The sequence below is a fragment of the Strongylocentrotus purpuratus genome, unplaced genomic scaffold, assembly GCF_000002235.5.
Source record: "Strongylocentrotus purpuratus isolate Spur 01 unplaced genomic scaffold, Spur_5.0 spur5_scaffold_19, whole genome shotgun sequence".
In the NCBI taxonomy this organism is placed as follows: domain Eukaryota; kingdom Metazoa; phylum Echinodermata; class Echinoidea; order Camarodonta; family Strongylocentrotidae; genus Strongylocentrotus; species Strongylocentrotus purpuratus.
This window is the reverse complement of record NW_022145604.1, coordinates 31,555,521-31,627,609: the sequence shown is the minus strand read 5'-3', so window position 1 is coordinate 31,627,609 and position 72,089 is coordinate 31,555,521. Positions and strand designations below refer to the sequence as shown.

The following is a 72,089-nucleotide window of genomic DNA, read 5'->3' as shown; positions in this document are numbered from 1 at the left end:
AGTAAATTTTTCAAAAAATTGAAATTACCATAGTTTTTTTTATACACTTCACTTGACATGCATGCACATTTTCGCGGCGATCGGCTGTGAAACGGCCGAGATCTTACCCCCCCCCCCCCCACCCTCACACCCAATCACATTGAAAAAAAGTATGACTTAAATCATCTCTCTCATCATTATACCGCTATAGTATCAATATAGTATCATATCGACCAATGCTGCCTGGAAGACCTGGTGGCAGCAAATGAGAAGGCTCTCCAGTGTACCAAGGCCTGGCAGAGCATTTGAGGACACGAAAGAAGAATACAAAGTGTATATATCCTTTTCTTGAACATGATATCATTTATTTTTGGTGCTTGATAAATCTTTATAGATACTTATCACAACTATGACATTTTAGATGGTTACCATTTCGTGTTTGTTTTTTGTTTTTTCTTCTTTTTTCTTTTTTTCAGTTATGAGTTATGAGTTTTTGATCGATCGGGTGGGTGGTACATGTACGACATTACTTATTATAGGCTCTGTATAAGCTTGGCTTGTTAGAACTCTTGTGAGTAATGTGCCGCGGGATTCCATATCCTTAAACTGCTGGCGAACAGAGCAACAAGACCAAGCTCTGTAATTATTAGGATCTCTGTCCAGTAGTGCCGTGTTTGTGCCATCTAACTGGATCGACCAAATCAATTGATTCATAATATATGTATATGCAATATTTTTTCCCGTAACATGAGAGTAATTTTAATAGTTTCATACTATTAATTAAATGTATTGTTAACTGTAACTGTATAATTGTTTTAAATGGGGGCACGCTACAAGAGTCCTATCTCGCACCCCGGGGCAACGTGTCTGACACGGCCGGTTGTAGCAACTACTCCGAAGATCAAGATTACAGTAATCTTGATCTAAGGAGACACGAACGAACGAACGAACCGCTATAGTATTCATGTTTTTAATATTATTTATTACCCTTCCATTAAACAAGTTCATAGAGAAAATACTTATCTCTCTGCAACATTAAAAAAGAATATTCATTAATATGTCTTAATTTGTATTGATAGCCTTGTGGTCGCCAACAGTGGCGTAGGTAGGGGCGTCTCCAAAGGGGGGGGGGGGTGTGGGGGTGCGACACCCCCCACCTGTCAGGATATTGTCGGTAAAATTGCGCTGCCGTCGGGAAAAAAGAGAAAAGGGGGAGGGGGAAAAAGAGAGGGAAAGGAAAAAGAAAAAGAATGAAAGAAGAACGAAAAAGAGGGAGAATAGGAACGGAAGGAAAAGAAAGAAAAAAAAGGAGGCAAGAGCCCTTTGCCCCCGTTTCCCTCTTTTCTTCTTCTTCCTCTTCTTTCTTTCCTTTTATATTCTCTTTCCCTTTCCCTTTCCCTTCTCTCTCTCTCTCTCTCTCTCTCTTATTTATTTTTTGGCGGGGGGGGGGGCAAGAGCCCTTTGCCCCCGTTTCCCTCTTTTCTTCTTCTTCCTCTTCTTTCTTTCCTTTTATATTCTCTTTCCCTTTCCCTTTCCCTTCTCTCTCTCTCTCTCTCTCTCTTATTTATATTTTTGGCGGGGGGAGGGCAAGAGCCCTTCGCCCCCGTTTCCCTCTTTTCTTCTTCTTCCTCTTCTTTCTTTCCTTTTATCTTCTCTGTCCCTTTCTCTTCTCTCTCTCTCTCTCTCTCTCTCTCTCTCTCTCTCTCTTATTTATTTTTTTGGCGGGGGGGGGGGGGGAGGCAAGAGCCCTTCGCCCCCGTTTCCTTCTACTTCCTCTTCTTTCTTTCCTTTTATCTTCTCTTTCCCTTTCCCTTCTCTTGGCGGGGGGGGGGGGGGGGAGGAGGCAAGAGCCCTTCGCCCCCGTTTCCCTCTTTTCTTATTCTTTTTCCTCTTCTTTCTTTCCTTTTATATTTTCTTTCCCTCTCCCTCCCCTCTCCCTCTCTTATTTATTTTTTGGCAGGAGGGGGGGGGGGGGGGAGGTAAGAGCCTTTTGCCCTTCCCCCGTTTCCCTCTTTTCTTATTCTTTTTCCTCTTCTTTTTTTCCTTTTATATTTTCTTTCCCTCTCCCTTCCCTCTCCCTCTCTTATTTATTTTTTTTGACGGGAGGGGGGAAGCAAGAGCCCTTCGCCCCCGTTTCCCTCTTTTCTTCTTCTACCTCTTCTTTCTTTCCTTATATCTTCTCTTTCCCTTTCCTTTCTCTCTCTCTCTCTCTCTCTCTCTCTTATTTATTTTTTTAGCGCGGGGGGGGGGGGGGGGTAAGAGCCTTTCGCCCTTCCCCCGTTTCCCTCTTTCCTTCTTCCTCTTCTTTCTTTCCTTTTATATTTTCTTTACCTTTCCCTTTCCCTTCTCTCTCTCTCTTATTTATTTTTTTGGCGGGGGTGGGGGGGGGGGGGGGGAGGAGGCAAGAGCCCTTCGCCCCCCGTTTTTTTAAACGACTGATGCGAAAGACTAGTCGACAAAACTTTTCGAGAAAAGCCCCCCCCCCCCCCCCCCCCCCCAGCTTTTATCGAAAGGGTGCGTTAAAACGGTACTCCACTCTCAACGCAACCTTTCGAGAAAAGCCTCCCCCCCCCCCCCCGCTTTTATCGAATGGGTGCGTTGAACTCACCATACCGCGCCGCACCGCACCGCACCCTTTCGATGAAAGCCCGTTGATTGTTAGGTGTGACTGTGAGCAATACACATGTAACGACAATCAGACAGACTAGAAATCCTACTCTACCGATTCAGACAGCTGTCTTCTGCAGCTGACCAAACTTCAACTGACATTTTGGTGTGCATATCAGTTGCTCTGCACGGTCAGCTACATCCGTAGCAAGCTTATTCTCTGGATCATCCCTATCTAGTACATCATTCAGCTCACCAGATAATTTATCACGATTAACAATAGTATTATCTTCTACTGGAGCCTTTATGCTTTTACCCGGTAACACACTCGTAATCTCAATACTTGCGATCAACCTTTCATCAAGATCTTGCATCTCATCCAATCTTTTACACAATTTCTCTTCCTGAGCGTCCAACTGCTTGTTGAGTTCAACCTTTCTGCAGGTAATGTGATTCTTGATGGTTGTAACTTTCGTTTTACCTCGGGCTTGTAGAGATTCAAATTTTGTCTTGGTAGAAGCATTGTATTCCTTAGCATCTTGAACAGTGTGGCCTTTTTTGTCATGGTACAACATTCGACAGCTCAAGCAGATGAACTTCTTACAGGTGACACAAACATCAGTACATATGTATTTCTGTTTATCTGCTTTGTGTTCCTAGCAGTAAACCTCTTTTTCGAGGACCATCCTTCCCTCTCTGACGTCTTCTATTCTCACAACTCTATGCTTGACTTGAGGCGGCCATTTGTTGTGATTCTCAAGGCATGTGTTACACATATTCTGACCACACTCACAACAGAAATGTACAGCTATCGAGTTTGAGTCACAAATTTCACAGACTTGTTGGCTATTCCTCACATCATCAATGAGAGACTTAAGAGGAACATTAGTAATGAGATTCGAGACATTGCCACCCTTTACAGATGTTTCGCTTCGACAGATGGGACATGTTAGAAAAGTATGTGAAAAACTTTTAAGAATATCATTAAGGCATTTCTAACAGAAAGTATGTGTACACGATAATTATTGCTTCGGGTCACTAAGTAGTTCGAAACAAACGGGGCACTGCAAATTGCGTGAAACTTTGCGTTCAAATTCCGACATTGTGAATCTCCTATCTCAATATGCACTGATATGATATATAATCCAAACAACAATAGTACATCAATTGTGAAATTTAACCCGTTGACTAGCGATAATGCACACCCCCATAGGTTTAGTACATATATCACCAGTTCCAGTGGGCAATGGCTTTATTAAGGTTGACTAAACTTTTTCAGTCATCATAAACTGTCTTCAATCATGTTAATGATCAGAAAAACCAGGATTAAATCATCGGGATAGGACGGGGGATTATCTTGTTAAGGTTTCAGCCCACGATCCTATCGGCAGTGTTATGGCTATGGCTATAATATGCTTAAGTCAGTTAGTGTAATGAGATGAGTGTTTACAGTCTGGTATATTCTCCTTCCTGCCGTCGACTACCACATGCTATCTGCTGCAGATCAAGAACGAGTCAGGAGGCAGTTTGCAGAGGACTGAAGATTATCTCATTTCGTCTGATCCGTACTCCTCACGCAATGTGCTAGTTGGCGCTGAAAATTGAAAATGAATTAATAATGATTCAAATTAATAATTGGGCATTATATACCCAGGGTAGCACATAAGGGTTAATACTGCTCTTCCTGCGGGCCCTCCAATTATTGTAGCCCACCATTCGTCAGTTAACCATTAACACCTGGCCCTGGGTGGATAGTGGTAAATGTGGATTAACGTACTGCCAAAGGAAGTTAATGCCGGGCTGGCGTTTGAACCACCAACTGTTGGATTAAGAGATAAGTGAATTAATAAACCACTTAACCACGACAACTCCACAATATTACCAGTCGAGGAATATGATGTGATATTATAAAGAACAATCTGTATATATATATATATATATATATATATGATCATCATCATAAGGGAAGACAGGAGAGACAGGATTACCTATATACAGGCTAGAGAGGGAAGGGGTGGGGTGCAACAAATCAGAGAGAGAGAGAGAGAGAGAGGGAGAGAGGGGGGGGGGAGAGGGGGAGTGGGTTACATAGTGAATGTTTTACCAAACACTTGCCTCTCCCTCCCAATAAATAACAGATATACACCATGATTAATATAAACACGGACAACAAGGAGACAGAGAGAAAGTATTGTTTATTAATATGGGAATTTTCAACCGAAATTTGGTACATCACCCAAATAATATCTTTTAGTCATTATTTCATAAAGACCGGTTCAGAAACTTCTGAAGGCCCACTTATTTTGTCAGAGTATGGATTGGATTGCTTTTTTTTAAAAGTGTTCTATCATTGTGTAAGTGGCGCTTATACTGATCTGTTCTGGATGAAAATTTAAAGCGCTTTTTAACTGCAAGGAAACAACGCTGCACCAAAATACTATGTCGGTTGGATGGGATGGGATTAAAGAAATGTATTTGTAATATAATTACTAAACTATGCAGGGCTTTAAGTAATCCAAGGCCACCAAGGCCATGGCCGTGGATGCCCCTTTGATTGGCCTCAATCCAGGAAAGTGCCCTACAGAAAAGTGGCCTTGCCCTAAAAATATTGAAATTTATGGCCTGCTATGCAAATAAACATGAAGTATGATTGATAATAACTATGAATTACGTGTGGAAAAGGGTTAGCATATTTCCAGGTGCTAAGCAGTTTGACCACAACAGGGAAATGTAAAGGAATTCGAATTTCAAATGACGTATCTCCCTATAAAATGGTCCATGTGCGCGGTAGTGTCAAAGAAATTCAATATAACGCTGTTCGTTAAAGCGAGAAGTAAATGAATAAATTCAATAAACGATGGTAGGTGTACTGCGATTATTACACATTTATCATTTTTATATCAAACACCATAATCCGACAGCAACTTACATGTACTACGTAAACTCATCCGTTGGACTTGAATGCACGTTGTCTTCCTAACAGATTCCTTTTGGCTGTCGATATTTGCGATCTGAAATGAAGGGAAGACACGTAAAATCGAGGACCATGTTACACCCACAAAATGTAATAATGCCCACAAATGTAATAACACTTTACCCACAAATGTAATAACACCCACAAATGTAATAACACCCACAAATGTAATAACACTTTACCCACAAAATGTAATAATTTCACCCACAAATGTAATAATTTTGAATCGCCCACAAATGTAATAATGACTTTACCCACAAATGTAATGACTTTACCCACAAATGTAATGACTTTACCCACAAATGTAATCAATTTGAAGTGATATTTTGTCGAATTTGTTTTAAACTAAAACCCTGTAATAAAGCATGGGTATAGCGCAGTCTTTGCTCCAGACCCGGTTATTTCAAAAAAATAAAAAATCTTCAAAACTAAGACCCCATAATCCTTTTCCTGTGGAATAACATGAGAATCGAGCGTAGTCTTTACTCCAGACACGGTTGGTCAAAAGTAAAAAAAAAAAAAAAAAAACTTTTTAACTAAGACCCCACCATCTTCCAAACTAAGACCCGGTAATAAAGCATGGGTTTAGAGCGTAGTTTTTCTTCCAGACGCGGTTATTTCAAAACTTTTTAAAAATCTTCAAAATTAAGACCCCATCATCTTATTCCTGTGGAAGAAGATGAGTTTTGAGCGTAGTCTTTCCTCCATACCCGGTTATTCAAAAGTTAAAAAAACAAAAAAAAAAACAAAAAAAAACAAAAACAAAGAAAAAACCTTTTAAACTAAGACCCCTCCATCTTCCAAATTAAACTGAAAGGCACAAACACTGGGAAATTTTTGGATAACAAAGTTAATCACTTGGAAGAAGAATTCGGGAAATTTGTGAAGGCGAGTTACCAATTGCACAGTGCCAAGCAGCGGTTAATAAAATGCCCACAGGAAAATCCCCAGGTCACAATGCCTCACAAAAAATTATATTATCAGATTCTGGGACATTGTATCTGCTCCTTTCCTATCGGCCCTCAGTTCATTACAACTCCCTTGTGTTTCTATTGTAAAATCCGAAATGTCTGCCGATCAAAACAATGTCTTATCATATTAATAATTGAAATTGAACAAGCAAACACATTTTAAGAGAATTACCGATCTCATTGATAAATGTTAAGACATGCATACGAGTAGGACGTAGGTTTCTTGTCTCTCCGTATTTTTTCGAACTTTCTTCGCTATATGCGCTGTAAACGGACAATATAACTTGCAATTGATCGACGATGAACTCTCAAAGGACAAGACTCGCAAGGAGGGCTAAAGGACACCAGGAAATGCAGGAAGAAGATGTAAGTTTAGACGATTTTTACTCCTCTCCTGCCACGTCAACCGATGGGCTTGACGTGGGTCACGTGACATCACCATCGCGAAGCTTGCCCGCCGCAGCTGCTGGCGCTATGTCGGATTCTGCAAGCCGCTCGTTAACCTCTGACCCCAGCCCTGTACGCATTGCATACATAGATCGATACTTTATCAAAATGACTGAAAAATTTGAAACAATGATTACAAAAGCTGTTGACTCTCTAGTCGAAAACGTAAAGAGGGTCGAGCGAGACCTGGGGGCGGCAATCGAATTCGAGTCCCAAAGAGTGAACGAACTCCAGGAAAAGAACGCTGCACTTGAGAAGAAGATCTCCACACTCGACACGCAGATGACTTCGCTTCTCCGAGAATCGGCTGAGCAGAAAGCTGGGATTAACAAAGCCGAACGCTTCTCTCGCCGAAACAACGTGCGCCTTGTTGGAAAACCGGAAAATACAGTGGAAGATTGCATCCAGATTGTTCAGAATGTCTTGAGTGATAAATTTGGAATAACCCCCAGGATCGAGAGAGCCCACCGAGATGGTAAGCCCGATGCTGATCGTCCACGACACATCCTTTTTAAGTTCTTATCATTTCGCGACAAAGTAACCGTTATGAAGTCCACACGAGCATCTCTGGCCAACGAAAACTACTTCATAGTCGATGACCTCACTAAAGATGATCTCACAGAAAAACGAAGGCATGCTCAAGAAGTAAGTCGTCTGTATCAACAGGGGACGAAGTTAAAGTTCACAGCGGGAAAATGGCGCCATATGAATGGAACCCCGTTCGACTTTACATCAGATGCCTAAAGGAGAAATTTAAGAGAGTAAATATGCCTATTCCTCTTGAATTTTTTTGCGTACAATTTCCATGTACAACTGATGAACTCTATTTAATGAGTCAATCTTCTACATTTTGTTCTTTCTAGGAGACAGTGATCTCATGAACATTTTGTATATTTATGAGACAGAAGTTCTCATGATGACCCTTCCTGTACATTTTTTATATCTTCTACATTTTGTACTTTTCATGAGGCAGTGATTTTCATGAACATTTTGAATATTCATGAGACAAAATCTTTCATGTAATTTTCATGTACAACAGCTGATGAACTCCATTTAATGAGACAATTTGCTACATTTTGTACTTTCTAGGAGACAGTGATCTCATGAACATTTTGTATATTCATGAGACAGAAGTCCTCATGATGAACCTTCCTGTACATTTTTCATATCTTCTACATTTTGTACTTTCTAGAAGACAGTGATCTCTAGAACATTTTGTATATTCATGAGACAGAATTTCTCATGTGATGATCTTTCTTGTACATTTTTCATATCTTCTACATTTTGTACTTTCTAGGAGACAGTGATCTCTGGAACATTTTGTATATTCATGAGACAGAAGTTCTCATGATGACCCTTCCTGTACATTTTTCATATCTTCTACATTTTGTACTTTTCATGAGGCAGTGATTTTCATGAACATTTTGAATATTCATGAGACAAAATTTTTAATGTAATTTTCATGTACAACTGATGAACTCCATTTAATGAGACAATTTGCTACATTTTGTACTTTCTAGGAGACAGTGATCTCATGAACATTTTGTATATTCATGAGACAGAAGTCCTCATGATGAACCTTCCTGTACATTTTTCATATCTTCTACATTTTGTACTTTCTAGAAGACATTGATCTCTGGAACATTTTGTATATTCATGAGACAGAATTTCTCATGTGATGATCTTTCTTGTACATTTTTCATATCTTCTACATTTTGTACTTTCTAGAAGACAGTGATCTCTGGAACATTTTGTATATTCATGAGACAGAATTTCTCATGTGATGATCTTTCTTATACATTTTTCATATCTTCTACATTTTGTACTTTCTAGGAGACAGTGATCTGTGGAACATTTTGTATATTCATGAGACAGAATTTCTCATGATGATCCTTTCCTGTACATTTTTCATATCTTCTACATTTTGTACTTTACATGAGGCAGTGATTTTCATGAACATTTTGAATATTCATGAGACAAAATCTTTCATGTAATTTTCATGTACAACTGATGAACTCTATTTAATGAGACAATTTGCTACATTTTGTACTTTCTAGGAGACAGTGATCTCATGAACATGTTGTATGCTCATGGGATAGAAGTTCTCATGATGAACCTTCCTGTACATTTTTCATATCTTTTACATTCTGTACTTCATTACAGTTCATGAGACTGTGATTTGTAGATATCATTGCATATTTTTCATGTCTCTGTGTACCAAATAGTACATCTCACATTATTTTCTACTTCAGCAATGACTTCATACTATATATGTACATTGTAATGATAATGAACGTCTAATAATGGATTCTTTCATTACAGATGATGAGACTGTGATTTGTAGATATCATTGCATATTGCATATTCTTCATTTATCCTTTCATTACAGTTCATGAGACTGTAATTTGTAGATATCATTGCATATTTTCATGTCTCTGTGTACCAAATTGCACATCTCACATTATTTTCTACTCCAGCAATGACTACATACTATATCTGTACATTAACTAGTCTTGAGAAGTATTGCAATTCCTTCTTTATCTTGTTTCATTTAATGTACGCGTATACGGCGAGGATACTGTTGCTATTAATGTTTTATTGTACGGAGAGGTACCTACACCTACTCTAGCACTGTTGTGTGTTTTTCCCCTCCCTCTCTCACCTGTGTGCACACAGTACAGTCTGTACTTTCTTTTTAGTTTTCCCCCCTTTTTCCTTCTTTGGCATGACTTTATTTCTTGAAAATTCTATCACAAACTCTTTAGCTGTCTTTCCTCAGAGTGCATGGAGTGTTTCAATATTTTGTGTCTATAATTGCCACAATTGTCATCCAACATTTTACATGTACTATAACGTATCTTTAGACAGCATGCATATCATTCAAGTAAAATCATGTACACGATATTTGTTGTCAATCCTGAATTTACATGGCGAGTAATTCAGTGCCTAGCGACAACACTGTCCTATTACGTAATCAAACCTTTTATTGTCAATCATGCCACTGTAATGTTGTACATAACTCATGGAATGAGAACTTGCTCATGTGTGTAAACTGCTATTCTCACCTGTTCCCTTTTCATCGCATAGACGATGTGGAATCAATTATATCAGATCGGCACGAAGATACCAATTTAAATTTAATCCAATTGTACTTGAAAGTGAGAGGCACAATAACAATGCAGATATCGACCCTGACAAAAATTATTTTGCAAACTACGTTACGTCCACTTCTAATTACTATGAGATGATAGATTTTGTGAACAAATTTCCGATAACAAAAAATAATGCAACCTTTTCGAATATACATTTCAACGTTAGGAGTATTCTAAAAAATTTTGATTCCTTAAAAAATTTCTTGAGTATTTTAAATTTCCAGTAAACATAGGTCACAGAATTATAAATCAGAAAATTATTGAGGCCTTAATTAGGAATTTGCACGAAGTCAACTGGAGGGATGTATATGCTGCGGAAGATCCAAACGATAGTTATAATATTTTTCAAAATAAATTTCGTGCATTGTATGATAAGCATTTTCCAATTGTATTAGAAAAAAACAAAAACAAGAAATTAAAATGTTGGATGACGAATGGACTGTTACAGTCGATCCGACATAAGAATAAATTATACAAAAAGTATTTACGTAACCCATCAGACCAAAATGCTTATGTGTATAAAAACTATCGTAACCTACTCACAGGATTAATTCGTAAAGCAAAATCTCAGTATTTCCATGACAAATTTGTACTTAATAAATCTAATGTAAATCGTACGTGGCAAACGATCAATTCACTACTTAACAAAAGTAAGCCAGCTGAGAATTCTGTATTTAATTACAACGGGGACATTGCTACAGAACCGGACATTATTTCGAACTCCTTTAATGACTTCTTTACAAGCATTGGTCCATCTTTAGCAAATAAAATCCCAGGTACCCAAACGAATTATTTACAGTATATGAATGATCCACCTGTTGACTCTTTGTATTTATATCCTACTAGGGAAAACGAAATTTGTAACATTGTTAGTACTTTTGGAAACAATAAAGCTGCAGGTTTGGACGAATACAGTCCAAGAGTCATTAAACAGGTCATTATGTACATATGTAGACCACTATGCCATATATTCAACCTTTCATTATTAAACGGAGTTTTTCCAGATGAGCTAAAGAAAGCTAAAGTAACACCAATGTTTAAATCTGGTGACAAGCGTGAATTTACAAACTATAGGCCCATTTCTGTACTGTCAGTCTTCTCTAAATTATTCGAGCGCATTGTTTATAAAAGAACTTTAGGGAATTTAATCACCTAAATAAAAGAAATAGAAATAGATTTCTTTCCTACCTTGTCTCGTAGAAACACATGTTGAGTACAGATACTTGGAACATATATTATATCACAAGTAGTAGTTCAAATATTGCACAGCACCCGTAGAAAGAATATGTAAGACCATGTACAAAGTAATGACGCTTCTTCGCGAATTAAGTAAAGAAGAAGAAACTTATAATCTCTATAAAGTAATAAGGCCTCAGAACCGAGTAGAGAAACAAGCGAAGAAATAGGACAAGAATTAAGATGAAGCTGAATTAGCTTTGCTGTTGATCGATCGACTCTCTAGAATAGGTGTGCTCTATATGAACAGCTCAGGAGAAGTGATGAAAAAAGGTGTGGCAAATAAAGCAAGCAAGTGTAATGTACAGTATAAGCTATACCAGTACATTAGGTGGTTGCACATCCCAACCCATAGGGTATGGAATGTGCTTGCCAGAGTAAGTATTTGTGGCACTCTAGTAATGCAACAGGTGTCACTAAAGAAATGAGTGACAATGGAATAAAAGGCTAGACTTCAAGCCACACAATAAAGACAAGACAATAATATTTACAAATGCAAAGTTCTCCAAAGGTCAAGTCACTACAGTAGCTCCCCTCTAGATTTGTTGTCGAATGAAAAGTAGCAACAAATCGATGAGGAAATATAGACCTACATGCATGTTGACTTGAAAATACGAAAATATGGTAATACTGTTGAAACACAGTAAGTTTAATATGCTTCACCCGACTTCGAAAAAATCCACGAACCTCACTGGCCATCTAACTTGACGACCAGACCTGGTCTTTCGAATCTCAGGAGTGTTCTGCTTCAGTGCAGGATCCAATGCTAACGGTGCAGGATCCAGTGCTAACGGAGCAGGATCCAGTGCTAACGGAGCAGGATCCAGTGCTAACGGAGCAGGATCTAGGGCTAAGTCTGCGGAGTTGGATTGCCGAGGGACTTGGATAGGTGGATCTTGACCCTTCTTAGATTGAGCAGGGAGATCTTGCTCCATGAAAGCTGGGTTAAGTCCCTTAACACTGACAGCTTCACGTTTAACATTGTAATCAATAGTAAAAAACTTGTCAGAGCGTTGAAGGACTCGAAAGGCCCCCTGTAAGGAGGTTGAAAGGGCCCCTTGACTGCATCAACCCTCAAAAAGACGTGGGATGAGGAATGCAACTCTGGGTGTACCTGTGTAGGGGTAGCTCGTTGTTCGCGAGTAGGGGTGGGATGTAATTTACGCATCAGTCCCTTCAGTCTGTGGGCGTAATTAGCTGAATCGCCAGCAGAGTCAGTCTGTGAAGGAGACACAAATTGGGCCGGCAGCATGACCGTAGTACCAAAAACGAGTTCTGCTGCGGAACATCCCAGATCAGACTTGATAGCTGTACGTATACCCAGCAATACCAAGGGAAGGACCTCAGTCCAACGGACTGTGTTATGCGCCTTGAGAGAGGCTTTGAGTTGCCTGTGAAAACGCTCAACAAGCCCATTGGCTGCTGGATGGTATGCTGTTGTGCGAATGCGTTTAGTGCCAAGAAGATTAGTGAGAGCAAGGAAGAGTGCTGACTCAAATTGTCTACCCCTGTCTGTAGTAAGAGTAGTAGGAGCACCAAACACCGCTACCCATCTGGCCACAAAAGTACGTGCTACAGTATCCGCAGTGATATCTGGGATAGGTATAGCTTCTGGCCATCTGGTGTAACGATCCACACAAGTAAGAAGGTACGTGTTACCCTCTGAAGTAGGAAGTGGGCCTACAAGATCGATGTGCACATGAGAGAAACGCGCATCAGGTGAGGTAAAAGTGCCAAGTGGCACTTTTGTGTGTTTATGCACCTTGCATCTCTGGCATTCAAGACATGTTCTGGCCCATTTCCTGATATCATGATTAATACCAGGCCAAACGAAACGTTCCGTGATGAGCTTTTGAGTGGCCCTGATCCCAGGATGGGATAGTCCGTGGAGGGCGTCAAAAATAGCTCGTCTGTGTTTGACTGGAACAAGGGGTCTAGCAACACCTGTCGAAACATCACATAGCATGGTAGTAAGAGAACCAGGAAGCGATATAGACTTGAGCTGAAGCGAGGAGTCCTGTACCTCACTATCATCCTCTTGATCTTTCGCAATGGCTGCAAAATCTATGACCGAGGATGAATCAACTCTGTCGATACACAGACGGGAGAGAGCGTCTGCTGCTGTGTTCTCCCTTCCTGCTATGTGGTGTATCTCAGATGTGTATTGGGATATGAAATCAAGCTGGCGGATTTCACGAGGTGAGTGTCGATCAGGCTTTGAATTCAAAGCATGGGTGAGAGGTTTGTGATCCGTGTAGATGGTAAATGTGCGACCTTCAAGTAGATGTCGAAAGTGCTTTACACCGAGGAAGGCTGCTAACAGTTCCCGACCGAAAGTGCTGTACTTAGTCTCGGCAGGCTGTAGTCTCTTAGAAAAGAAAGCCAACGGTTGCCAAATACCATCTACCAGCTGTTGGATAGTTCCCCCAACTCCCACATCAGACGCATCAACCAACAGGCATAGAGGAACATCAATTCTAGGATGAACTAAAACTGCAGCGTTAGCTAACTGATCTTTAGCCTGATTGAAAGCAGAAAGTTCTTGTTCACCTAGGGTGATTGGTTGGTTCTTCTTCAATCTATTTTTCAACAGATCCGTGAGAGGCTGGAGTACTTCTGCACACCGCGGAATGAACCGTCTGTAGAAATTGATCAGCCCGAGGAACTCTCGTAGTTTGGTAAGTGATGTAGGTATCGGAAAATCACGGATGATCTTCACCTTGTCACTAAGTGGCTGTATTCCTTCCGAGTCAACTTTATGCCCTAGAAAGGACAGTAAAGGTACTCCGAACTGACACTTAGCGGGGTTGAGAATGATTCCATACTCTTGCAGGCGGTCAAAGAGTAAACGGAGATGTGTCTCGTGTTCGTCTTTGGTAGTACTAGCTACAAGAATATCGTCTAGATAAACATAGACGAAAGGAAGACCGCGAGTGACATCATCCATCAATCTTTGGAATGTCTGAGCTGCATTACGAAGGCCAAACGGCATCCTAACAAACTCGAATAATCCAAAAGGGGTGGTTATAGCTGTCTTGTGGATATCGCTAGGCTCGACTGGGATCTGATGATATGCCCTGATGAGATCAATCTTGGAAAAGATTGTCTTGCCACTAAGTGACGCACAGAAATCTTGCAAATGAGGAATAGGGTATCTATCAGGAATAGTACGAGCATTAAGCATGCGATAATCTCCACAAGGTCGCCAGTCCCCTGGTGTCCTCTTCGGAACCATGTGCAAGGGACTTGACCAGTTGCTATCAGATTGTCTGATAATGCCGAGTTCAAGCATGTGTTCAAACTCTGCCTTGGCAATCTGCTGCCGATCTGGAGCAAGCCGACGAGGGCGAGCTGAAGCAGGTGGGCCTCGAGTTTGGATATGGTGGGTGGTTGTATGCTTGACTTCTGAGTGCTTGTACACTGGCCGGGTGATGTCAGGATACTCACGAAGAAGGGAGTGGAAACGCTCCGAAGTATCTTGCTTGACATACACCGGGCTAATGATGCCTGTGTATGTACCGACTCCCTGTACTGTAAGAGTGGTGGTGGTGTCTATCAGCCGTCGATGTTTGATGTCGACTAATAGTCCATAGTTATCAAGGAAATCGGCTCCCAAGATAGGTGTAGGTATGTCCGTGACAACAAAAATCCAACGAAAAACTCGCCGCAACCCAAGATCAAGAGTGAAAGATCTCTGGCCAAAAGTCTTAATGGGTGACTTGTTAACAGCTTGAAGTTGGATATTTGTTGCACTTACCATTGCCGATTTTCCTAACATGGATTGAGGGAAAATACTAACTTCGGCCCCAGTATCAACAAGAAAACGCGTGCCTGATTGTTTATCATGAACAAAGAAAAGGCGACTGGGTTGAATGGTGCCAAGTGAATTAGTCGCCGCTATTCCTTGGCGGGCCCGTTTCCCTGGACATATCCAGGGCGGCTTTGTCCTGCTGAGTATGAACAAGGACTTATGCACTTCTGGGCTCGTTTGCCATGCTTCCAGTGGTACCAACATTTAGCCCCAGCATGTTGTTGATGCCGACTCGGGCTACGGGAAGCTGATTGGCGAGGGCCGGAATTCTTCGGGCCTCGCTGTCGACTGCGACTTCTGCAGTCCTCCTGTATAGAACAAGTCAAGGCTTGCACCTGAGCAGCCAGTTGAGCAACCTGGGTAGAAAGTCGATGTACTTCACCAGAGTCATTGGGAGTAGCGCAAGCGTAAGTCTGCGCTGGCACTTCTTTAGGTAAGACATGAGAAATAGTAGGCGGACCAGCAACTTCAACAATTTTGTCGGCTAATGCCGCTAGCGCAACCAAGCTGACATCATCGCTTGTGGAAGCGAGAATCAACTGTACATTGGTTGGCAGGCGTTGCAAAAATAATTGCTTAAGTATACTAGTTTCCAAAGTATTAGAGCCTAATAATTGTTGCATTCTCCTAAGGAGTTGGGAGGGCGACCTATCGCCTAACTCTTCACTCGTCAGCAATTTGTTCAGACGCTTTTGCTCAGAGACAGAAGTTCGCTTAACCAGTGCTGCTTTTAGTATCTTGTACGGCTCTGTTTGGGGAGGGGCAATTAAAATATCGCGCACCTCTAGAGCTACCTCTGGTTGTAATGAGGCGACAACATAAGCAAACTTTGTAGACTCAACTGAGACACCTCTAGTTTGAAACTGAGCCTCAACCTGAGCAAACCAAATATCAGGATCATGTGCCCAAAATGGTGGAAGCTTTAAACTAAAATATGAGACTTGAGGGGATGGCTCAGAAGCCTCACTAGGTAATACATTGCTATCAGTATCAGGCATGATAATGACGATGACAAGGTAGATTAGATCAACAGAAGAAAACAAATCTGGATCACGTCGGGGTCACCAGTTTAGGGAATTTAATCACCTAAATAAAAGAAATAGAAATAGATTTCTTTCCTACCTTGTCTCGTAGAAACACATGTTGAGTACAGATACTTGGAACATATATTATATCACAAGTAGTAGTTCAAATATTGCACAGCACCCGTAGAAAGAATATGTAAGACCATGTACAAAGTAATGACGCTTCTTCGCGAATTAAGTAAAGAAGAAGAAACTTATAATCTCTATAAAGTAATAAGGCCTCAGAACCGAGTAGAGAAACAAGCGAAGAAATAGGACAAGAATTAAGATGAAGCTGAATTAGCTTTGCTGTTGATCGATCGACTCTCTAGAATAGGTGTGCTCCATATGAACAGCTCAGGAGAAGTGATGAAAAAAGGTGTGGCAAATAAAGCAAGCAAGTGTAATGTACAGTATAAGCTATACCAGTACATTAGGTGGTTGCACATCCCAACCCATAGGGTATGGAATGTGCTTGCCAGAGTAAGTATTTGTGGCACTCTAGTAATGCAACAGGTGTCACTAAAGAAATGAGTGACAATGGAATAAAAGGCTAGACTTCAAGCCACACAATAAAGACAAGACAATAATATTTACAAATGCAAAGTTCTCCAAAGGTCAAGTCACTACAGAACTATTGAATTCATGGGTGTCGATCCTTACGTAATACCTATTCATCAGGGGGGGATGAATGAATAGATCATCCCCCCTGATGAATAGGTATCAGTTACGGATCGACACCCATGATTGAATTCCTTGACAAACATTCTATTCTCAATAAACATCAATATGGTTTCCGTAGGGATTATTCAACATGTATGGCTCTTACCAATCTTTCTAGTAAAGTCATAGACGCCTTTGAGGCGAACGAATTTGCAATTGGAGTTTTTATAGATCTGTCTAAGGCATTTGACACAATTAATCACAATATTTTACTATCTAAACTATATCGTTATGGAATACGTGGTGTAGCTCTTAAATTTTTCACCAGTTATCTTAACAATCGATTACAATGTACCAAATATCAATCTTCTATTTCTAAGTTTAGGACAATAACATGCGGAATTCCACAGGGTAGCCTGCTTGGGCCATTGTTATTTATATTATATGTGAATGATATTTATAAATCTGCTGATGAATTGTCTTTTATACTGTATGCAGACGACACAAACATATTTCACAGAGATTCAAACTTGAAGTCTCTTATGGATGCAGTAAATGCAGGTCTTACATATATATGTGAATGGTTCAAATCTAATAAATTATCTATAAATGTAAAAAATGTAATTATATGATTTTTCACAATGGAAAGAATGTAGATTTAAATGATTTCAATATTGTTCTTGATAATGTCATATTGCCAAGGGTAGATAAAGTCAAATTTCTTGGCGTTTATTTAGATAGTTCCTTGTCTTGGAAATACCATATTCACGAAGTTGAAAGTAAGGTGTCCAAAAACATTGGCATTATATCCAGACTCAAACATCTCTTGCCTAATCACATTCTACGTATGTTATATTGTGCTCTTATACTTCCATATTTTTCTTACTGTAATCTTGTTTGGGCGAATTCCTGCAAGTACAAAATACAAAAGCTTATACTATTGCAGAAGAAGATTATTCGTATAATATCCGGAATGCACTATCGTTCCCATACTGGTCCCATCTTTAAACAAATTATTTTCTTGAGATTCAGTGATATTAACTTGCACCAACAGGGTATTTTCATGTATAAAAGCATGAATAACATCTTCCCATCACAATTTAGTGATTTTATCAATTTTAAATGCAACTCGGAAACCCATACGTATAATACGAGAAGCGCTGCCAACATTCGTCTCCCTAAACATAGAACCCGAAGATTTCAATTTGACATTCGATACTCTGGACCAAAATTTTGGAACACCTTACCATCTATTCTACACAAATCGCTCTCCTTGCAGACTTTTTCCCGTAAGGCAAAAATGTATTTAATTGCTCGATATTGATACCCTCTCTTGTATTTATGTGTGAAATGATCTTTTGTGGAATTTAATGACATGTTTGTATGACCGATTATTTATTTACTTTGGTAACTTGTTGCTAGTACCATCTGTATATTCCCAGGACAATGCTGTCGGATAAAGCTGTTGTCTGTTTGATGATTTTGCTTGTTTGTAATGATATGTACCCGCTGTCTATTTTACAATTGTACTTCGTTATCTTTATGATGTAATCGCAGACACATGTACAGCCCAATTGATGTAACTTTCTCTTTATAAGTGAACATGCCTTCCTATACTTAATTCTCTCCTCTCTTCCTTTCACTATTTTTTCTTTCCTATCAACGTTCTGTTATATACAATGTAATTTTCATAATAATGTCTATAATGTTCTTTCGGTAACTGTGTTAATTTATTATGGGCGTTCCCAACTCAAGCTACGCTTTCCGGGTTTTCGCCTCCTTCCGTATCTGAATTAATTACTGTATACTCTATGTTGAAATAATTGTTACATATTGTAACGGCGACTTATATTGTTCGACAATAGGAAGTAAAAGTCCCAAAATATATTAGCCCCGTTATATGTTGAAGTTTAGTTGTTAGGGATGGCCGAGATTCAGGGAGAATAAACACTCGAGAGGCAGGAATTACAGTTAAAGAGTTTATTACAGCAAACCCAAACACATTTACAAGGATGGATAAAAGAGAATGTCTTGCGAATCAGAGAGGCAAAATAATGCAGCAGGCGTTAGAACAGGCTAAAAAGATAGACTAACATGAGTGGAGACCATTTCTGAACAGGTTGGCTCTCTATCCCCTTCGTAAAATACTCTCGCTTCAAACACTGTGATGACAGGCTTGTCACACTAACTGACACAATTAACTCTCGACAGCTCCCTAGTTTCACTCTTCACTGACAGATTCTTCGCTCCTAACTGCCTAAGATACGAATGCAGTCTGTCTTATATACCCTTCGAGAGAGAATGAGAAAGACCAGTCATGTAGGTCACAAGTATCGCGCTGCGGAGTATTTAGGAGAAGGGCGTCATTGAGCAAATGAACAGAGAGCTCAAAGTCATTTTGAGAGAGAGGATACAAGAACAGGAGAAAGTCAAGACAAGAAGCAAGCTGAAAGGGCTAAAGGACAGTGCAAGGTTGAAATGAGAGTTTCGGGCAAACAAGGGCGAAGGGAAAGAACGAGAGCTCTGAAAGTCAGGCAAAGTCAAAGTGAGAAGGGAGAGAATGAAAGTTCTGAAAGTGAATGCAAGGTCAAAGTGAGGAGAGAATAGAACTCCGCTGTATGCAGAGCAATTGGGATCGAGCTGGCTGGATTTGTAATAGCGTTATTATAGCAAGACATCCTTAACATAGACTGGTCTGGTACAATAATCATGGATAGTTGTAAAGTAGACTAAAGCATGGAATAAAATATATACATAATATTACATCAAATATCTTAACCAAACTGCGTGACAATATATCATGTATATATACATTGTGTTTTATATTGTGCTGTTGAGAAGGAAATAAATGTTAATAATAATAATAATAATAAATGTTTTTGTGAAATCTGCTCAAAAGTACTTGCAACACGCTTTAAAAAAGTGATACATTTCATCATTAATCCAGATCAACATGCTTTTATCAAGGGTAGAAATATTGCAGAAGCTATTAGAAATGTACTGTAAATGGCTGAAACATGGATAGTTTAATTGTATCAATTTTGGGAGATTTTTAGAAAAGCCTTCGATGCAATAGACCATGGAAGATATTTGAAAAGCACTTGAGTCTTAATGTTTAGGCCCAACATTCATGAAATGGGTTCAGACACGGTTTCTTCTAACATTGAAGAATGTATTGCAAGGTTCTGGAATCACCAAAATGACAAGAAATTTGTATATGGGACTACAGAACACGTGGCGTAAAAATCCTACCCTGGATTTGTACGGTTTTACATGACATAGGCCTATTTAGAATATGAAGGCATTTGAAGAGCCATGCTTTTCAGGGAACATGTCTTATCCGATGTTCTTCCACACTTGCATAGTAAGAATGATAACGCTCACAAATTATTTTTCACCTCTTCCCAGAACTCAACTTCTCTTTAATGTGTTCTGGGCCCTCTTTAGACCGAAATTTCTGTCTCTTTCGTTCGTTAGCCTCTGATTTGGGTAGGGTCGGCTCCTCTCTTAAGAGACAGAAACCGACCGTAGGCGTCCCATTAAAACATTTTGCAAACTTATGGCCATTTATGGCCATAATTTTTATTATTTGTTAAAAATATTGCATTTTAGTCGATGCATATCCGATTTTTTTGGGGTGTAAATTAGGCCTAGGCTATTATACATCGGTTCCACTTGCCAACTTGACTGAATAAATCCGTTTAATGGTCCATTTTCAGGAAATTATGTGTCAAAATCGACATGACGTCATCTAAATATTATCCCTTTCTATTCTACGCCGAAGGCAACTTGATGATGAAGGAAAATCTGTGCACGAGCACAAGTTTTAAATGACGTTATCACAGTTTTTCCTTGTAATAATAATAATAATACATAACATTTATTAGGCGCTTAATACTGATGTTTCTAAGCTACTACTCCGAAGATCAAGATACATTAATCTTGATCTAAGGAGATACGAAAGAACTTAACCATCCCTTTAACATTTGAATGACTTCACTATTTGAATGATTTCATTATTTATTGTATAGATAGTGAATTTTATTAAACGGATTTCAATTGGATTAGCTCATTCGACGCTGTGAGTGCAACTTGCGCGAATTCGAATGCTGGGAATATGAACTTAATAAATGTTAAAGAGTTACAAAAAACGCTTTCAAAAATATTTATTCACGGTAGTAAACCACTTGCTCTTTGTTTTGGTTTTGCTGACCATGGTGATGCAGCAATAGCTTGTTTACAATTTGGTCAAGAATTTCGCGCCTTCTAGAAAAGGCGCGCTTTTGTGGCGCGTCTCGGAATTCGCGCCCTTTTGCACACGGAACACACGATACGCGAGTGCGGGAGCGTATTCACGTGCAAATTATGTCATTCTCTCGTGGCTTTTTGTAGAGGGAAGACTTGTTTGGATAATCAAAAATCCCCATCCACCATCCCCCATAATCACCGCCTGTGTAGTAATACTTATTAAATTGTCTAGCAAGCAATAAGATTTTAATAATGGTCTTGCTTGGTTGGAATAACTTATGATTATGAATAACTCATAGATACGAAGGCAATTATGCATGTAGACCAAATTTTAATGCTTGTTAGTCAAGCAATTGATTATAGGGTACAGAAGAAACCCCCCCCCCCCCTTTTTTTTTCCAAAGAGATTTGATTTAATGTTTTTAATACCAGAATAATATACCTGGTCCCGCTCTTTATACCATATCGATCGTTTTGCCGTTTGTTAACATTATTATGCTTAATGACATTCCTGCCGTAGCAGTGTAAATTTAAAGGTATTACAAAGTTTTGGTATGGGGTCATGAATTTGGTTCAAATTAACATATTGGAAGCATATACGTTCCTACAATATACATTGATCGTTGTCGCGGTTGAAATCGAGTCTAAAGTTATGAAATTATAAATAATAAACTTTTTATGTTGTATAGCTCCCTCTCAAGGTCAAGATATTAATTTAACTATTAAACAATGTTTCTTGACTAAAATCGACCGATTAGCTATTCCCGTTTGGAAATTATATATCCCAACTACATATTCTGAGATTTTCATGGTCGCAGCTTCCATTGTACGGCCATAGGCGCTATTTGAAATTTATCAAAATTTACCGGGAGCACCGGTAAATTTTTATATTCAATTTTTCACGAAAACAGAAGTGTTTTAGGGGCTATTTTTTTTAGTGCTTATAATACATCCACAGGGGCATCCAAATATACCAAAATTGTAATGATTCACTATCCACCCAATTTTCAAAATCTCCCAAAACTTTGTATTACCTTTAATGGTACCAAGAACCTCGTTATACCGAGAGTTTCCGCTGTATTTACAGTACATGGGTTTGAAAGCATTCAGTGATTGGGTCTAAGATTATTACAGGGGAATTGTATTCCCCAAGGGCATGCAGATAGAATTAAATCTAATGATTCGATATAATAATGTTTTTAATATACTAGAAAAATGTACCTGGTTCCGCTCGTTATACATATCGTTTTGCCGTTTTTAACATTATTATACCTAATCGAATTCCTGCTATAGCATGGTAAATTTAATGGTGCCAAGAACCTCGTTATACCGAGAGTTTCCGCTGTATTTACAGTACATGGGTTTGAAAGCATTCAGTGATTGTGTCTAAGAATTACAGGGGAATTGTATTCCCCAAGGGCATGCAGATAGAATTAAATCTAATGATTCGATATAATAATGTTTTTAATATACTAGAAAAATGTACCTGGTTCCGCTCGTTATACATATCGTTTTGCCGTTTTTAACATTATTATACCTAATCGAATTCCTGCTATAGCATGGTAAATTTAATGGTGCCAAGAACCTCGTTATACGATATTTTCCGATGTATATGGTTTGTGAAACCATTCAGTGATTGTGTTAAAGAATTACAGGGGAATTGTATTCCCTAAGGGCATGCATGTAGACTTAAATTTGATGCTCGTAGGTCAAGCAGTCGAGGGTAGAGTGGTATCTCTTTTTAAAGAGAGCTGATACACCAACGCATTCAATATAGCAGAATGATATATACCTTGTCCCTGCTCATTATTTCATATCGTATTGCAAAACATTATTATTATACTTCGTGACATTCCTGCTGTAGCATGGTAAATTTAATGGTACCTAAAACCTTTTTATACCGAGTTTTCGATGTAATTATAGTTGGTTTGAAATCATTCAGTGATTGTGAAGTACTCGGATCCGGAGCAAAATGCTTGGTCGCACGAATATCTGCGGTTAATAAGGGTGTCTCCGCAGCCGTGGGGCGTGAGGGAATTTTGTCCCAATCATTTTCTCAGATCAGGGGTCTGAAGATTGGGTTTGTTTCGCCCTCACCTCATCCGAAAGGGGGTCATGGAGTGACCTCGGGGGGAGGGGGAGGGGGGGGGGGGGGGGGGGGGGGGGGGGGAGGTCTCAATATGCGCATCGCGTACTTTATCGATTGAGACAGGTTGTACGATTGAAATTAGTGCATGCTATAGAATTAGTATCACTGTTAAACTGTATACGAGTAGGTCGGTGACCTGGACGGAATTTATCATTTTGGGCCTTCATCACACTTATATAAGCAAGAAATTATATTACCATTCGTAAGACAAGTAATTTCAGGCAGGCGCGGATCCAGGATTTCTTAGGGGGGGGGGGGGGCCCAAATTTGAAATTATGCGAGCCAAATATTGGTACGTTATGGTGACCGGTGACGTAATGCGGGGGGGGGGGGGCGAGTTTCCCCCTCCCATGCTTTGACGTTTCATTATATTATTCGAGAAAGAAGACGATTCGTTGTACCGTTCTCGAAAATAATTCTAGTCTGAATTTAGTTTTTCTCCTCCCGCGCGAAGCGCGGAAAATGTTACGATTTATTAAATTATTAGAGAAAGAAGACGATTCGTTGTACAGTTCTCGACTCTTAATCCTTGTCTAAATTCAGCCCCCTTTCCCCCTCCTGTGCGAAGCGCGGAAGCTTTGACGTTTTATTAAACTATTAAAGGAAGAAGACGATTCGTTGTACCGTTCTCGAAAATAATTTCGTTTGAATTTAGTTTTTCCCTCCCGCGCGAAGCGCGGAAAATTTTACGATTTATTAAATTATTAGAGAAAGAAGACGATTCGTTGTACAGTTCTCGACTCTTAATCCTTGTCTAAATTCAGTCCCCCCCTCCCCTTCCTGCGCGAAGCGCGGAAGCTTTGACGTTTTATTAAACTATTAAAGAAAGAAGACGATTCGTTGTACCGTTCTCGATCCTTTATCCTCGTCTGATTTCAGTCCCCCCCCCCCCCTCCCGTGCGAAGCGCGGAAGCTTTTACGTTTCACTAAATCATTAGAGAAAGAAAACGATTCGTTGTACAGTTCTCGACTCTTAATCCTTGTCTAAATTCAGTTCCTCCCCTCCCCCTCCTGCGCGAAGCGCGGAAGCTTTGACGTTTTATTAAACTATTAAAGAAAGAAGACGATTCGTTGTACCGTTCTCGATCCTTTATCCTCGTCTGATTTCAGTTCCCCCCCCCCTCCCGTGCGAAGCGCAGAAGCTTTTACGTTTCATTAAATCATTAGAGAAAGAAAACGATTCGTTGTACAGTTCTCGACTCTTAATCCTTGTCTAAATTCAGTTCCTCCCCCTCCCCCTCCTGCGCGAAGCACGGAAGCTTTTACATTTCATTAAATTATTAGAGAAAGAACACGATTCGTTTTACAGTTCTCGACTCTTAATCCTCGCCTGAATTCAGGTTCCCCCGCTCCCGCACGAGGCGCGGAAGCTTTTAATCTTCATTTAATCATTAGAGAAGAAAACGATTCGTTGTACTGTTCTCGACTCTTAATCCTTGTCTAAATTCAGTTCCTCCCCCTCCCCCTCCTGCGCGAAGCACGGAAGCTTTGACGTTTTATTAAACTATTAAAGAAAGAAGACGACTCGTTGTACCGTTCTCGACTCTTAATCCTCGTCTGAATTATGCCCCCCCCCCCTCCCGCTCGAAGCTTTTACATTTCATTAAATTATTAGAGAAAGAACACGATTCGTTTTACAGTTCTCGACTCTTAATCCTCCTCTGAATTCAGGTTCCCCCCTCCCGCGCGAGGCGCGGAAGCTTTTAATCTTCATTTAATCATTAGAGAAGAAGACGATTCGTTGTACAGTTCTCGACTCTTAATCCTTGTCTAAATTCAGTTCCACCCCCTCCCCCTCCTGCGCGAAGCGCGGAAGCTTCTACGTTTCATTAAATCATTAGAGAAAGAAGACGATTTGTTGTACAGTTCTCGACTCTTAATCCTCGTCTGAATTCAGGTTCCCCCCTCCCGCGCAAAGCGCGGAAGCTTTTAATCTTCATTTAATCATTAGAGAAAAAGACGATTCATTGTACCGATCTCGAAAATAATCCTCATCGGAATTTAGTTCCCCCTCCATCCCGCGCGAAGCGCATAAGCTTTTACGTTTCATTAAATAATTAAAGATTCGTATTACCGTTCTCGCCTCTGAATCCTCGTCTCAATTCAGTCCCCCCCCCCCCCCCTCCTCCCCTCCTGCGCGAGGCTTTGACGTTTTATTATTAGAGAAAGAAAACGATGCATTGTACCGTTCTCTATACTCTTAATCCTTGTCTGAATTTCAAAGAGGTGGGGTCGAGGCGGCGGAGCCGGCCCCGGAAGCTCAGGGGTTTTAGGCGTTTAATTAAGGTCAGATGAGCATATTTTTGTGTATACCTTATTATTTTGTGACACTGGTAAGTCACTATTTGGCGTGGGGTCCAGGGGGCGGAGCCCCCAACAAATCAGGGGTTTTAGGCATTAAATTACCGTCAGATGATCATCTAAGGGCCCGCCGTAGGGCCCTAGATGAAATCCAGGGGGCAAAGCCCCGGAAGCTTAGGGGTTTTAGGCATTTAATCACGGTCAGATGAGCATATTTTGATGCCTCGAGGCTCTCGATCCCCGCCGTACCTCGGGCCCTGACATGTAGGAATCTCAAGAATCATATTTTTTGCCTGGTTGTAAATTTAGGAATTTTTTTATTTTCCAACAAACACATACAAACGTATAATTTACTAAAAAGTGAGGAAAAATTTCGGAAATTATGTCATTTCAGCATTATTTGTAATACACCGTTGTGGAATCAGAAATAAATCACGTTTGAATTTGATTTCCCCCAAGCCCCCCCCCCCCCTCTATCAGTACGCCAGTATCTCCTCTTTTCCTTTTTTTCTTTCCCTTTCCTTCCTTCTCTCTTATTTTTTTTTGATTGGGGGGGGGGGGGGGGTTAACAGCCTGGGAGGCAAGGCCCTTTCGGCCCCCCCCCCCCCGATCTCCTTCTTCCCCCTTAACTTTTCTTCTTCCTCTTCTTTCTTTCCCTTTTTCTCCTTTTTCCCTTTCTCCCTTCTTTTCCTTCTTCTCTTTTTTTTTTTTTTTTTTTTTGCGGGGGGGGGGGGGGCCAAGGCCCGCTCGGCCCCCCCCCCTGGATCCGCGCCTGATTTCAGGAGCCTCGCTCGATTTAAAATGCGGGGAGGTATACCTGGAGGGAAGTGATGGGGCCCGGTTGGGAACACATTTTGTTGGAATCGTTGATGAGAGCTGGGTATGGGTGGTGCACCCGGGTTACATAAAATTACATAAAATCTTCCCCGTCTGATCGGGCATTGTATTCCTGACGGCTAGCAGGGGGGCTCGTGGCAAGTCAGAGGGGACATTCGTTTTATACGAGAAGGGTTTTTTAGCCGTGGTTCCCCCTTCTCTGGCTACACGCTTGGATTTCACATATTTTGATTTTAAGGGTTATGTATGGGGTGCAGATTTTCCTCATTTTTCAGCATAGATTCCAGCACTAGTTCTGTATTTGGGTTGGATACTCAAATCGGTGTGTAATACAATTATAATACAATTATCATATTGGTGTGAATTCATGTACCGACAGGGTCATGGTTAAATGATACATGTAAAAATGACAGTAACCAATGTTAAATAAAGCCACGAAAAAATGCATAATTCATACAGTTTGTCGATTCCTCATTTATCAGCGTGAATAAATAAAAAAAAAAAAGTGTGAAATTGGCCGCAAGAGCAAATATTTTTATTTTAATGCTTTTTGAAAATGTGTACTGAGAAAGTGTGGCAATGATGATCATAATACTCACTTAGGTAATCATGAAATTATCAGCAATTTGAATTAAATTGAATTGAATTTATTTTCTTCTGCAACATCATCATCTGCTTCTTCATCACCATCACATCACCGTCATCGTCATTATCATCATCATTATAATCATCATCATCACCACCACCACCATCATCATCTGCTTTTTCATCACCATCACATCACCGTCATCATCATTATCATCATCATTATAATCATCATCATCAGCTTTTTCATCAACATCACTTCATCATTATCATTATCACAACCATTACCATCATCATCATCATCACCACCACCACCACCACCACCACCATCATCAACATCATCATCATCACCATCATCACCATCATCCTCTGCTTCTTCATCATCATCATCATCATCCTCATCATCACCATCATCATTTGCTTCTTTGTCACCATCGCATCACTATCATCTTCATTATCATCATCATTATCATCATTATCATCATCATCATCATCATCATCATCAGCATCATTTCCATCGTCATCTGCTTCTTTATCACCATCGAATCATCATCATCATCATCATCACCATCATCATCATCCTCATCATCATCATCACCATCGCATCATCATCATCATCATCATCACCATCATCATCATCATCATAATCATCATCATCATCATCACCATCGCATCACTATCATCATCATTATCATCATCATTATTATCATGATCATCATCACCATCATTATCATCATCATCATCCCCATCATCATCATCATCATCACCACCATCATCTGCTTCTTCATCACCATCACATCACCGTCGTATCATTATCATCATTATCATCATCGTCACCACCACAACCATCAGCATCACCATCATCATTTGTTTCTTCATCACCATCGCATCACCGTCATCATCATTATCATCATCATCATCACCATCACCATCTTCATCATCATTACGAACATCATCACCATCATCATCATCGTCATCCTTATCATCGTCACCAACATCATCACTAGCTTCATCATTCACCAACATTATCAGAATTACTGGCAACTATTTGTTCTGTATTCTATCATCGGTAAAATGGATATTAATTACGAATGAGTATTACTAAGGAGGTAGGAGGAGCTTGGTATTACATCATCATCATCATCATCATCATCATCATCATCATAATCATCATCGTCATCATCATCAGTAGTACTTTGAAAGTAGATACATGTTCTGACATTAAGATTTACAACATTCTTGCTTTGAATTCAACAGTGTTCAAATTAAGCGATTTATTTTCTCCCTCAAAATATAAACTGTTACATATACACGTTAAAGAAAATGTCTTTATAATAGTTTCTGGTACATGAAGAAACGTTATAGATCTTTTTGTTTTATATCATAGTTTCTACCATACCATATCTCATGTCATCCTCGTACCCTCTACCCAAGTATCAAGTATGTGCAAAATTTAATTGAATTGGGTCAGCTTGCATTTTATCCTACAGGGTATATGTATACAATAACACAAATCAAATCCAGGTCTATAAATTCACTCTTATTTTGGGTCAACGTTATATTCTACAAAGTAAAAACGAAATAAAGATGTAGAAGTATGCAATGATGGGAATACAAAAAGAAACACTTCAAACAATGTCATTTCCAACGATTAGGAGATTAAACTATGCCATGCTTTTACGTTATGTACAACGTACATTCTCTTTAAAAACATACATTTTATGTGTAGTTTTTTTTTAAGCGCTTATATCTCATTTATTTTCACTAATTAAAATTAATGATTCTTCTATCCTGAAGAAACAACGTTTTATTATTTCAGTAATATTATCTCATTTGATCTGTGTATCGAATCTATTACATTGTATGTTCCACGAATATCTTAAATTACATGTCTTAGAAAAGTTTTGTTACTTTGGATTGTTAATACATTAGTGGTACCTATTAACATCATCATAGCAGCAGCGAACCAATTCGATTGGCCTATTTGGGACACTCTTTACAGGACTGCTGGTGTGACCAACTGTCAACAATTTCTATTGATACTTGAAATCACTACGGTTTGCAATTGCACAATGTACAACAACAACAATTATGTAAAACTGAATGTGTTATGTTTATATGTTATGACCTGCTGTGAAAAATCCATCGTCTTGCATGGGCCATTAAATATTTTTTGTGTGATGTATCTTTGTATGTGATCGTTAGGTACAAATGTCTGCGTTGGTTATGAAATAAATACTCATAGGCTAAATTCAAGTACAAAATTGTTAATATGAGAGCAAGCCCAATGTTTATGCTCATATTATTTCCTCAGCAGTTTAATCTGTAGACTCGATAACACGTAGTTAATAGTTGGAGACTTTTTTTGTCGTAATCTGCATATTAAATGAGCTTGTATTTGAGATTTATGAGTTTATAATATCCATTCACTGTTATTAGCAGTAATTAGTGTTGTAAATAAAAAAAGCATTTGTGACAAAACATTAAATAAAATGGTGTAACTATTTAACTTTTAATCAGGATCAAAACGGATAGAATGTACCCAAAAAAGAACATTCATACTTCGATATACTGTGCATGCCGAAAACAGAGAAATAATGAGTGTATACACAGCAGGCCTTGACATTACATAAAATACCAGGTGCTAAATATATTCATTCATTTACCAAAATGTATTTTCCCCTCATATAAAACCTAATTTTCATTTATTCAAATTTAGCAAAAATGTAATAATATCCCCAAAATGGTAGAATTCACAGCTGTTCAATTGTTTTCCGAGCTATATTTTGTTAACGTTCCCCTGATTATCCTTTGGTGATTGGAGTTGTTGCCACAATTACAGTTTCTTCTCCCCTTGTTGGTAATGCTGCTCCACTCAGCCAGGATTCGAAATCTGGTTTTCCGACCACTAAGGGGGTCTGTCAATAGAAAGAGAAAGAGAGAGAGAGAGAGAGAGAGAGAGAAAGAGAAGGGGTAGGGGATGGGGAGAAAAAGAGAGAGAGAGAGAAAAACAATTTCACATGACATAATAATATACATTTTTTAAATCACTGGTTTGCATGGCACTGTTTTTTGTGAGTGTTGTTGTTGTTTTCTTGTGTTTGTTGTGTCTGTTTTTTTCTTCTTTTTCTTTTTCTTTTTCACAGCAACCAGGGATATAGGCAATGTATGATTCATTTGTAAAGTTTAGAGAGGAGTGCTCTGCTGAACAATGCAACAACAAAAAAATCCACATGTATGACAGTGACATTCACTTTATCTGGGAATTTATCGGTAAGAACTGATTTATTGATTTTCCTCACATTTTACAAAAGATTTACATATTTGTTGTATATAGTATAGTATTTATTTTCCGTTTTAAAAACAAACATATAATACAAGTATATACATAACGTCAATAAAACGGCTGGATAGCCCATATTCAGCTGTGCCAGGCACGACACTGCTGGTCTTCCATGGGGTCCAGAAATCATATACATAAATGGATATAAAACATAACATGTGATTATTTACTAAATTAAAGGATTTAATGAAGTTACAATACACAATTATAGATGCTTAAACTCTAGTAGTTGTGTGAAAGGACTGCGAAAGTCCCCCCCCCCCCCTCGTCCTGATACAGAGCATACAATATCCCGAGTCTGAAAAGGTCAAGTTATTATCAAGGTCTGGGGGATTGAGCATGTGAGTGGACCAACGTTAATTCGTGCTTAAAACTATTCAGAGTTGAGGCATTTCTTACAATTACAGGGAGATTATCATAAGCAATAGCTCCTCTATACTTAAAAGTTCTTTTCAAAAATTCAGTATTAGGCTCAGGCGTATATAGTCTTCCGCCAAAGCGTAAGTGGTATTCGTGCACAGATATACTAAAAAGGTCTGAAATGTAAACAGGGGTCATCTCATTAAGTGATTTAAACATATAGGTTAGCAAATGCTGATTTCTCCTGTCGTGTAACGATTCCCAGTTAAAGATACTTTGTCCCTTTTGCAGCCAACATCAAATTCTGTAGAACTTTGCAGGAATTATGAATATGTCATGTATGTCCTATCTGTGAAATTCAAACATTAGCAATGTCCTAATATTCAAATTATGCAAGGAAACCCGTTTACTTGCTAGACTTCACTGTCAGACACTAATGAGTGACTAACTGGCCTTTTTCATCTTTGGTAATAACATACATAAAATGAGCTGTAAAGGGTACATGAGCATTTGTCAACATTAATAACCAACTTCTTGTAATGGCCAAAATTAAACTGATTGAATCTTTGCGTAGCATAAGATGTACGACCATTCGGTACACTGGTCTGAAAAACAGACTATTACTTACTGGCTCTATAGCTCCTAAGTCAATTTGACAACTAATAGTCGTTATTTTCCCACTTAAAGACATTTTGAGTTGAGTTGAGTTGAGTTTATTGATTTCACATTTCACATGCAGAAATAATACAGATAACAAAATATACATATATATATATATACATATATATTTTCAACCCCCCCCCCTTTTTTTAGGGAAGTTGTAAATTAGTATTGCCTTTCAAATGCCGTTGGAATTTAACCTTTTCATTTGTTTGGCCTGCGCAAGGGACATAGTACCTTTAAGGGCATTGTGAATTTCTGAATTGAGTACATGAGAGTCACGATTGATATGTAGAATCAAACGCCCAGCACGATTTTAGAGCTTTTGTAATCTTTCAGTTCAATATTTACAGGCTGAACCATATACAACATCTCCGTAGTCGAAGTGGGGAAGAACAACTGCATTATATACTAGTTTTAATATAGATTCATTCAAGGTGCTTCTTAGTCTACCAAGAAAGCTTACCATTTGTCCTATTTTTTCACCATATTATCAGTGTGAATGTTCCATTTGATTCAAATGATTTTTATTTCTCATGCAAAACATAATACAAAAATAATTATATCACAACAAATATGCAATGAAACGATAAATATAATGGAAATAGCACGAGAAAAGAGGAACTTACTTGAAGCACAAATGACACCTAAGTACTTGACATTTTTTACTTGTTGAATTTTGGTCTTACAGAGAGTGACATTTAAGTTATTTTCTTTTGAAAGCATGTATCGACTACCAATTAGCATACAAACTGTTTTTTCAAAATGTACACTTAATCTATTTTCCTTCATCCACTGGTGTAGAAGAAGTAGGTCACTGTCCAGAGTTGACTCAATTTTGCGTACTGAGGTATCGGAGGAATATATCACTGTGTCGTCTGCATATAACTTTAGACTGCTTGATTTGATATATTTAGCAAGATAATAAATAAGAGGAGCCCTAAAAGCGACCCTTGCGGGACCCCGCATGATATGAATTTGGAAGATAAAAGAGAATGATTTACAAGGGTTTTACATGTTCTTCCACTTAGATAGCTATAAAACCAGTCACTAGACATATTTTTTATACCAATGTTACGCATTTTCTTCATAAGGATTTCTATGTAAGTAATCTAATAACTGGTGTTGTACAACTCGTTCTAACATTTTAGACACACAGGGCAATATCGAAATTGGCCTGAAATTACCAGGGGAGGATGTATCACCATTTTTATGTATAGGCACAATCTTAGCCGTTTTCCAAGGATTCGGGAATTTTCCAGTTTTCATTGATTTGTTGAATAAGTAAATGAGGGTGGGACCAATTTCAATGGCGCTTAATTTCAAGATTAATGCTGATATTCTATCAAGACCAATCGATTTTTTATTTTTCAATTTTTGTATTAAGTTCAGCGTGTCAGTTTCAGTTATGGACATAAAGCTAAAAGTGCTATCCAGGGTTGCGTTATTTTCATGTGAAAAGTGAACTGGTGGAATATGTTCGGCTGAAGTTGTGCCAATACTTGCAGAGTACGAGTTAAAATCTTCCGCTACTTTAACACTTTCATTCGTATCACCAATTGTAGAATCACATTTTTTAACAGTATTCACATTTGAAAATTTATCAGTAAAATATTTGCATTTCGCCTTTCGAATGTCAAATGTAACTTTATTACGAAGCTTTCTGTATTGTGACATCATATCACCACTCTTAGTCCTGAAAGCTTTATGCTTCATTTTGTCTCCATCTTTCATCAGCTTAAATATGTTCGAATTAATCCAAGGAGTATTACGTTGTTTTGACCTTTTCGTTCGGATAGGCATATGTTTATCAACTACATCGAATACAAGTTTTTCCCATTTTCTAACAGCATCATCAATATTTTCGATGTCTTTAATCATTTCCAAAGGTTGATTTTTAAGGTCTGATTTCAATTGTCGATATCAAAGTCTTTGCAATTTCTAAATTAAACTGTACGTGAGAAAGAAGACGATTCAGATTTAAGAACCAGAAAGCTGATGGAATGATCGCTTAATCCATTATGAGTGACACCGTGTGATTTAACTCTATGTGAACAATTGCTTAACATGTGTTCTACTAGAGTTGCGGACTGGTTAGTTACTCTCGTTGGTTCAGTCTCATTTATTTAAAACGCCTTGAGTACATAAACAGTAGAACTCGGTGGTCTATACCATGTAGTAACTAAGAGCGGTTTACAAAATCTTTGAATGAATAACAACAGCGACGATTTCTAAATCGTTGAGAGATTCATGATGTAAGATCTCCACTTTTAAGGATTTATGAACATAGAGGGCGGCACCACCACCTTGACGATTCCGGTCTTTTCGAATCGTGACATAATTTTCGATTGCTATCTCGTGTTCACTTACAGAGTTGTTAATCTTGGTCTCATTCATAGCAAATATATCAATACTATTATAGAATAACAGTGACTTTAATTCATCTAAATGCCCAATGAGGCTGTTTAAATTCAGCTGGCATAACTTTAAACCCCTGCAATGAAGTTCTTCTTATTTTAGATTACCCTGATTTATATCACTTGGTAAATTATTGAACTCTGGATTGATCGTAGTTATTAATGATTTCGAAGGTAGTAGTTCCACATTAGAAAAAGGCAGCTCTTGAAATAAGCATTTTGGACAATGCCAATTCTCAAAAGAGGTTGATAAACTTGAGGGGTTATTCCAACATAGCTAATGTGCAACCAGTCTGTACATACAATACAATGGAGACCTTTTTGATTCTTTTTGACGTTTTTTTTTTTTTTTTTTTTTACAGCAGACACACGGGTATTTTTACTTAACATTGACAAAGGACATCGTTATAAAAACAGTATGAAAAAAGAACAACAGGATGTTGCATGCTTATGAAATAGGGGTGAACAACAATTACTATAGTGAAATGACACTCCAAGTTTACGGTCTGCAAATGGCGTATCAATCAATCAACTAATCAAACATTTTTCTCTCGGGATAAGACTTGATTCTAACAAGTCTTTTTGCTCAGTTTGCTATTCCACATACTTTCTTCAGTGATTTGGGGGCAAATTTGATACATTTTACTAGTACATGCACAAATCAGCCCAGCCTTCTCCCTGTTTGAATTTCAAAATATAAAAATGCATTTACCCCTTCGAAACAAAGGTATGCTACCACATTGTGGATATTGTTTCAGGGCTTCATGCTTCTTACCTTTGAAATGACATTTGAATCAAGATTGTCAGGAGGAACAGTTCCAACTTCAGGCAAGACTGTCGTTGGTTTACCTGGTATTGATACAACGCCTGGGTGTGGCTGTCTTATTTCTTGGGCCATGTTGCACTGCTGTTGAACTACCAGCAATCTGATATCTAATGGTTGGAGAAAGAATTATGCAAAAGGCACATGTGAATTGTTGTTAGACTAAAATTTTAAAGGAGAAGATTTAAGATAAATGTATATTCCCTCTTTTCTTTAAAGGAAATGTGAAAAAAATTAATTCTCATCGAATTTAAAAATTCATAATATCACAATAAAAACAGAGTATAGCAAATAAACATGCTCAACATTGAACCAAAAGTTAGAGCCCTTGCAAGTGAATTTGGCGATAAAAAAAAAATCAATTCATATATATATATATATATATATATATATATTATATACAGTGCGTCCCAGAAAAAACGAAATCGAGAATCATCGTTGTTTTATCATAACGTATAGTCACATTTATAATTACTAAATGACACATAATTAGAAAGCTTAGTTCCTCCTCTTTCATTTGATGCAACTCCTATGATGCATATTTCACGCATGAGTGATTAAAATAAATTTGAAGAGAGGAAACAAAAGAGTCATTTGGCGGACGGTATCTGAATTCCAAAGAGAAAATCACATTTCTAGAAAGTTGAGGTTCTGCCCTTTCATATGACACCTCAATCAGAAAAATGAGCAAGGAATGACACAGTTCTGAGTGTTTAAAGTCGTGCTTGCATTTCCATAATTTTATCAAACGAATTCGTTTTCACTGGGTGCCTGGGGCGCTAATTTAGCTTATCGACACGGTTTTTATTCTGGGGCCTCACATTAACGAGGCCATTGCTTAACCAATGTATCATGACTGTACGCAGCGGAGGCTAGGGTACGTCGCCACCCCCACAAATACAATAAAAAAAATAAAGAAAATGCAATAAATTATCAATAATTCAATGCAATCCCCCCGGTCCCCAACAGGAAACTTTCCTCTGTAGGGTCGTGCATTATGGTTCAAGGCATGCCCACATAGAGGATATGATGATATTGGGGGTCGGGGCAAATTGCAATGAATTATTGATAATAGCAGCACACACAAACAGTGTATATAAATATATATACATATGAATTGATTTGTTTCGTCAAATTCACTTGCAGTGTATATTCATACGTATACATATATATATATAAAATTAATATATTCATTTAAAAAAACAAATAAATATAAATGATGTACATGATATTTTATGCAACCCCAGATTCCTTTATATGACCTATCCTTTATAAATATAATGTTACATGACAATTACTTTCTATGTTTGCAAAGGGGAAGTCCACTCTGTTCTTGACACCTGTATTAGTTTCACAGGGTAAGTCCACCCTAAAAATTAGCTGATTTTATTGAAAGCACAAAAATGAGAAAAACAAAGTATTGAACGTTTGAGCAATATCAAATTAAAAATAAGAACTTATGAATTGCTCAAGTTGAAACACAGTGAAACACATCACTGTGCACTATTTTGGGAGCGGCTTTTAAAATTTGCTCTCTACTGATATATTGTAAACTTTCATTTTGTTTGTTATTTATGATATAAAATATTTGTTTCAAAAAGGGGTGAATTTAGGGTGAATGCATGATTGAACATTTTCTCTATATTGGGGAGAATATAAATTTCAGATTTTGTTATAGTACAAAGCAATAAGAGCTATAAGAAAAGTACAGGATATGTCTTATTACTTAAAAACTGAAAACAAGGATGATAATAATATTAATATTGGGTTCTTGTATATAACGCTCATATATGTCAGACTTGACACTCATGGCGCTCCCGATAAATACCATGGCTTTAGCATGGTTGCCATGAAGGCGCTCTAATATTTCAAGGAATTAATTCCTTCCAGGTACCCATTTACATAGCATGGTTTGAGTGCGTTGAATGTAGATCAATGTCTTGCCAAAGGACATTAGTACCGCGGAGGGACTCGAACCGCGGACCGTGTGATCCACAGTTCGCATACGTATCCACTCGACCACGACACTGTTATATAATTTCTTGTTTCCGATGAATTGATTTTAGAAAAGCCTTCGAATCAATAGACCATGAATTTATTTGTAAAGCACTGGAGTCCGTAGGCTTAGGTCTAACATTTATAGGATGGGTTCAAACACTCTATTGTAACACTGAAAGGAATTTGTACTAAATAATGGCAGATAGGAATAAGACAAGGTGTCCCTTTATCCCCGTACCCTTTTCTGATTGCAATTGAAATGTGAGCTTCTCGTCTAAAGAATACGGCAGAAATTAGAGGAATTAATTTGGCTCAAGTGAACAAAACTATCATTAAATGCAAATGATTTGCGTGCATTTTGTTTAGATTATAATTCAGTTGAAGTATTATTCGATGTGCTAAATATAGATGTTCTAGTCTGACATCGCACAAAGAATAAAAACAGAAATATAGAAGATTGGAAAGCATCGCCTAGTTGATAATTTCATAATCTCAGGAACATTATGTTGGGTACAATCCTAAAGATTATCAGGAACAAAAAGTGATGGATATACTATTACATATCATCAATGTGTTTGATATATCACAGTTCATTTACCTATTCTCATCAATTCTTGTACCCAGCTGCGTTGTGAAAGAATCGAAACTATATTTTATATACGCATTTCTATGGAAAGGGAAGGACAAAGTTAGACGGAATGTCATTACACAACAAGTTGAGAAAGGAGGTCACAAAAGGGTAGATGTCAAATCCGTAATCTCGGCAAAACAGTTAACTTGGAGTTTAAGAATGAAGATTGGTAGCAATCAAACAAGGTTTAATATTTTCAATTATATACCTCACTTAAGAAATCCAGCCATCTGATTGGTCGAAATTGCATTCATAAACATAAACTATTCCTGTAAAATTCCCGGTAACATTCCAAACCCATGTAATAGTTCTAACAAATAGTTCTAAAATCCCAGTAACCATGGTTACCGGGAAAATAGTTCAGTCTTGGTGAAATACCCATAGGTTGACATGTTAAAAAATGGTCTGAGCGATCGAGGATACCGTACGTGTGCGATGAATTGGTCGGTAATTTCAATACAATTGAATCTCGATCGATCTTACCGACAATTTTATCTTGCATTATTGACATGAAGACGAAAATAAACTTCCAACAACAACATCTGCCGATAGATCTTGATCTAAGTTCGTGCCAATGCATTGAAAAAGTAAAAGAAGGGCCCGTTTAATGGAGCTGCCGCGAAGTATCAGCGCACGAAGCCGTTTTCAATCCATTTTAATCAATAAATAAGAGAAAACTACTAGAAATGGTAATAGTTCGCGATTGCCGAGCGGTGTAAGGCGGTGACTTTAGTCACATCATCGTTGGTGCGCAAGAGATCAAATCCCATCTTCGCCTAAAAAAAAATAAAAAAATAATGTTTTAGTCTCCTCTCAAAGATACACTCATAAAAAACAACCGTGCAGATAAACTAGATAAGGCCAAGGTGGTGTCATAAGTTGACTTTTTTTTTCGGCATATAAAAGTATTAATGACTGCTTTAATATTCGAGAAATAGTTGTTTTTATACGCTCTCGGGAGGGTTACAATTGGGCTATTGCCCTCGGCACGCCTCGGGCAATAGCACAATTCTATCCTTCCCTCGGGCAATAGCACAATTCTATCCTTCCCTTGAGTGTATAAAAACAACTATTTCTCTCAAAGCAGTCATTAATACTATATTATATACCTCACTTAAGAAATCCAGCCATCTGATTGGTCGAAATTACATTCATAAACTTTAACTATTCCTGTAATATTCCCGGTAAAATTCCACACCCATGTAATAGTTCTAAAAAAATAGTTTTAAAATCCCAGTTACCATGGTTACCGGGAAAATAGTTCAGTCTTGAAGAAACACCCATAGGTATACATGTTAAAAAATGGTTTGAGCGATTGAGGGTACCATACGTGTGCGAAGAATTGGTCGGTATTTTCATACAAGACAAGACAATTCCAAACAAGACAAAAATGGCTGAAGATACTCTCCCAAGATTTCAACTTATCAAATGCAAGACTCGCTGACAGCAAGAACAACAAAAGGGTACGTGAAATTATCCATAAACATGTTCGTTTAGTTGCTGAAAATGCTTTTGACGAGTACCAGCATAGACGTAGACGAAAATAGATCTAGTAGTCTACGGTGTCTGATCGCGCACCCGATGTTGAATGCTAAAATTCTTCCCATAGAGATTGCACGCAATGCCATCTCTATGCAGTCTACGTGCATTGCGCGACCATGCAAAAAGAGGCAAGTTTTTTTTTCAATTCGAGATTCAAACCTTTATATGTTGTGATCCTGAAGGTGATATGGAACAATTTTGAGATACAGATTGACAATAAAATGGTTTTCGTAAAAATTTGTTTGAAAAGGGAACTGTAACTATACACCATATTATGTTGCCAGGTGGTGCAACGAAAATATACGACTTGTTGAACAATCAATTCAACATTAAAGCATTGTGAATGGCTATTTATTACTACAGTTAGTGGCTTCGTGCATAAAGAAGGGCAGTGATCACAAACTTAGTCAGGTTCACACAGATGAAATAGAGGCAATTAATAAAGATAGAGTTATGCCAAATGAGTTAAGACATCTTAAGGTGATAATAAATAAACAATCTTATGTAAACGTTGTCAAATAAACAGAGATCAATCTCTGATCTCTATTCGTTTAAGAAATAAGTATTATTTGAGAGGTACTGAATTCTGAAACGTGCGAGAAATTATGATCAAAACGATTATACTTCAAGTTTAAAGTTCAACATAATATTCTGTTTTATATTACAAGTTATTCAAACATGCATATTGAGACTCTTTTAGGATGTAGGTTTGGCTGTAAACATTCAGAAACTTTAGAGACGTTTTAGAATGATACCAAGTTTTCGTTGTCCAAGTTTGAATTATCTTTTCTGGATGAAAAAACACTAATCGTATGATACTTTGAGAAGCAGCTACAAAATATAATATCAAATTATATTTATCTATTAGCGATACGATGTATTTATTGTGCATGATCAAGAAACACAGACCAAGCACTGATCGTTTAAAAAGGATGCTTTTTTATTTTGTATAAAGAAGAATAATATATTGCAAATCGAAGAGGCGAATTATATATTGCATCATAGAAAATGGAATTGTGTACTAATATTTTAGTTTTTTGATTACTTTTACACTTCATTGTAATACCATTGACCTTATAATCTGCTGTACTTAAAAGACGGATGGTTCAAGCTGTTGAAATATATATTATATACATATATATATATACTTAGAATTAGTCTATTCCTTATCTTAGTCTGCCTTATCCAATATATATATATATATATATATGGATCAATTATGCAAAAGATTTATTGCATCCTTCTATGGGATATGTATTTTGACCTGAAAAGACAATATCAATAAAACATCTTTGAAATATTTTAAATATTTATAAATATACAGTCATGGTACAATGGTAGACATTCCTTTATGATTATTACACTATAATATCGATCAGTGGGCTACATTTATTAATGGTTTATGATAACTTTGAAAGAAAATCTTACCCAATCTCTGTAAAATTCAATTATTTGAAGCTAGGTGTCATCCAAAAAAAGGTTCGAACAGAGCTGAAAACGTCGATTTCAAGAAGCTGAAGAGAAAAATCGTGTCGTTGTTGATAGAAGTCTCACTGTGAAATAACGAACAAGTTAGTTCCTGGTTTGAGTAATACCAATCCTTCATAGGAATGAACCAATCACATGAAGCCAGCTGTCTGTCTCTCAGTGCGTTAATCATTAGGAATAGTAATTCAAGTTATTATGTCGTCACAATTTCAATGGAATCAGTCAGGTAGAGTATCTGGGATCTGTATAGCTGGAGGGGGGGGGGGGACATAAATATTTATAATGAGAAGGCCGTCAGTTTCCATGTGCAGAAGGCCATAATTCGCTGACACTAGACTTGGTAGAAATACCATTAATGTATGAACAAGTCTGCACACAGCAAACCGTATCAAGAAATATCCCCTATTCTCTCGGAGATTCTACGGGTGCAACGACGATGCACCAACAATGAAGCCTCAGTATAAACAGCAGCTCGTCTCCATGCATTCGCACGAATTTATGTTTGTTTGTTTGTTTGCTTTTATTTCTGCGTTCAAAATAATACAATACGTAATATAAAATGTGTTTACAAAGATAATATACAAAACAATTCATAAGATAAACAATATAGTCATGATACATAATGAATACAAAATAAGGAAGTGAGCTTAAACTTTTTGTATAGATATATATCCATATATACGCACATATACATACATATACATATATATATATATACATATGCATAGCACATGCATACATACATACACATACACATATACACCTATACATACTCTCACATATAATATAATATAATTTAACACATATAATATAATATATAATCCAATCAATGAACGCAGGAGACCGCCATCGTGAGCGGTAAGGCTTGAAATCGATGGCGGCCTCATAAAAAGATTCGTGACTGAAATTGATATTTACTGATCAAGTGGGTGTATTGCAGGTGCAGGTGCTGGTGCTGTATGTAGCAGTTGAGTAAAATGAGGATATTGAATGACAAATGTGAATATTTATGTGAATATATTAATTATATTAATGAGAGTGGCTTTGAAGGAGTATATGGTCGAACAAGATTTAATATTGTCTGAAAAATTATTCCAGATGTCTGGACCATGATGACGAATTGATTTAGAGGCAATTAACAGTTTTGGGTTTGTGAGATGAAAGTTTCCGGATATGCGAGTTGGGTAGGTATGGACAGAGCTATTGAACTTAAACATGTCATCAAAAGATGAAGGGAGCAGATTATTAATATACTTAAACATAATGATAGCTATTTGAATCGTATATAAGTCGGCAATTTTTAGTGCTTTTTGTTTAAAAAATAAAGGATCGGTGTGGGCCAAGTAATGCGATCCTGTACAAATACGAATTGCTCTCTTTTGTAGTTTAAAAATAGGAGTCAGCTTTGTAGAACCACAACTAGCCCAAACAACGTTACAGTAGGTTATATATGGGAGTACTAACGAATTATACAATAAAAATAAAGTTTTATGAGGTAAAATAAATCTTAACTTGGAAATTATTCTAATACTTTTTGAGATACTTACTATGATATGGTGCAGATGTTCATTCCAAGATAAAGTTTGATCTATGATAACACCTAAAAATCTAGAGTGAGTTTTCTGCTCTAATGGCATGCCGTCAATCTGTAAGTGAATTGGAGTATCAGTAATATGAGAATGGTGTTTAAAAAAGATGAAGTGGGTCTTTTTTGTGTTCAAAGATAGTTTGTTAGCTTTAAACCATTGTGATACTTTGTTTATTTCATGATTTAATATGTTGTTTAAGGAAGTGAGATTTTTATGAGAAAAAAAGATATTTGTGTCGTCAGCGAATAATACAAAAGATAAAATGGAGGATGTATTAATAATGTCATTGACATATAGCAGAAATAACAGTGGGCCTAGAATCGAGCCTTGAGGGACACCACATTGAACTAAAAGTGAATCAGAGTCATAACCATTAAATGTGACATATTGTCTTCGATTTCTTAAATAATCTTTAAACCAAAGGAGTGATTGACCTCGTATACCATAATAATTAAGTTTTGAAAGTAAAATATCGTGATTAAGTGTATCGAATGCCTTACTGAGGTCACAAAATATACCAATGACATGTTTTTTGTTAGCTATGGCGTTTGTAATTTTATCATAAATTTGGATTAAAGCCAGGTTTGTTGAGTAATTTTTTCTGAAGCCATATTGATTAGAAGTTAGCAAATTGTGTTTGTTGATAAATTATCTATCTATTATATACTATTTTTTCAAAATTTGTGGATATACTTGGGAGTAGAGATATGGGGTGATAATTCCTAATTTCATGAGGATTGTCTTTTTTTGAAAATTGGATTGATTTTGAATAAGTCCGGAAAAACACCTTGTGATAATTTATTGAAAATGTGACTAAGAGGGTTAACAAGTGGGTGGATTATTTCTTTTAAAAGAGACACACTAATTCTATCATGCCCGTGAGATTTGGAGTTGTTAAGAGAACGTGTAATATTGTACAATAATGAACCTACTTTGTAGAAGGTCCATGGTACAATGAGTCAATGTCGCTATTCATAAGGACCGCTATTCATAAGGTCAGTTATTCGTAAGGACCGCTATTCATAAGGACCGCTTTTCATAATTTGAGAAAAGGGTCATTATTCCTAAGGACCGCTATTCATAATCAGAGAAGAGGGTCGGTATTCATAATATAAGAAGTTGGTCGCTTTTCATAATGCAAAATCGGGGTCGTTATTCATAAGGGTCGCTATTCATAATAGGAGTAGAGGGTCGCTATTCATAATACGAAATGAGGGTCACTATTCATAATGTAGAATGAGGGTCTCTATTCATAAGGTTCATTATTCATAAGGGTCGCTATTCATAATACCAAATGAGGGTCGCCATTCATAATAGGAGGCCCTTTGACTTAATTTGTCTGTTATTGCCTTAGTCATATTGGTTAAATTTTTTGTTATATACTGTATATTATACTTTGTGAGAATGTCAAACCACATTTGTATGTAAATTGTTCATAATTCAGCCATCTGGCTGCGAAGTGCAATTAATAAAACCTTTTCAATCTCAATCAATCTCAAAAGAAGTGGAGGGTCACTATTCATAATAGGAGAAGAAGGTCGCTATTCATAACATGGAATGAGGGTCGTTATTCATAATACGAAATAAGGGTCACTATTCATAATGCGGAATGAGGGTCTCTGTTCATAAGGATCATTATTCATAAGGGTTGCTATCCATAATAGAAGTAGAGGGTCGCTATTCATAATACGAGAAGAGGTTTGCTATTCATAATATGAAATGAGGTTCGCTATTCATAATAGTAGAAGAGAGTCGCTATTCATAATAGGAATAGAGGGTCGCTATTCATGATAAGGTCACTATTCATAATACAAAATGAGGTTAGCTATTCATAATAGGAGTAGAGGTTCGCTATTCATAGTACGAAATGAGGGTCGCTATTCATAATAGGAGTAGAGGTTCGCTAGTCAAAATAGGAGTAGGGGTTCGCTATTCATAATAGGAGTAGAGGTTCACTATTCATAATACGATATGAGGGTCGCTATTCATTATATGAGAAGAGGGTCGCTATTCATGAAATGAAATGAGGGTCGCTATTCATAATACAACTAGAGGTTCGCTATTCATAATGAGAAATGAGTGTCGCTATCCATATTAAGAGTAGAGGGTCGCTATTCATAATACGAGAAGAGGTTCGCTATTCATAATACGATATGAGGGTCGCTATTCATAATAGGAGTAAAGGTTCGCTGTTCATAATACGAAATGAGGGTCGCTATTCATAATAGGGTCACTATTCATAATACGAAATGAGGTTCGCTATTCATACTAGGAGTAGAGGTTCACTATTCATAATAGGAGTAGGGGTTCGCTATTCATAATATAAGAGGGTCGCTATCCATATTAGAAGTAGAGGGTCGATATTTATAGTACGAAATGAGGGTCGCTATTCATAATATAAGAGGGTCGCTATCCATATAAGTAGTAGAGGGTCGATATTCATAACACAAGAAGAGGTTCACTATTCATAATACGATGGAGGGTCGCTATTCATAAAACGAGGAGAGGGTCGCTATTCATAATACGATACGAGGGGCGCTATTCATAATACGAAATGAGCGTCGCTATTCATAATACCAAATGAACGTCGCTATTCATAATAGGAGTAGAGGGTCGCTATTCATAATAGGAGTAGAAGGTCGCTATTCATTATATGGAATGAGGGTCGCTATTCATAATACGAAATTAGGGTCGCTATTCATTATAGGAGTAGAAAGTCGCTAGTCAAAATAGGAGTAGGGGTTCGCTATTCATAATAGGAGTAAAGGTTCGCTGTTCATAATACGAAATGAGGGTCGCTATTCATAATAGGGTCACTATTCATATTACGAAATGAGGTTCGCTATTCATAATAGGAGTAGAGGTTCACTATTCATAATACGATATGAGGGTCGCTATTCATTATATGAGAAGAGGGTCGCTATTCATGAAATGAAATGAGGGTCGCTATTCATAATACAACTAGAGGTTCGCTATTCATAATGAGAAATGAGTGTCGCTATCCATATTAAGAGTAGAGGGTCGCTATCCGTAATACGAGAAGAGGTTCGCTATTCATAATACGATATGAGGGTCGCTATTCATAATACGATATGAGGGGCGCTATTCATAATACGAAATGAGGGTCGCTATTCATAATACCAAATGAACGTCGCTATTCATAATAGGAGTAGAGGGTCGCTATTCATAATAGGAGTAGAAGGTCGCTATTCATTATATGGAATGAGGGTCGCTATTCATAATACAAAATTAGGGTCGCTATTCATAATACAAAATTAGGGTCGCTATTCATAATAGGAGTAGAAAGTCGCTATTCATTATACGAACGTGGGTCGCTATGCATAATAGGAGTAGAGGGTCGCTATTCATAATAGGAGTAGAAGGTCGCTATTCATTATATGGAATGAGGGTCGCTATTTATAAAACGAAATGAGGGTCGCTATTTATAATATAGAGTTAGGGTCTCTACTCATAATACGGCATGAGGGTCGCTATTCATAATACGAAATTAGGGTCGCTATTTATAATATAGAGTTAGGGTCTCTATCCATAATACAGAATGAGGGTCGCTATTCATAATACGACTTGAGGGTCCCTATTCATAATATAGAGTTAGGGTCGCTATTCATAATGTGGAATGAGGTTCGCTATTCATAATAAACGATAAGGGTTGCTATTCATAAAAAAAGTAAATGAAATAAGCAATAAACAAAATGTTGATAAGAAAGCGAAATAATGGATAGGGGACACCCCAAGGCTGTGGCGTAGGCAGGGGGGGGGGGGCACATGGCCCCGAATATTTGTAGAAAACATTTATTGAAAACATTTCTGAACAAAAAAAGGCATCAGTCCAACCATTCAGGGTTGTAGGCAGGGGCGTCGCTAGAATTTTTCAGTGGGGGGGGGGGGGGGGTGTAGAGGCCACCAATTACCGACAAATATATTAATGCCAATGTCCCAATGTGTACAAGTTTAACCCTATAAATCTGGGGCAAGGAGCTAAATTATCTTCCAGTTCCCCTTCCCCCCCCCCCCCCCCTCCGCGCGAAGCGCGGAAGCTTGAACGCTTCATTAAAATATTAGAGAAAGAAGACGATTCGTTGTACCGTTCACTACTCTTAATCCTTGTCTGAATTCAGTTGTTCCCCTCCCGCGCGAAGCGCGGAAGCTTTGACGTTTTATTTCATCATTATAGAGAAAGAAGACGATTCGTTGTACCGTTCTCGACTATTAAATCTTGTCTGAATTTTTGTCCCCCCTCCCTCCCGCGCGAAGCGCGGAAGCTTAGCCGTTTCATTAATTTATAAGACAAAGAAGACGATTCGTTGTACCGACTCTTAATCATTGTCTGAATTTTCAAAAATGTTTCTTTATCCGATAAAAATTCACACTTCGTAGGGAAAATAAATTGCCGGCTGACCGACATAATACTTCTCACCGACTTCAAACCCGGGCTTCAAACTTCTGCATAAATATAGTACACGAGGATCGAGCAAGAATACCGACACAACAGACCCGGCACAGCAACAAAATTATCTATGCGTATCTTTCTTGCTCCCTCGACGTGGCGACTCCACCAAACATACCCCCTCTCTTTTACTCCCACCCTCTTCTCTCAGGCTCTTACCACCCCTCTCTCTCTCTCTTTCACCCCCTGTTTCTTTTGTTTTCTTTTTCTATTTTTCCTTCTTTTGCTCCTTTTCTTTCTTTTCTTTCTTTTCCTTTCTTTCTTCTCCCTCCTCTTTTTCTCTTTCTTTCTCCTCTTCTCTTTACTTTCTTTCCTTTGTTTTCCTTTTCTTTTCTTTCCCTTTCCCTCTCCTTTTCTCCCTCCCCCTTTTATCATTTTTCCCGACAGCAGCGCAATTTTACCGACAATATCCTGACAGGTGGGGGTGTTGCACCCTGACACTCCCTTTAGCGACGCCCCTGGTAATAAGGGTTTGATTATATACAATATTCAAGCTTTTCGTAAATATACAATATTGCACGATTTTTGCACGAAGACAATTTTCCCACGGCATTTTTTACTTTAATTGTGTTGCACTTAAAGACCTTATCAGACCTCCTTACCCATCACCATCACCCTCACCCCAACAAAAAAAGACAATAAATGTTTGATTCATATTCGGATTGCATTACCTCTTTGTATGATACATGACGCGAAAACCGTCAAGGTCCGAAAGTGTTCAAGCCCCCTATCCCCAAAGTCTAAAACAAATCACAATTCTAAAGTGCCCCCTCCACCTCTTACCCCTCTCCGGACAGTAATTAGGCTCGTGGTCCGGCCCAACCCCGCTATATAATTTGAAGGTCCATAAGTCCTACTAATAGCTACTTTCTACAAACACATAATTGTCGTATAAACAATGACAATTTCTGAAATAGCAACATCAGTCCTAAAATAACTATGAAAATGGGCCTGTTTGGTCTACTTAATGTCGCATTGGCATAGCCTGGATAAGATCAGTCGGGGGCAGGGTGGTGGGGCGAAATTTCCCACAAGGAAGTCAAATTACGATACGTTTTCCTTTTTTGCGTCACCATAAAGGGCGGGAGATGTCTCTATATAATTATCAAAGATAAAAGGTGAAATATACATACTTAAAAACAAGACAAATATTCAGGGCCATGTGTCGCCCTGGAGGTGTCCTCCGCCCAATATTTCTCTTTGTTATGAGCATTTGGGATATTGCTTAGGCTGATTTCATTTTATGAATAACGACCCTCATCCCGTATTTTTATGAATAGCGACCCTAACTCTATATTATGAATAGCGACCCTCATTTCGTATTATAAATAGCTACCCTCATTTCGTATTAAAAATAGCGACCCTCGTTTCGTATTATCAATAGCGACCCTCTTCTCGTGTTATGAATAGCGATCCTCGTTTCGTATTATGAATAGCGAACCTCTACTCCTTTTATGAATAGCGAACATCTGCTCATATTATGAATAGCGAATCTATACTCCAATTATGAATAGCGACCCTCTACTCCTATTATGAATAGCAAACCACTACACCTTTTATGAACAGCGAGTCTCTACTCCTATAATTATTAGCGACCCTCTACTCCTATTATGAATAGCGACCCTCTGGAAATTAATGATGTCGTAAAAAACTCTAGATTTATGTCTTTGAGAGAAATTGAAGAAAGATTTGAGAAAAAACATGCTTCTTTGTTTCAAGAATATTATATCATAGCAATTCCCAAAGTTTGGAAACAGAATATGTTAAGACAGGTACATGTATATGATGCGACACGAGAAGAAATGAAGGTGTCATGAAAAATGTTTTAATGAATGTTAACACTAAACGAAAGTCGAAGTTTTTTTTACTCTACGTTGTCTATTCATTCAATTGTTAGACCTCCAATAGAAGAGAAATGGGAAGAAATGTTAAATAGTACAGAACAAAATCGACTGGAAAGTCATATGGTCATTTAATTTACAAGCTATGAAAGAAAACAAAATATCAGAATTCAATTTCAAGTTATTACACAACTTATTACCAAATAGGTATAATTTATTCAAATGGAAATTGTGTAACAATCCCTTATGTTTATATGATAATCAGTTACACGACAATCTCCATTTATTTGTAAAATGCAAGCACACAAGATTGTTTTGGTTAAAATTTTGAGACATAATTCGAAAACTTTACAATGTTAATTTTTCTTTTGACAAGTTCGTTTTAATTAAAGGTTATAACTTGAAAAACAAAATATTCAAAAGTTTAAATTTTCTTATCATATATGCAAAATACGCAGTTTATTTAACATTTATGCAAGCAGAAGATCGCAAACTCATGTTTCATGAAGTCTCTATTCTTTGTATTTTCAAAAGACTAATCCACAATCGATTAAAGATCGAAAGGAACTGTAAAACAAAAAAGCTATGCATTTTTGATAACACTGTTATTCAAGAAAACGAAACATATTTTATTTGAACTATGTTAAGATGCCACGATGTTATTTCAATTGATTGTGTATGATTGTTTGATTTGTTCAAATGCATATATTTATCAATAAATTCATTTTACACAAAAAATAAAAAAATAGCGACCCACTACTCCTATTATGAATAGCAACCCTCATTTGTTATTATGAATAGCAACCCTTTACTCCTATTATGAATGGCGACCCTTTATTCCTATTATGAATAGCAACATTTGTTATTGTAAATAGCAACCCTCTACTCCTATTATGAATAGCGAACCTCATTTCGTATTATGAATAGCGACTCTCATTTTGTATTATGAATAGCGACCCTCTTCTCGTGTTTTGAATAGCGACCCTCGTTTCGTATTATGAATATCGACCCTCGGTTCGTATTATGAAGAGCGACCCTCTTGTCCTGTTATGAATAGCGACCCTCGTTTCGTATTATGAATAGCGATCGTCTACTCCTATTATGAATAGCGACACTCATTTCGTATTATGAAAAGCGAACCTCTACTCCTTTTATGAATAATGAACCTCTGCTCCTATTATGAATAGCGAATCTATACTCCAATTATGAATAGCGACCCTCTACTCCTATTTTGAATAGCGACTCTCATTTCGTATTATGAATAGTGACCCTATTATGAATAGCGACCCTTTATTCAAATTATGAATATCGACCCTCTACTCCTATTATGAATAGCGAACCTCTACTCCTATTATGAATAGCGAATCTCTACTCCTATTATGAATAGCGACCCTCTACTCCTATTATGAATAGCGACCCTCATGTACTATTATGAAAAGCGAACCCTTTTCCTATTATGAATAGCGACCCTCATTTCGTATTATGAATAGCGACCCTCATTTCGTATTAAAAAAAGCGACCCCCGTTTGGTATTATGAATATCGACCCTCTACTCCTATTATGAATAGCGACCCTTTATTCATATTATGAATATCGACCCTCTACTCCTATTATGAATAACGAACCTCTACTCCTACTATGAATAGCGAACCTCTACTCGTATTTTGTTCAAGTTCAAGTTCAAATAAGGTTTTATTCATTACTTGTCAACAAGTCCGAAGACTAAAAATGCAAGTTTACATCAATATAAAAAAAACATTCAAAAACATAAAGATAACATAGTAAATGAGGACAAATATATAACAATGAATACATTTTTAAGTTAAAAACATTAAAGTAGTAACAAAAAAACAAACAAAAAAAAAAAAAATAAAAAAAAAAATAATAATTTAAATACAAGATATGAAATATTGCTAGCAAAAATGAATAAATGTTGACATATAAACAAATAAAATGTATACAGATACTTGAATTCAATTAACTGTAACATTGGAAAAATTGTAATTAAGTATTGAGTATTGAGTATTGAATATTGAGTATTAAAAAGTATTAAAAAGTATTAAATAGTATTACAATCGGAGTCTTGGCAGTGTGCTAATCACAAGCGTGATATGAGTACAGTATAATGTATAAACATATTGCACTTGAGAACAATGGAATTCCTTAGGTATTATTGGTTACAGTAAGAATAGCAGATAATTAAAGAATGTTGTACTGTAAAACATCATCAGAAGAGAATGAGGTGGAGAAGAGGAGGGAGAGACAGAAAGTGAGAGAGAGAAACAGAGAGGAGGAAGAAGAGATGAAGGGAGTAAGAGGAAGAGGCAGAGAGAGAGAGAGAGAGAGACAGACATAGAGCTGAGAGAGAGGGAATGGGAGTGAAATAAAGAATAAAGAGGAAAGACCAGAACTGAAGAAGAGAAAAGGAAATTTGAAAAGAAGCAAGTTCGAATAGAAAAAAGGAATGAGGGAGTGAGAGGAAGATAAAAGTACATGCAATATCAAAATACGAATGAATGGAAGAACCCGCTCTGCCAATCATCATGGCAGTTAATATTGCACATAATTATATTGCTGAAATACATGACATATAACATACTGATAATTACCTAAGCCTCAATTTATCATTATTTTCAACAAAAAAATGGAATTCCTTAGGTGTTATTGGTCACAGTAAAAATAACATGTAATTATAGAAATATAATTATAGAATGTTGTACTGTAAAACATCATAAGAGAAAAGAGGTGGAGAGGAGGAGGGAGGGACAGAAAGTGGGAGAGAGAAACAGAGGGGAGGAAGGAGAGACAAAGGGATAAGGAGGAAGAGGCAGAGAGAGCAAAGAGAGAGAGAGAGAGAGAGAGAGAGAGAGACAGAGAGACAGAGCTGAGAGAGAGGGGGTGGGAGTGAAATAGAAATAGAGAGGAAAGATCAGAACTGAAGAAGAAAAGGAAATTTGAAAAGTGGCAAGTTCAGATAGAGAAAAGGGATGAGAGAGTGAGAGGAAGGATAAAAGTACATGCAACATCAAAATATGAATGAATGGAAGAACCTGCTGTGCCAATCATCATGACAATTAATATTGCACATAATTATATTATTGCTGAAATACATGACATACAACATACTGATAATTACCTAAGCCTCTATTTATTATTATTCAAAGATCGAGTAAAAGATGGGATGGGGGAAGTTCGGTACCTCGTAGTTCTCATCTTAGGCAAGGACAAATCAAGTGCATTTCGCAGAATGCGGCTACAGTCATTAACTCTGCTCTCAGGCAGGAGATGTCGATGAACCTTAGATTGGAGAAGTGATTCTGCAAATCTTAGAGAAAGGGATGTGCGTCTCTCTTTAAGAGAGGAGACACCAAGATGAGATTGCAGTTCATCATAAGTTCTAGAGTCAGGGTAGGTAATAATCCTAAGAGCTCTCCTCTGAACTCGCTCGATGCTTACAGAGTGGTTGTTTGTGATCCCTGATGTCCAAACAGGTGCTGCAAATTCTAGCACTGGCCTGATGTACAACATGTAGATAGTAGCAAGATCCTTGGTGGTAACACCATTCCTCCGAAGCTTAGTCAAGAGATAAAGTCTTCTGGAAGCGTTGGAGATCAAACGACTGACCTGCCCATCCCATTTGAGATCATCCTGAAGGAAGACCCCTAGGAGCTTAAGGGATGAGACAGCTTCCAGTGTGGTAGAGTTGATGTCAAGAACGATGGGTGGCGGGGGCTGGCGAAGAAATGAAATCTGCATAGCTTTACACTTAGCAGCATTCGGGACAACGTCGTTGTCTTTGCACCATTGGATCAACGAGTCTAGATGCGACTGCAATTCAGATGGATGCGTTTTCTTCAAGACCTCCACGATTGTCAAGTCATCCACATATTTCCATCGGTTATCACTTTCAAGAGCTGCATCGTTGATAAGGACCAGAAACAGGACTGGTCCGAGGCGAGTACCTTGGGGTACCCCACAGGTGATGGCTTGTTGTTGAGAGGATTTCCCATGGTAGCGGACGGTCTGCGCTCTGTTGGAAAGGAAGCTGCAGATAGTAGGGATGATAGAGTGATCAACACCTAAGTCAATCAACTTGTTCATAACAATGGTGTGGTTGACATGATCAAAAGCCTTAGAAAAATCCACAACGCAGAGGTTAGCGAGAGTGCCACCCTTGTCAAGCCCTCTGTGGATGGTGTCGAGCAGGCTGACCAAGTAGTGCGTAACTGACGATCCACGAAGATTACCAAACTGGCGGTTGTCAACAAACGGGCGGATGCTGCTCATGATCCAGTCAGCGAGGAAACCTTCAAAGATACGCGCTAACGTGGGTGTTATGGAGATTGGCCGGAGCTGATCATAGCTGGTGACAGGATTAGTTTTGGGAATAGCACTGATAGATGCGTGTTTCCATATGTCAGGGAAGCAACCCTGACTGAGGCAAAGATTGAAGAGAGTGGTCAAAGGTTCAGAAAGTTCATAAGCGAACTCCTTCAACAGTCGCGAAGGGGGATCATTGGGATGACAGGCCTTGGCAGTGCTGATTCCACAGAGGCGCTTATAAACCCTCCGACGGTCGATCACAGGAGGGGGTGAGGGCGCTGGTAGAAAAGCCGACAGAGCACCCCTGTCGAGTGGTGGCAATGAAGAGCAGATGGCAGCGAAGTGCGTGTTTAGCTCATTAGCAATGTCAATATCTGATCTGCCGTCAGATGAAAGATTAAGCTGCTTCTTACGGATGCCAGCAAGATGACGGATTTGCTGATGCCACTTCCCAGGCTCCGATTTCTTAAGATGTTCAACTTTGCGCTGGTAGAATGAGTCCTTCGCGTTATCGATCAATCTCTGTACATGGTTCCTCAACCGTTTAAAGTCTGGATGCCCATGTCGAAAGGAAGAATCGCGGCGATTGATTGCTCTGCGAATCTCATCATTCATCCATGGCTCATCATCTAATCTTCGTTTGACAGTAACAAGTTCAAAATGTTGTCTGAACTTGGTGTTGATTAGGTCATTGAACTCTGAAGCCAACCTCATTTCGTATTATGAACAGTGACAATATTATAAATAGCGACCCCCATTTACTATTATGAATAGCGACCCTCTACTCCTATTTTGAATAGCGACTCTCATTTCGTATTATGAATAGTGACCCTATTATGAATAGCGACCCTTTATTCATATTATGAATGTCGACCCTTTATTCAAATTATGAATATCGACCCTCTACTCCTATTATGAATAGCGAACCTCTACTCCTATTATGAATAGCGAATCTCTACTCCTATTATGAATAGCGACCCTCTACTACTATTATGAATAGCGACCCTCATTTCGTATTATGAATAGCGACCCTCATTTCGTATTAAAAAAAGCGACCCCCGTTTGGTATTATGAATATCGACCCTCTACTCCTATTATGAATAGCGACACTCATTTCGTATTGTGAATAGTGACCCTATTATGAATAGCGACCCTTTATTCATATTATGAATATCGACCCTCTACTCCTATTATGAATAGCGAACCTCTACTCCTACTATGAATAGCGAACCTCTACTCGTATTTTGAATAGCGAACCTCATTTCGTATTATGAATAGTGACAATATTATAAATAGCGACCCCCATTTACTATTATGAATAGCGAACCTCTACTCGTATTATGAATAGCGAACCTCAATTCGTATAATGAATAGTGACAATATTATAAATAGCGACCCCCATTTACTATTATGAATAGCTAACCTCACGTCGTATTATGAATAGTGACAATATTATCAATGGCGACCCTCTATTCCTATTATGAATATAGACTCCTGCTCCTATTATGAATAGCAACCCTCTCCTCTATTATGAATAGCGAACCTCACGTCGTATTATGAATAGTGACAATATTATGAATGGCGACCCTCTATTCCTATTATGAATAGCGACTCTCTACTCCTATTATGAAGAGCGACCCTCATTTTGTATTATGAATAGCGACCCTCTCGTCGTATTATGAATAGCGAACCTCTTTTCCTATTATGAATAGCGACCTTCACGCCGTATTATGAATAGCGACCCTCTTCTATTATGAATAGCGACTCATATTCGTAATATGAATAGCGACCCTCATCTCCTATTATAAATAGCGACCCTCATCTCGTATTATGAATAACGACCCTCTACTCATATTATGAATAGCGACCCTCACCTTGTATTATGAATAGCGACCCTTTCTTTCATCGTTTAAAAACATTAAAAATACAAGATATTCACATTTGTCAGACATTTTCATGTATAAATATTCTCATAATCAACTACCATCCTTATTTCACAACATTTACAGTTTAAACTCAAACATTCACACATATCCCACCCGTTGTTCAACGAATTATCACTTAGAAAATCCTAAAATAATTTTAGCCCAAAAATCAATAAGACATCATGGACCAGATGTTTGGAACTCCATACCAAATTCAATAAGGCATTGTTCATCTCTCTATTCTTTTAAAGCATCTCTTAAAAAATCTCTGATATCGACGTACCTACATAATTGATTTCAACATGCACGAGGCAATTATTATTCATATCTCAAATATTGGTCACATTAATTGCAACTCATGTTTGCAAATTTCGTATTCTATTTCGTATTCTTGGTTTCCTTTATTGAAAAGGCTACATTTTATTTCCACTCCACATCCAACAGAGAGTTACGTGCACATCCAATATTCGCTACACATACCAACACGCACGCTTGCGCGTATATGCACACACACATACATACACACACACGCACGCGCGCACCCACACATACACCTGCACACACGCTTACACACACACAATACACACTCACACAGCACACTCACAAACTCATACACAAAGAACGTTAAAACACATTTTAGTTTTACCTTAAGATTTTTTTCTTTTTCTTTTTGAGGCCGCCATCCTAGTCAAGCTTCGCTTATGATTGCGGTCTCCTGCACCTTTTTAACTGATAGTTTTGGATTATACTTTAAATTAATAATAATATGTTAAGTTTCGTTATTATATGTACATACGTAAACAAAATAATAATAAAATTTTGACATGAAGTTATCATTGTATCTATATTTTGTATTATACCTTACGTTTATGTTCTTTGTTATTCTGTTATTATAATTGGAAAAATGCAGAAATAAAATAAAATCAATAGCGACCCTCTTTTTTTTTTTTTTTTTAAATTTATAACACATCTTTAAAAAGAAGGGTAGCCCAGTCAGCAAACAAATACTGGTTTTCGTTGAGGCCCTTCATGACACAAACAAGTATATACATTTCATCAACATATCAAAATATAAATAAATATAGAAAATTACAAAATTCGATTTTAACAAACAAAAAATTGCAAACCAGGTTATAAATAAGGATTTGATTATAAAGAATAACGAAATGATTAAAATGTATATGATACAAATATAAAAATATAAATAAATATAGAAAGTTACAAAATACGATTTTAACAAACTAAAATTGCAAACCAGGTTATAAAAAAGAATTTGAACATAGAGAATAACGAAATTAGTAAAATGTATATGATACAAATATGTAAATGCCATATATCCTATTGAAGCAAACAGTAAAAAGTTATTAATAAAAACACAACAACAACAGCAACATACAACCACAATAACAGACCAACGAGAGAAAACAAGAAGAAGATATGATAAAATATATAACAAGAGGAGAGAAAGAAGAGTTATATCATACCATAATCATATTAAAATGTGGATGTCTTTTGCCATTTTGCCAATTCTTGTTTAAATGGTTTCATATTTTTTATAAATCGAATACGTTCGGGTAATTTATTCCAGTTTGATGGACCTGTGACAAGAAATGACTTCTGATAAAAGGTCGTACGAACATGTGGCATCCTAATTAGCATCTTATTTGTGCTCCTTGTTGTTCGAGATGATATCGCTTCAATATAAATAAACTTATCACCTAGTACTTCAGGTGCAGCTTTATGTAAGCATTTATGAATCATGCAACAAGATGCTCTAAAAAACAGATGATCTACTTTCGGCCAGGATAGAATTTCAAACACTTGTTCAGATGGGGTTTCCCAGGAAAAACGAGATATCATATATGCTGCCCTCTTATGTAATCTTTCCAGTTTACTATGGTTTGCTTCAGATCTCCCAGACCAAACGGTACAACAGTACATTAAATGGGGCACTACAAAAGCCCAGTACAGTTTGTTCAATTGTGCTTTATCAAAATAATGTTTACATCGACGAATAGTTCCTAATTTCTGTTTCACAGTTAAAGCATTACTTTCGATATGTTTTTTAAAGTCAAGACTGTTATCAATTATAACTCCAAAACATTTATATGTATATACACATTCCAATTGGCATCTATTTAATTCAATCGACAGCATACTGTTATCTAATGATCTAAGCTTTTGCTTTGATCCTAGCAGCATCGTTTTGGTTTTATCACTATTCAAAATCAACTTATTTTTATTCAGCCAAGAATTCAGTTCACCAAGAGCTTTTGTCAGTTTGAGTTCTACCTCTTGCTTAGTTTTTCCACATACAGAAATAGTAGTATCATCCGCATACATATAAACAATGCCATTTGAGATGGAACATGGGAGGTCATTAACAAATAGAGTAAAAAGGAGCGGGGCCAGGATGGACCCTTGTGGAACTCCCATTGTTATATTTCTAAATGTTGATTTTTCTTTCACTAATGAGACAAATTGTTGGCGATTTTTCAAGTATGATTCAAACCATTTAATTACATGCGGAGAGCAACCATATTGATGTAATCTATTTAAGAGGAGAGAGTGGTTGACTGTATCGAATGCACGTCGGAGATCTATAAAAGCTACACCATTCAAATACCCTTTGTCTACATTGACTGACCACTGGTTAACCATGCACAATAGGGCTGTTTCACATGAGTGCTTAGGACGAAATCCAAATTGGTTCTTATAAAATAGATTATGCTGAGACAGATATTCAAAGATATTTAAATAAACCGCCCTTTCAATTATTTTAGATAAAATCGGCAGTATAGACACGGGTCTGCAGTTTTTCATTATGACTGTATCCCCTCCTTTGGGAATAGGCTTGACTCGGGCTATTTTCCAAGCATCAGGGTATACTGAAGAATGCAAAGACAAATTGAGTATATATACTAAACTTTCCATTACATGAGGAATATCACAGATATATTTCAGTATTTTAACAGAGAGTTCATCACACCCAGTTGCTTTTTTGCAAGTATATGATTTTATCTGTTTGATGACGAAATCTATCGAGATATTTGAAAAGTAAAGTAAATCACCGTTTGTTTGTTTTTCCAGATTTTCTTCAAGTGATTCACATCTCTTGATAGTTTCGGTCTCGAGCTCAAAACCTTTAGTGAGTTCAGAAACGGAGTCAACAAAATACGTATTAAAATATTCAACAACCTCCTTCAAGTCTGATATTTCAACATCGTTTACATTCAATATTATATTTTTAGACTGACTTTTCTTAGTAAGACGTCGCGTAACATCCAATAACGCATTTGCGTTTCCTGATTTGTCGTTCAATAATGAAGTAATGTATGATTTTTAAAGATTTTTGAGTTCACGTGTGATAAGATTTCTGCATTTTGTATATTGTTCACAAAAATCTGATGACGAGAGCTGTATTGCTTTATCACGAAGGTAGTCCCTCGTGTTCATCAATTTAATGACGTCACCTGTCACCCAAGGACATGGATTATTTCTTAGACGTTTTCTTTTGTATGGTGCACACATATTTACAATTTCCATTATCGGATTGTACCATATATCCCATGCACAGTTAACATCCTTACACTGATATAATTCTTCAAAATGCACTTGGGAAAGTAAAATATTGAATTCTGCAAACTCAAAACCCTTAAAATCTCTCCATTCTATGATATTTTCTCTTGTCGTATTATGAATAGCGATCCTCTTCTCGTTTTATGAATAGCGACCCTTACGAGTAATGAACCTCATTTCGTATTATGAATAACGACCCTCTTGTCGTATTATGAATGGCGACCCTGATTTCATATTATGAATAGCGGTCCTTATGATTAACGAACCTTTTTTCTTTATGAATAGTGACCCTCTTTTACCATTATAAATAGCGGACCTGCAGGTATAGGAAGTTCCACGTTATGAATAGCTGTCTTTATGAATAGCGAACCTTAATTCTTTATGAATAGTGACCCTCTTTTTCCATTATGAATAGCGGAAATGCAGCTATAGGAAGTTCCACGTTATGAATAGCGGTCCTTACGAATAGCGGTCCTTATGAATAGCGGTCTTTATGAATAGCCGCCTTATGAATAACGGTCCTTATGTATAGCGAATGGACCCCAATACAATATCCCCCGTATTGATCACACCTCATCTCACCACCCTCTTGATACCACCAACCCCTTCCACTACCCCCTACCAACTCCTCCATGGAATATAACAAAGAACAATAAATAGCATACAGTATATCGGGTAAAACCATCCGGTGCTTGATTCTCCCCTCTTCCTATCCACTATTTCTTTCTAAATGATATAGTTCAATACTTTGTTTGGCTAGTTGTACATAAATAAACCACGTAGCCTCTTTAACTTCGTGAATTCCAATTTTGGCACAAAACTAAAAAACAAAGAGGAAATATTCATGGATGCTCACACGCACAATAATAATAATAGCCTAATAGTCCACTCCAAATTTAATAAACCGAAACGGAAATTCTTTTTGCCCAATTGATCGTGAGCCCGGCAGCCACTGAGTAGCGCCAGATCGACGTTGCTCTATCCCTTATTGTTGAACGCCAAACAAGTTAGCAACAACTCCCATCTTTTAACGTCTTTTTGGTATGACGCGGCCGGGGTTCGAACCCACGACCTCCCGGTTGGTACGCCTTTCAGTATTTGAAACGATGCCAAAAACAGGCGTCACATAATCAAAAGGAGAATCTCAATAGAATTTAACTCTAAGAATACCATGCAGAATAATATATGGGATTTACGTGCAATGTGAGTACAGATATGCTTTACCGGCACAGTGTGTGGGTTATCGTGACAAGATTGTGCCTGAAATCATATCAAAATATTCAAAATGACTCTATTGATCTACAATGGACTTGAAATGTGTGTTGCATTCCTTTCAAACAATGTACATACTGTCCTTTCATGATGGAATCATAGATAATAAAGTACAGTAACCATTCACTGAGATGCAAAATACGTCATGTAAGCGGGAAGTTATCAAGTCCAGAAGGCTGTAAGCTGCTATCATTGGTATAATTATTGAACAGAGTCAGGTTGGATAAAAGGCCAGAAATGTTATCCTCGTCGTTCCAGGGCCAGACATTCTACTATCTAATTACACGTTCGGATTTTTATCTCTCAAGTATTCTTATTTCTAATCGTTTTTATTCCCTTGATTGAGCATGTAGAATATAAAACTATCCGGTGTTTGATGCATCCCTCTTTACATTTCATTCCGCATTTTCTTCTCGAAATGATAGAGTTCAATACTTTGTTTGGCTCTTTTTAAAATGATAAATTCGTAAATTCTATTTTGTTACAAAACTGAATAACAAAGAGGTTGAAATTCCTGGAGGGTACACAAACACAATGGTATTCAATTTAGAATTGAAGCGGTGACAAGAACAGGCGCCACCTTATCAAAAAGGGGAATCCCCTCGAAAATTAACTCTAAGAATACCAGGCAAGATAATGTATAGGGTTTACGTGCAGGGTCTGTATGGAAGAGCTTTAATGGCAAAGTGTGGGTTAACATTACGAAATTGTGCGTGAAATTACATCAAATCATGCGAAAATACTCTATTGATCTACAGTAGACTTGAAAGGTGTTTTGCACTCTTTCCAAACAATGTACAAATCTGCCTTTCATGATGGAATCACAGATGATAAAGTACGGTAACCCTTTACTGACATGCAACATACGTCATGTAACATACGTTATGTAACATACGTCATGTAACATACGTCATTTAACATACGTCATGTAACATATGTCATGCAATATACGTCATGTAACATACGTCATGTAAGCGGGAAATAGTCAAGTCCACATTGCTTTTTGACTAAGAGAAAAGGCGTGTGTAATTCTGACCAGTTCAAGAAGTAGTAGCAAAAGTCCTTAGTTACCATAAAACTTAGCAGTGTCGAGCACAAAGCTTTCCCAAATTAATTTTGTTGACCGTTCTGACCATAAAAAAGAAGAACCAAACCAACGGATTACATTTTAAAGTGGGTAAAAAGTGTCGACCTTTACTTTTCTTTTAATTGTAAGTATTGTATGCATTTTAACATTTTAAGTCGAGGTTTCTTTCCTCAAATGTCTTTGTCAACGCCACACCCTTTTCATATTAGCCTTCATAATACGGCGTTTACACCTACAAAAAAGTGATATTTAAAAATCGACTTTTGCATCGAGATCCGATTTTTTTGGTTTTTTTTGTGCGTGTGTGGACAGAATAATTTCACCAATCTTCGCGAATGTGTGAATGAATTGAGAATCAAACATCGATTTATTTAATTCCAGGATTCCAAGCGAGCTAACTCCGTCGAGGTTCACTCACTCGCTGTTTAGACGTTCTTGCCATCGAGTGAGAATTCTCCCTGTGTTCGAATGGTCGCCCCAACAATCAGTCTTTGCTTCGCGATCCAAATCGCACAAATTGTTTTGTGTTAACGGACCTATTATCTCTATCCAGCGGCTTTGAGGGTAGTAGGAAATTATAATCATTATAGAAATTCACGTTAGAAGTTTATCGTTCAATCTCAAAGCATAAAGGGTCAATACAAAAATCGGTGTGTTACATTCAAGATCACAATTAAACCCCCCTCCCACCTCACACATACACACAAATATATGGGTAGCCTTTCATCGCCACTGAAAATTGATTGAGAACACAGAACTCTAGTCCACTGTCCGATCATCAATACCCTGGTCATTATCAAACCAGCTTCCTGGCCAAACCGCGTTTATGTATATTCATAATACGGGCTCTAACCTGTTCCATTTACCAAGTTATTGAACGGGTTTACGTTGGATAAAGAGTCATATATGTTACCTTTACCGTACCATATGCCAGCCATTGTAAAATCCCTTTTACACGTGCTGCTTTTTATCGCTCAATTGTTCTTATTTACAATGGTATTAATGCCCTCGGTGGAGCAAACCTTCCAGTGTTTGATTCCTCCCTCTTTTCATGTAATTCCACTTATAACGACATTTTTTTAAATATCTCTCGAAACGATAGGCCCGAATTCACAAAGCAAGGTTTGAGCTCAGACCAAGGTTTGACCTCAAACCTCCTTTTGTTTCGCCAAACCTCCTTTTGTTATTTACAAACCTGGTTTGTAAATAACAAAGGGAGGTTTGGCGAAACAAAAGGAGGTTTGAGCTCAAACTTTGGTCTGAGCTCAAACCTTGCTTTGTGAATTCGGGCCATAGAGTTCAATTCATTGTTCGGCTAGTTGTAAAGATATAAGTTTGGAGGTCTTTTTTACTACGTGAAGTCTATTTTGTCATAAACTGAATACCAGAGGTCATAATTTATGGAGTTTTCACATGCATGTTGGTACCCACTTCAGTATTTGAAGCGGTGCCAAGAAGAGGTGCCACGTTATCAAAAAGGGGACCCTCCCCGAAAATTAACTCTAAGAATACCAGGCAGAATAATGTATGGGATTTACGTGCAGGGTCTGTGTATAAATGCTTCAATGGTATTCAAATTACGATACGATTATATGTATTCATGTTTTCCTTTCTTGCGTCACCATAAGGGCGAGAGATGTCTCTATATAATTATCAAAGATAAAAGGTGAAATATACCTACTTAAAAACAAGACTTATATTCAGGGCCATGTGTCGCCCTGGGGGTGTCCTCTGTCCAATATTTCCCTTTGTTATGAGCATTTGGGATATTGCTTAGGCCTATTTCATTTTATGAATAACTACCCTCATCCCGTATTATGAATAGCGACCCTCTACTCCTATTATGAATAGTGACACTCATTTCGTATTGTGAAAAGCGAACCTCTACTCCCTTTATGAATAGCGAACCTCTGCTCCTATTATGATAAGCGAATCTATACTCCAATTATGAATAGCGACACTCTACTCCTATTATGAATAGCGAACCTCATTTCGTATTATGAATATTGACCCTATTATGAATAGCGACCCTTCATTCCTATTATGAATATCGACCCTTTATTCAAATTTTGAATATCGACCCTCTACTCCTATTATGAATAGCGAATCTCTACTCCTATTATGAATAGCGACCCTCTACTCCTATTATTAATAGCGAACCTCTATTCCTATTATGAATAGCGACCCTCATTTCGTATTATGAATATCGACCCTCTACTCCTCTTATGAATAGCGAACCTCTACTCCTATTGACTTACTTATGCCGTCCACGCAGGCCAGGGGCCTCGTGATGGCTTCTGTATGGTGATGGTATGCCAAGTCTTTCTGTCTGCAGCCAATCTTGAAGCATCTATCAGCCTTGGTATGGATCTTGCTTTGCAGTCCTCTGAGATGCAGTCAAGCCATCTTTTGGGTGGACGGCCTCTGGGTCGATTTCTTGCGACGTTTCCTTCAACAGCAATTTTTGGGTATCTTGTGGATTTCATTCGTAGGATGTGACCAAAATATTTGAGTCTTTTAGTCGAGACTTTGTCCATGAAATCTCGTTCCAGGTTGAGGGATTCTTTGATGTGCGTGTTTTTGAGCTTGTCTAGTCTTGTCACCCCCATTATGCGACGGAGGCATGCCATTTCAAATACTCCTATTATGAATAGATAATCTCTACTCCTATTATGAATAGCAACCCTCTACTCCTATTATAAATAGCGACCCTCATTTCGTATTATGAATAGCGAACCTCTATTCCTATTATGAATAGCGACCCTAATTTCGTACTAAAAATAGCGACCCTCGTTTCGTATTATGAATAGCGACCCTCTTCTCGTGTTATGAATCGCGACGCTAGTTTCGTATTATAAATCGCGACCCTCGTTTCGTATTATGAATAGCGACACTCATTTCGTATTATGAATAGCGAACCTCTATTCCTATTATGAATAGCGACACTCATTTCGTATTGTGAATAGTGACCCTATTATGAATAGCGACCCTTTATTCATATTATGAATATCGACCCTCTACTCCTATTATGAATAGCGAATCTCTACTCCTATTATGAATAGCGACCCTCTACTCCTATTATTAATAGCGAACCTCTATTCCTATTATGAATAGCGACCCTCATTTCGTATTATGAATATCGACCCTCTACTCCTCTTATGAATAGCGAACCTCTACTCCTATTGACTTACTTATGCCGTCCACGCAGGCCAGGGGCCTCGTGATGGCTTCTGTATGGTGATGGTATGCCAAGTCTTTCTGTCTGCAGCCAATCTTGAAGCATCTATCAGCCTTGGTATGGATCTTGCTTTGCAGTCCTCTGAGATGCAGTCAAGCCATCTTTTGGGTGGACGGCCTCTGGGTCGATTTCTTGCGACGTTTCCTTCAACAGCAATTTTTGGGTATCTTGTGGATTTCATTCGTAGGATGTGACCAAAATATTTGAGTCTTTTAGTCGAGACTTTGTCCATGAAATCTCGTTCCAGGTTGAGGGATTCTTTGATGTGCGTGTTTTTGAGCTTGTCTAGTCTTGTCACCCCCATTATGCGACGGAGGCATGCCATTTCAAATACTCCTATTATGAATAGATAATCTCTACTCCTATTATGAATAGCAACCCTCTACTCCTATTATAAATAGCGACCCTCATTTCGTATTATGAATAGCGAACCTCTATTCCTATTATGAATAGCGACCCTAATTTCGTACTAAAAATAGCGACCCTCGTTTCGTATTATGAATAGCGACCCTCTTCTCGTGTTATGAATCGCGACGCTAGTTTCGTATTATAAATCGCGACCCTCGTTTCGTATTATGAATAGCGACACTCATTTCGTATTATGAATAGCGAACCTCTATTCCTATTATGAATAGCGACACTCATTTCGTATTGTGAATAGTGACCCTATTATGAATAGCGACCCTTTATTCATATTATGAATATCGACCCTCTACTTCTATTACGAATAGCAAACCCTACTCCTATTATGAATAGCGAACCTCATTTCGTTTTATGAATAGTGACACTATTATGAATAGCGACCCTCTTTTCGTATTATGAATAGCGACCCTCTACTCCTATTATGAATAGCGAACCTCTACTCCTATTATGAATAGCGAACCTCTACTCGTATTATGAATAGCGAACCTCATTTCGTATTATGAATAGTGACACTATTATGAATAGCGACCCTCTTTTCGTATTATGAATAGCGACCCTCTACTCCTATTATGAATAGCGAACCTCATTTCGTATTATGAATGGTTAAAATATTATGAATGGCGACCCTCTATTCCTATTATGAATAGCGGCCCTCTACTCCTATTATGAATAGCGAACCTCATTTCGTATTACTGAGCTTTTTAATCTGTTAAAATCACGCAATTATTCACTTTTAAACTCTATTGCAACTATTGTTACAAACAAACACGACCCGTTTAAAATCAATGAATATCGGAGTGGAAATATTATTGCATGTTCACATTTATATATAACTTTATATTTTATATTTTTACTATGAACTTGAACGAATTTTGAATTTATATCTTGTAATGTCTGATTTCACATGTATTTATTGTAATGTAATTTTTTTATCAATTTGTAAAAAGTCACACAATTCAGCCTTCGGGCTGCGAGATGATTTTCAATAAAACAAACCATTTATATATTATGAATAGTGACAATATTATGAATAGCAAACCTCTCTTCCTATTATGAATGGCGACCCTCTATTCCTATTATGAATAGCGGCCCTCTACTCCTATTATGAATAGCGAACCTCTAGTCCTATTATGAATAGCGAACCTCATTTCGTCTTATGAATAGTGAAAATATGATGAATAGCGACCCTCTATTCCTATTATAAATAGCGAACCTCAGTTCGTATTATGAATAGTGACAATATTTTGAATAGCGACCCTCTATTCATATCATGAATAGCGAACCTCTACTCGTATTATGAATAGGGACTCCTACTCCTATTATGAATAGCGAACCTCTAGTCCTATTATGAATAGCGAATCTCTACTCCTATAATTAATAGCGACCCTCTACTCCTTTTATGAATAGCGACCCTCTCGTCGTATTATGAATAGCGACGCTCTTGTCGTTTTATGAATAGCGACCCTTATGAGTAATGAACATAATTTCGTATTATGAATAGCGACCCTCTTGTCGTATTATGAAAAACGACCCTAATTTCATATTATGAATAGCGGTCCTTATGATGAATGACCCTTACTGTGAATTATGAATAGCGACCCTCATATCACGTTATGAATAGCGGTCCTTACGATTAACGAACCTTATTTCTTTATGATTAGTGACCCTTTTTTACCATTATGAATAGCGGACCTGCAGGTATAGGAAGTTCCACGTCATGAATAGCGGTCCTTATGAATAACGGTCCTTATGTATAGCGAATGGACCCCAATACAATATCCCCCGTATTGATCACACCTCACCTCACCACCCCTCCCACCAACCTCTCGATACCACCAACCCCTCCCACTATCCCCTACCAACTCCTCCATGGAATATTACAAAGAAAAATAAATAGCATACAGTATATCGGGTAAAACCATCCGGTGCTTGATTCTCCCCTCTTCCTATCCACTATTTCTTTCGAAATGATATAGTTCAATACTTTTTCTGGCTAGTTGTACATTTATAAACCATGCAGCACCCACAACAAAAAGTGAGTCATTTGACACATTTAAGCATAATTTTCGTGAGTCAGGTGTAAATTGACTCATTAGTAACAACCAATGAGTCTCTATTGACTCATTTATATTTCACCAGTGTGTCAATCATGAGCTGACGCATTTGCAAAATGCTTCGACTGGCTCACATGGTCGTAAAAAATGAGTCAAGATCGACATAAGAGCATTTTAGAAGAAAAAAGTGAGTCAACTTGAAAGTGAGGCTGTATGCATGCGCGCGCATGCTTTCGTGACGTCATCCAAAAATGCGCATTCTCGAGCCATATTTGAATTCCCGATCGACGACGCGACGTCGCCATCTTATATCTTGGATTCAGAAGAGTTTTGACTGCAGCTAGTGAAAAATTGGTACGCATAATTATTCTTATGGTTTTAAACGATGATTTTTATGACTGGATTCGTGGGCTGAATCTTCTGATTATTATACAAATGATGCATGCGTTCATTTTACGATATCCGCACTCGAGTTGATGAGGCTGTGTGTAACTTAACTATAGATTCTACTGTATCGCACGAAGCCGTGTCGAATGAAAACATGCATGATCTTGCATCATTGTATTATAGAACGAAACTCCTAGATCCTTGTTATTTGATGTAAAACGAATTAATTCAAGATTGTTTCGTGACAGTATGGGTGACAAATGAATCTCAAGTTAAGGCTTAATTTAGTGCGTACAAAGTAGATTTTTCAGATTCGGGTAGCGGGACCACCGATTACATCGCTAAAATGTGATATTTTAGGATATATTTTCCATTGCAAATGTGGACAGTGACTCTGACATGGTATGGTATGTGTGTGATAGGCCTAGAGAGTAGGGGGGTCTATGTCATGATGCACCCACAACAAAAAGTGAGTCACCCTTACTCAAATTGATGAGTCACTGGTTTGTCCGTACAGCGAAACACTTGAAGGATCATGTGAGTCACTATGACTCGATACAAATGAGTCTCTTAGATAAATAAGACTCATTTGTATCGAGTCATAGTGACTCACATGATCCTTCAAGTGTTTCGCTGTACGGACAAACCAGTGACTCATCAATTTGAGTAAGGGTGACTCACTTTTTGTTGTGGGTGTGGAGCCTCTCTAACTTCGTGAATTCCAATTTTGGCACAAAACTAAAAAACAAAGAGGAAATATTCATGGATACTCACACGCACAATAATAATAATAGCCTAATAGTCCATTCCAAATTTTATTAAACCGAAACGGAAATTCTTTTTGCCCAATTGATCGTGAGCCCGGCAGCCACTGAGTAGCGCCAGATCGACGTTGCTCTATCCCTTATTGTTGAACGCCAAACAAGATAGCAACAACTCCCATCTTTTAACGTCTTTTGGTATGACGCGGCCGGGGTTCGAACCCACGACCTCCCGGTTGGTACGCCCTTCAGTATTTGAAACGATGCCCAAAAAGGCGCCACATAATCAAAAGGGGAATCTCAATAGAATTTAACTCTAAGAATACCATGCAGAATTATATATGGGATTTACGTGCAATGTGAGTACAGATATGCTTTACCGGCACAGTGTGTGGGTTATCGTGTCAAGATTGTGCATGATATCATATCAAAATATTCAAAATGACTCTATTGATCTACAATGGACTTGAAAGGTGTTTTACTTTCTTTCCAAACAATGTACATATTTTCCTTTTATGATGAAATCATAGATAATAAAGTTCAGTAACCATTCACTGAGATGCAAAATACGTCATGTAAGCGGGAAATAATCAAGTCCAGAAGGCTTTTAGCTGCTATCATTGGTATAATTATTGAACAGAGTCAGGTTGGATAAAAGGCCAGAAATGTTATCCTCGTCGTTCTAGGGCCAGACATTCTACTATTTAATTACACGTTCGGATTTTTATCTCTCAAATATTCTTATTTCTTATCGTTTTTATTCCCTTGATTGAACATATAGAATGTAAAACCATCCGGTGTTTGATGCATCCCTCTCTACATTTCATTCCGCATTTTCTTCTCGAAATGATAGAGTAGAATACTTTGTTTGGCTAGTTGTAAAGAGATAAATTCGTAAATTCTATTTTGTCACAAAACTGAATAACAAAGAGATTGAAATTCCTGGAGGGTACACATACACAATGGTATCCACTCTAGAATTGATGCGGTGACAAGAACAGGCGCCACCTTATCAAAAAGGGGAATCCCCTCGAAAATTAACTCTAAGAATACCAGGCAAGATAATGTATAGGGTTTACGTGCAGGGTCTGTATGGAAGAGCTTTAATGGCAAAGTGTGGGTTAACATTACGAAATTGTGCGTGAAATTACATCAAATCATGCGAAAATACTCTATTGATCTACAGGAGACTTGAAAGGTGTTTTGCACTCTTTCCAAACAATGTACAAATCTGCCTTTCATGATGGAACGGTGTACAAGATCCTCAGCTTGATACCCGAGGCTGGTCGCAGGTATACAAACCAATTAAGTGGTTACAAAACATTAAAAATAAACTCAAACTGATTGACGTATGGCGGAAAATGAACCCGCAAGGAAAGCAATTTACATGGCGACAACTATCGTTAGGAATCTATTCTAGACTCGATTATTGGCTTATTTCATCGTCACTATATTGTTACGTTCAAACTACCGATATAAGACCTGCCATCAAATGTGATCATTGTGCTGTATCATTAAGATTGAAAACAGATAGCGTTGAAAGGGGGAAAGGTCTTTGGAAGTTTAATAATTCATTGCTATGTGAAATTGATTTTAAGAACAAAATTAAAAACATCATACAAGCTTTAAAGTCTAGCCATAATCCAATGAATGCAAGAACTAAATGGGATATGTGTAAAATAAAAATACGAGAATTTGCCATGAAGTTTTCTAAACAGAGGCTGAAGGAAAAATCCAATCAGTACAAGAAAATGTATAATGAATATACAGAGGTTTGCAGAAAAGTTGACAGTAACCATACTAGAGAAGATATAGACAGAATGCTAGAAATAAAGAAAAAGATTGAAAAATGGCACACACATTTATGTAAAGGTGCATTTATTAGATCTCGAGAACGATGGATGGAAAAGGGTGAAAAGTCAACCAAGTACTTTCTCAATTTAGAAAAAAGAAATGGGAAAAGAAAGGAATTAGATTGTATTACAAACAAAGGGAAAATAATTACTGGAAACGAAAATATTCTTAGAGAAATAACTAAATATTATAGGGAATTGTACTCCAAGCATACATTTAATGATATCTCTGATATGAAAAAGTATTTAGAAACAACAAACTTAACTACTCTTTCTGAAGAAGAAGCTTTATTATGTGAAGGACCGATCACAGAGAAAGAATGTTTTGATGCGTTAAATTCAATGAGAAATAACAAATCTCCAGGCAGTGATGGTCTGACTGCAGAATTTTACAAGTGTTTCTGGGCTGACTTGAAGTGTATGTTGATCGACAGTTTAAATGAAGGATTTGCAAAACAAGAATTGTCTGAAAGCCAGAAGCAAGCTGTTATAACATTACTGCATAAAAAGGGAGACAAGCGTTTAGTAGATAACTGGAGACCGATCTCATTGTTAAACATTGACTACAAGATCCTTGCAAAAACGCTTTGTAAACGTTTGCATAATGTAATGGAAATTTTAGTCTCTCCCGATCAGACGGGATACTTAAAACAACGTTCTGCTGTGCAGAATATTCGTCTTGTCTTAGACGTGATTGATTACTGTAACTATGCAAATTCTCCTGGTATTTTGATTTTCTTAGATTTCAAAAAGGCTTTTGATAACATTTGTCATGATTTCCTATTTTTGTTATTAGATAGATTTAAGTTCAAAGAAACGTTTAAACATTGGGTCAAAACACTCTACAGTAATGCAATAGGCAGAGTTATTAACAACGGCTGGGTCTCTAAGGATTTCAGAATAGATCAAGGTGTAAGACAAGGTTGTCCGTTATCGGCTCTTCTCTTTATACTGGTTGCCGAAGTTATGGCTGTGAGAATAAAGCAAAATACCAACATAAAAGGTATTAGTATTTCGTTAAAAAATCCACCTGTCGTTGAAGAAAATATCAAAATATCTCAATTAGCAGATGACACGGTAATTTTTGTTAACGCTATAGAAGATGGAAACACTGCCATAAAAGAGGTGAAAACATTTGGGGTCTTAGCAGGGCCAAAACTGAATTTAATGAAAACCAATGTCATGTCAACTTCTTTTCAAGAAGAATGCTTAGATAATTTAGAATGGACTAATGAGCCCATTAAATACTTAGGTGTGTACATAACTCAAGGAAAGAAAGAATCGGAAAGTTTAAATTGGAACTTGAAACTGGAGAAAGTAAATTCGTTGCTGAGAGTTTGGAAAATGAGGAACCTGACATACTATGGGAAAATAACAATCATAAAAACGCTTATTGCTTCCCAATTTGTATATATTGCGACATGTTTACCAATTCCACAAAAGTTTGTTGTCAACCTAAACAGATTAATTTATAGCTTTCTTTGGGGATCAAAAAGGGAAAAAATAAAAAGAGGGGTTGTTACTCGTGCTGCAGAGGGGTGGGGTTTAAACATGGTAGATATACAAACCAAATTCCAATCATTGCAATTATCTTGGTTTTCAAAATATATGAAAGGGGGTAAGTCGCAATGGAGAATACTTTTTAGATATTGGATCAGTTTTATTCAAGACATACCATTAATTTTGAAAGTAAACTGCTCAAGCAAAGACATGTTCTCGCTATGTAAGATGTATAAGTTACCAATATTCTATGCTAACTTACTCACATATTGGTGCGAATTAAGATATGTTCATTTCCTGAATGTAAGAGACATATGTAATGAAATTCTGTGGTATAACAGTAACATCAAACATGAACGAAATGTTTTATTTTTTAAAAAATGGAATGTAAATGGAATCTGTAAAGTTAGTGATGTATTTGAAAACGGACAATGGGTGTCATGCAACACTCTCTTCGAACGTTTAGGTACAAGTTCTTTACTAGATAGCTTCAAACTCTCGAAACTAAAAAGGGCTTTTCCAAAAGTATGGGTAGAAAAAATAAGAAATAATAATCTTAATCCAATTGCAACAGAAGTTTCTGAAGGAATGTTTGAGATATCGAACTGCGACTTGATTAAATTAAGTCTCATGAAAGCAAAACACTTTTATATTCTTTTGAATGAGTTCAAAAAAGAAAATCCTCCGGTGTCATTGTTTTGGCAGGAAATACTGCAACTACCAAACAATTTTGAGTGGAGGCATGTTTTAGATTTTAAATTAAAAAAGATCAAAGACAACAGAGTAAGACAATTTAATTTCAAACTGCTTCATAAAGTTTTACCCTTCAAAGACAATCTTTACAAGTGGAAAATTACATCCGATATGCTTTGTACATATTGCAATGAATCAGAATCGTTTATACACATTTTGCTAAGATGTCGCCAAGTCGCAGTCTTTTGGCAAAAAATTCATCAGCTGGTAACGAACTTGTTCCAAAAAGATATTGAGTTAGGAGAAAAAATCATACTAATTGGTTTCAACATTGAAGACCCGGATTTTTTGCTCATGAATGTATTAATTGTTTACGCACAATATGCAATTTATAAGGTGTATATACTTAATCATCTTAGAAGTAAATCCTTCAATAGTCATTCAATTTGGATGACTTTCAAAAGCGATTTTATGTTTTATGTCAATTGGCAATACAGAAACCAAGAACAATTAATAAGTAATATCAAGATGAATCTTTCTTAGTTGAACCTTTAACGCATTTATATTCATGCCTTGATCTTTCCCTTCCACTTTCCTTATGTTTCCCCTATTTTATTATATCAGTTTGTTGATTGTGAATATATATATATATTGTAATTAAACTCTATGTACAATGTTGTTAAAATGATATAAAGTAATAAAGTGCCTCGTATGAGGAAAAGAGAAAAAAAAAATGATGGAATCACAGATGATAAAGTACGGTAACCCTTTACTGACATGCAACATACGTCATGTAACATACGTTATGTA

General features: G+C 37.5%; 2 protein-coding genes and 1 long non-coding RNA gene across 3 annotated transcripts; all 3 read right to left on the bottom strand.

Annotated features, from left to right (window-relative positions):
- Positions 1 to 28,367: 28,367 nt before the first annotated feature.
- LOC115925929 lies at positions 28,368 to 40,322 on the bottom strand. Its single transcript, XR_004064865.1, has 3 exons — positions 40,227 to 40,322; positions 34,580 to 34,737; positions 28,368 to 29,942 (listed from the first exon to the last, which is right to left on the bottom strand). It is a non-coding gene; the product is annotated as an uncharacterized LOC115925929 (long non-coding RNA).
- Positions 40,323 to 62,628: 22,306 nt separating this feature from the next.
- On the bottom strand, positions 62,629 to 62,979 carry LOC100893180. Its single transcript, XM_003730444.1, has one exon. The coding sequence runs from the start codon at positions 62,977 to 62,979 to the stop codon at positions 62,629 to 62,631; it is 351 nt and encodes a 116-aa protein (XP_003730492.1).
- Positions 62,980 to 63,561: 582 nt separating this feature from the next.
- On the bottom strand, positions 63,562 to 63,912 carry LOC115925882. Its single transcript, XM_030989924.1, has one exon. The coding sequence runs from the start codon at positions 63,910 to 63,912 to the stop codon at positions 63,562 to 63,564; it is 351 nt and encodes a 116-aa protein (XP_030845784.1).
- Between the last annotated feature and the right edge of the window lie 8,177 nt (positions 63,913 to 72,089).

Coding starts and splice junctions, on each gene's coding strand:
- LOC100893180 (XM_003730444.1), bottom strand. CDS start 62,979: ATGGGGGTGACAAGACTAGACAAGCTCAAAAACACGCACATCAAAGAA.
- LOC115925882 (XM_030989924.1), bottom strand. CDS start 63,912: ATGGGGGTGACAAGACTAGACAAGCTCAAAAACACGCACATCAAAGAA.